At 42.5% G+C, this 61,984-nt stretch overlaps 1 protein-coding gene across 1 annotated transcript; it reads right to left on the bottom strand.

The window, feature by feature from the left end:
- Window positions 1–1,244: 1,244 nt before the first annotated feature.
- APCDD1 (APC down-regulated 1) lies at window positions 1,245–30,125 on the bottom strand. The gene is made up of 5 exons (XM_027452059.3): window positions 29,843–30,125; window positions 21,076–21,259; window positions 19,215–19,746; window positions 7,455–7,776; window positions 1,245–5,214 (listed from the first exon to the last, which is right to left on the bottom strand). The coding sequence occupies exons 1-5, from the start codon at window positions 29,889–29,891 to the stop codon at window positions 4,763–4,765; spliced, it is 1,539 nt and encodes a 512-aa protein (XP_027307860.1). The 5' UTR covers window positions 29,892–30,125; the 3' UTR covers window positions 1,245–4,762.
- Window positions 30,126–61,984: the final 31,859 nt, after the last annotated feature.

The following is a 61,984-nucleotide window of genomic DNA, read 5'->3' as shown; positions in this document are numbered from 1 at the left end:
AAAATTAAACAATAAAATTCAGAGTTAGTGGTGCTGGTTTTTATTACCTAGCCTTCCTTTTTGTGTCAGGAGGGGTAAATTATGCCACGTGGAATATACTTATGCCTGAATTCATCCATGCCCACAGCTTTGTGTGGAAAGGGTGGCCACTTCTTTCAGACTGTGGCTACTGCATTTGGAGCGCCTTGTAATTTAGGGCATGCTTCCTGAAAATCAAGCTCATCTTGCAGAGATCTGCTGTCACGTTTCCAAAAATCCTGAGTCACTTCTGAAAACTCAGAAATCGATCTAATGCAAAGCTTTTGAAGCTGGTGGTGGAAGTCTCATTGACTTCATTTCGCCTCTTCTCTTTGTGCGAGCGAGGGAGTAATGAAACTGCACAGCATTGAAGAAAGATGCTTTTGTTACCCTGTGGCTTGCTTTGCATTCTCAGTTCATTTTGGGTTTCTGTAAGAAAAGCGTCCTTTCTACTCCCTGCTCCTTCCCCCAGGCTGTACCCTTAGAGCAAGTGAGATGCAATAGCAGAATAGCAATGCCGTTTCATCTGATTGCAGTTCATTTATGAAAAAATATTTTCTTTCTGTGGAAACCACACCCTTTGTACTGACACGCAGCTGCTCCGACCGTGCTAACCTTGCAAGCCAACCCCAGCATTGCTTGTGGTGTGCTTCCAGCCTGCATTGCGGCTCGTTTTCTTCAGGGAACCTAAAGATGTGCTGCGAAGCCCAAATCACCCCTGCTGCATTCAGCAGAGCTTTGTCTAGCGTTGTGTTCCCAAGTAAATGATATTTTCTTACAGGTGGTAAGAAATGAACTTTTCTGTGAACAAGTCACTCAACAGGGATTTTGGTTATCACTTCGAGACGTGCATCACTCTATACAGGTGGTGAGTCAACAGGAAACTAATGTGTAGGGTGCAAAGAAATTTTTTCTTTTTCTTTTTAGTTATTTTTTTTATTTCAATCAATAGTTCAACAAGTGCTTAAACTTCCCCGGCAGTTTAATCTGGAACATCTAGTTGAGAAGAAAAATATCTTCAATAGCTTTACAAAAATAAAGAGATTTTCTTTTCTTTCTTTTTAAAACCTGCACTTTAAGCAAGCACACTCCAACTCAAGCAAGACAGACACTGCATCTTAAAACATGGACCTCTGGTCTTACAAATGACATTCTACCCCAAGGCAGCAGGCACAGTACGTAAACGGTATAGAAACAGAGCAGGAACAACTGTTACAGCTTTCTGATTCTTTTTTTTTTTTTTTTTTTTTTTTTTTTATAATCTTTTTTGACAGCATGTATTAAAAAGCAAAGTTGCCCAAGAGATTCTTCAGATTACCATTTCTTCTGGCAGGTGGCTCCTCCACCAGAATATTACAGGGGTGACAAGTGGAAACCTTTCACCTCTTCTGGCAACCCTGGCAGTTACTGAAGATGCCCAAATTAATTGTTTCCCTCATTAATGCTTCTGAGCTTCGGTATGGGACAAACAGCTCAGCTTGTAGGTCTTCCACTGCTAAGCCACGTGCGGCTCAGCTCCTTTAGCAGTCAGGGCTGCCAGCACATGAGGTCAGGCAGGAGAAACAAAATGAATGGAGTATATTGTCACAGATGTGTGTGGGGCCGTGCAACAGTAAATTTAGCGCCTGATGAGATGAGGAGATCAAGGGAGCCCAGCTCCTAGTCCTGGGCCTGTAACGTAGGAGAACCCTTGCAGGGCACGTGGGTTGACAAATAACACACACACTCTGAAGGCTGACTTATCTGTGTCCAACTTGGCTTCTGTTGGCTAATAGGAAAATAAAGGAAAAATATGTAGGCACAAGGAGGGAAGCTGGTGCTGCAGCGTGTGCTAAAAACCCAGATCATAAAATCATAAAATTATGTTTCAAGTCAACAATACAAATAAACCAGAAGAACCATAATATACCAGAACCAAAATAAACCAGAAGCAGATTTTTTTTTTTTTTTTTTTGGGGGGGGGGGTAATGCATCACAAAGGTCTCTTTCTAGCATTTCCTTGATAACCATCTCTGGGTGATAGGGGGAAAAAAAGGCACTTCTCATTTGGTTTGTACGTTGTGTCACGTTTGCGTTTAGTGTAGCCCTATGTCTTGGCAAAGCTAGGTTGGTGCAAGTCTGTGATTCACAATAAGGATTTAACTGGAGGTTTAGGTTTGGATGTGCTTTTTAGAGGTAAGAACTGGACAGGTCTTTCTCTTGAAACTGTTGTAATACTTCTGACGTTAAAGCAGTTTATGGAGGAGCCACAACACAGTCATAAATTGCGGCTCCTTGCCCTGGTGAATGTGGAGCATCGTGCTGCGGAGTGGCTCTTGCTGTTGGGTTCAATCCTGCGTATCAAGGATGGGCAGATTTCAGCTGGGACTCATGTTTGTGTGGGCCTTGCGTAGGGAGGGGTGTGAGGGTCTAACAGCTCCCAGCCATCTGTATTTTTCCGGAGATGAGATCGCCTAATGTGGTGAAAGAAGCTTGTTTTCTGTGGTGTAAGGGACATCACACCATACACATCCTTATAAATAGAAACTAACACGAGCTCACTCATGCACCTATGTCTTAAACAGAAGTTGGGGACTAAGCTACTATTTGAAGGAACTTGTCTGAAATCCTGTAATATCTCAACAACTCATTTGGAAACATGCTGGTGTACATTTGCTGAATAGAAAACTTGAGGTCTAGCTGGAGAAAACCAAACTCCTATCTGGTTTTGAGGTTCTCTTTCAGAGACTTCACATCCCTTTCTGGACCTTCTGGTTAAAGCTGTGCTCCTGATGCCTCTATGCTAACGACCATCCAGAACTTTTCAAGGTTTGATGGTGTGGAGCAGTAAACTATTAAGAAATGCTGAGCAGAGCAGCTGCTGTTCTCAGGGCTCGGTTTATCACGGTGAGCTGGCTTTCAGCTCCTCCCAGCGAGCTGAAGGAGGATCTGGTACCAGGTGAATGGCTGAGTGCTTTCTCTGTTGGCTACTGAGTCACCCTGAGCTCTGTTCCTGCCTCTTGAGCTATTTATGGGTTTTCTGTGACATTTCATGTCTGGGGAAAAATGTGAAAGGTGTGATGTGGTAATGAGAGCCTGTGGTTGTTTCTTCTCCATCTTCCTCTGGCTGTCTCAAAAACAGGTGAACTGATTTCTTTATCACTCAGGGAATTCACGTCAAAGGCTGAAACCAGCTTGGAGCAAGCTGTCAAGAAGGCACAAACGTTGAGGAGGTAGGGAGCCTGAGTACAGCCATTTGCTACTTGGATGGCTTTTTCCTGCTTGCTTTGCTAGGAAGGTCCACGCTATCGCTGTTATTTCAAAGCATTCTTTTGCTGTAGCACACGGTATGGATGCTCACCTGTGCTGATGAAACACAGTGACCTTACTCCTTGTGTTGCTCTCACAGGTTCCCCACGTGAGCCAGAGCACGTGTGTATATCAGTAAAGGCCTCAAGGCTGAGCTGCGCCCTCAGCTTCCTCCCCAATAGAACTGGGGATCATGGTTCATCCGTGAGCTGTACCTCCTTGCTGGCCTTAAATATCTCCCCCACCCTCTCTGCTTCCATCCATGTCAGTGTGTGTACACAATAAGGTATTTGCCAGAGGGAGAAAATCCGAAGGTTTCCAGAGCAGGTGTTGTTGAGGGAAGCTCTCTGAGGGCTCTGCCTCTCCCACTTTCCCAGCAGTGTCTCCCCATACCAGTGTGGGTGCAAGCTCAGTGAAACCACGCTGTGCGTTGGGATCCTCCAGCAAGGAGAAAAGGGAGGAGGCGGCAGTGTTACAACATCCAAGCTACAACTACTGCACGTGGAGTACACGAGGCCTCATGAACACGGGAACAGAACAAGTCATTTCAGGCTTCCATCAGCAACTCACCTGGGCTTTGTGTATCTGACAGAAATAAAAATGCTTTTTCTGTCTGGCTTTAGGGGGCTGTGATTGTAACTATTTACTTGATTCAGAGGGAGGTCCTGAAGCAATTACATAGCTAACGAAATCAATGAGAAAATGTTAAGCCACTGGTTATTTTTACAACTTAATAGTTGTAAAAGGAAGTTGTAAAATACTTGTAAAAAAAAAAATAGTTGTAAAAGGAATTACAACTTAGTAGTTGTAAAAATAGTTTAAATTATTTGGAATATTTTTTTTTTACTTGAAGATATCAACCATTTACCACTGCCTCAATGGAGGGCTGTTGATTTGCTGTTTCTGTTGAGCTGTGAGATAAGGGCTAGATAAATCCTTGTAGGTTTTCTTCTTATATACATATCTACACCCGAGTCCTGAAGTCAGAGGGGGAAGCCACTGTCACAGTATTAACACTACACCGAGTTGTTCCCCAGACTTAAATTCTGATGAGAAACTGAGCGTTGGGCTGAGAAAGTACCACAATGGTAAAACGGCAGAGACAACTGAAGCAGGATTGTAATGTTCACCCCAGCAGTTTAAAAAAAAATAATAATAAAAAGGAGACCCTATCCCTCCCCCCCCAGAAGTCTGCAGTCCTAAAGTGCAATTACTTTTGTGCAGTCATGTCAGGCCAGGGATCAGACTGGATGAAGTTCAAAGCACAAGAAACATCAAATGAGTGCTGTTTGTGATTCGAGGAGGGGGGGAAATAAGGAAAAGAACAACAGTTCTCAGGCATTCAAGTGCATCAAGAAAATAAACGTCCCTTTCTTTCTGAAGAAAAACAACCCTCAGTCTTGTGGAATCCTGGCTTTGTAGTCATGAAAAATAGTTCTTTTTTTTTTTTTCACTTCTAGCTGAGAATGTCCCAATATGTCACAGTACAAATAAACAACACCAAAGCAAGAGCTGGGGCGCTGGGATGTTTTGCCAGTGCCCTGCTGCTATACAGACGTATTTTATTTTCCTCTGGTGACTCCTCAGATCTGGGCACGGACGAAGCGCACTGAATTAAAGGCATCTGGTAGGACGTGGCTCTCTTTTCTGGTCGGTCGGGGCTGGACCCGTCGCTGGGCCTCTGGCCGTTGTAGAGCAAGTACCTGCCCCTGGCGTCCTGTTCCATCTTGAAGATTTCGTACTCGGTGTGCGGCAGGCGGATGCCGAGCGCGATGCAGCCGTTGGTGTGGGTGACGTCTTGCTGGACCCCGACTTGCCAGGAGCCCTGTGCCCCGCACTCGTTCCCGTTGAAGACATTGAGCAGAGAGGCTGTGGATACGTCCATGGGCGTCACCTTCATGTGGTTTACTGTGAACGAGGAAGAGAGGGGGTATTAGCAGAGGGGCAAAGGCAACGTGCTGCTTGGGGTGTACCCAAGAAATCATCACTGAAATAGGGGTTCACCCTTCGATCTGCCCATACGGGGCAGCACCATGTCCTTTGCAGGCAGGACCATAGCATTTGATGAAAAATGCACAGTAAAATCAGTGAGGGAAGAAAACTGGAAAATGCTTTTGAAACTCTTTTACTTCTGTATGTTATCTCTGCTGCTAGCAATGTCACAAAGGTTCAAGTGAGGCATGTTGCCAAATGGGTTTAGCGGCTATGGGGACAAGGTTATTTTAAATATGTCTCTTGTGTAGGTGCTGGTGCTTCCTGAATTTGCTTAAGGATGTCTTTTAATCTAACCAATGGGAATTACAGCAGCTCTGAATCACTTTGTTCTTTCTTAAATCATTTTTTTTATACTGTAGGTGTGGCCAGGAAATCTATTTGCATCATTTTACACTTTTGATATAACTGCTTTGTGTACTGAACACACACACACACACATGTTCAGTTGAAGAAAACCTGATGGCCGCATATCTCAGTCAGAGATTGAGCAGAACTTTACATAAATTCCAGGCAATCCTTTCCAGATAAAGCCTGGTTGAGATACATAAAAGAGGAAACAATAAAACTCTGCTCATATTTTATTAACATCCATATTTATCCATAAGTAGGGCTATTTAGAACCTATTTTTATCATTTTAAAACGTATGCTGCCTCGTAAAGCTAGTGAAATAATAATTTCCAATTGTAAAATTTGTAAAATACTACAATCTTTATATATTGCCTGTAGTATTTTGTATGAAGTATTTCTGAACTAGAGAGACTTCTTGTTATCTAAACAGTGACTGCAGCTTGCAGTATCAAACACAAAAAATGTTGCAGCTTCTTCACTTCAAAGTTACCTCTATACCTTTCGTAGGTATGCTACCTTTCATAGGGGTTTAGAGCATGTAGAGTTTTATTTTTCAGATGAGTTTAAAAAGTTGAGAAAAGCCAAATTGAAAGAGCCTGTGGAAGCTGAATAGAGATTGTTCTCGGTGCGCTTTTGGTACTGTATATCAAGAAAAGGGTTTCAGAATAGATTGGTGCTGACCAAAACACAAGTAAATTACAAACCCTCATGCCTCCCAACACACCAAACTCACAAATTCTTGTACAGGATGTTAATAATGTATGTGTCTTTTTACACTTAGATTTTTATACTTCATACTCAAATTTTTATTCTGAAGTTTTACAAGCAGATATTTGACTCAAAGGCTCAACAGTGACCTTTCTCTGTGAGGTAAATTGGCATGTTATCAAACAGAAATTCAAGCAAAAATTGGATTTTATCCTAGGAGCTAAGCTGGAACATGCTGCATACAGCTAGAAAGAACAAGAGCTCTGACAGGCAGGGATATCTCCTGCCTCCTAAGAAAATCCTAGATTAGTAAAACATTTCTCATAGTTAGATATTTTCCTAAATTGGAGACGTACAAGAAGCTATATGCTTTTCATATATGATCTGAAATTAGGAGGGTAAGAGCCCACAGTACGCTCGGGGTTTCCACAGGCTCCGCTGGGGCTGGCGCCGTGGAGGGACGTCGTGTTTTGGAGATGTTTGTTTGTGCAAGTGGTTAAAACCACTGAGCTCTTTCTAAGCAGGCTGCTGTGGGGCTGTTTGTATGAAAAGGCTTTTCAGCCACGGGGACCTGGGTAGCGTCACCACTGAGCACTGCTTCCTGGAGTACTCGAGGGGGCTGTTAGATACATCCAGTATTCACTGCGGTGGGATTAATCAGAGCTGTCTTCAGGGACATCACTACTTGCTCTAGGCCCCCTTGGAAGCTGATGAAAAGACACATGCTACTGTATCCGTCTTTGCCAAAAAATGATTTATACCACTTATGACCTGAAATGCCTTCTGAAGTCACTTTTTTTTTTTTTTTCCCTCTATGCCGGAGGAGCCTTAGGATATGGATCTAATCTTGGGCACTTTGCTTAGATGTTTGACGTCTGGCCACTAGGCTCCAAGACTTAGCGATGCGAAGACTTATTTTCTTGTGTTGTACTGAAGATCTCTCTATTTTGCCTCAAATGAGCATTGCTTCAGTGGTGTAAAACATCATGCATTGCCTGGGCAATCACAGAAGGCCTAAAACTGTCCAAGAAAGGAGTAAATCCTGCAAATGACAAAATGAACTCATTAGCAATCAAACCACCTTGAGCAACCCTACCTTTGAACACAAACTCCGTTCCGCCCATCACTTTGGATGAGTGCACTCCTCGGCTGTAGCGTCCCTTGGCATAGATGGTGAAGGTGGGGTGTTTGCAGATAGGGTCGGAGTAGTGGTAGTAGTGGCCTTCCCAGGTGTTGTTGTTGTCGTGGAAGATGAAGTGCCGTGTGAGGAAGAGCACCTCCGGCCGCACCTCGCAGCGCTGGCTCACCCACTCGCCGTGCAGCCCGATGGTCAGGTCCGCCTTGGGGGGCAGGATGGGAGGGTGGTGCTCGTCTGAGCGGTAGATGATCCTGCACGCGATGCATGTGCGGTCGTGGTTCTGCAAGGAGGCAAAGAGAAACCCTCGTTTCTTTGGGCAGTGGCCTGGGAGAACAGCAACCTGCTATTTTACACCTTTTCAGCTTTCCTGAGCCTTAACACAAGATCGTGAAGCGTACCCTTTGTGTATCTAGAGGAGTCTTAACTGTAGCCTCTGCCGATTTTCTTCTCTGCGTCAGGCACACAGCTCTGCTGACAGCACCATGGATATGGGGATGTAAGTGAGCTTGCACAGAGCCCGAGGTGCTCCAGGCAGCAGACGTGGCCTACTGTCATTGAACACGATGAAAGCTTTATGGCTCTTTCCACCAGGAATGAGGTCTGTGGTGTCGGTCAGGCCCGATGAAGGCCCACAGCAGAACCACTTTGTTGAGCACCAAACCTCTGGGATCCACATGGCCCAGCTTCCAGCCACATCACTGAGGGGTGAGGCCATTTTGTGATGCATGGATGGGGCTCTCAGAGGTGCTGCCCACCATGTGCTAATCACTTCTGCAGGAGGCAAAGACGCCATAGCCAGCCTTTGCCATCATCTGTTGAGGACACCTGATCCCTCCTGGAGACAAGGGGATGAACAGGGTGGGTTCCTTGTGTCACCTACTTTGTTCAAGCTGTGAGGAGTTTCAGAGTGCACTGAGCTAAGAGCTGAAACTCCCACACAGCCACTGGGGAGAGGGATTTATACAACATGAACGCTTTTCCTTCATGCCCCTTTCCAGTCCTCTTCTCTGTGATGTCTCTGAGCTCATCCCATTACATAAATTCTCAAATTCATCACTAATATTTTAAAGCCCACATGCGCCACTACAGAGTCAGCATTTCTCTATTTGCTATCTTCAGCTCAGGGCGCTCTTTAGGAAGCACATTTACACATTCTCCATCTGTGCCCTCAGCCTGTCTGCTATTACAACCATAGGTAGCTTCCGAGAACCAACACACACCTCAGGCAATGCATCCCTTTTACACATATTGAATAGGGTTTATATTTCCCTCCCCTCCAGATCACATTGACATCAAAAGTCAGTGAAACCAATGAGTCTGCTGCCAGCTTCACCAGGCTGTAGAGTAATGGTCTGTCTGCAAAATATCTATAAATGATATAGCCCAGGTTGACCTGAACCAGTGTTGGCCAACAGAGCTGCTCAGAGGAGGAGGTGAGACTTGCTGACCTCCAGAGGGGCTTTCCACCCAAAACCAAATGGTCTTCTGGGGACCGTGTGTCAGCACGCTACAGAAGATGTCATTCTTTCCCATTGCGGAGCTTGTTAACTAATTTTAAAATTCATTTTCCAGCATCTGCAAGTAAGTACAAGGGCCATTGGTATGTTAATGAAAATACAAAGTATTTTTAATTGAGTAAATAAACTGAGGCTGGTGAAGTTAGCAGATTTGTGCCGTTGTAACTAACAGCAGAGACTGGTGCAAAATATGTAGTTCCCCTGAACACCGAAAGCACAGATAACGCACAAGGACTGTAAAAATGGGGTGTTTTCTGAGACCGCAAGTTTCAGTTTGGACTTTCTTATGGTCAAGAGAGAAGTCAAGATCCGGCCTGTCTTTCTATTTTGCTACAAGCTTCTTGTGTGACCTTCCCATGGACTTAATCTCAGTTCACAGAAACAGACAATTACAGCTTTTCTGTTTGACGCAGAACTGGTAGGAGGTTAAATAAAGACTGTGAGCTGTCGGAAAGCAGACAGAAATGTAAGGGGCCTGTATATGATAGATTGATATATAAATATATTTGCACGTAGCTCTATTCATTGAGCAAACTTTCATGCACAATCTGACATTCCTCTTGTCTACAATAAATGCTCATCATCTGCAAGCTTGTTTGGGACTAATGAAGGGGGTATGTTGAACCTCTAGTTCTCTTTAGAGGATATCAGTCTTTTTCTTTGGAAAGGGTTTGGTTTCACATAACCACAAAATCTGCTGTTGTCCTTGCATGGACGCCTTCAGTTAACCAGGCCAGGTGTCCATGAAATAAATACCTGTTTCTCCAGTATTGCTGTCCTGCCATGGGGCAGACAAGTGTTACGGCTGCCTAACACCTGGATGAAGTGGCTGTGGTGAATGGGCACTTGCTGCAATAAAAAGGGAGTAGGACAGGGAGAAGCTGGGGAAGTGATGAGGGAAGCAGGAGTATCCCTTTCAAAGCAGTGAGATACCGAAGTGGCTCAGGGATTTCATAAGGCCATACCCTGAATTGCTTCTCTGAGATTAGCACTTGAATCTAAGCCTACACTTTTCACTCTGATATTATCTTTCACAGAGTTATGAACTCTTTAGTGGAAGAATATGCCACATGTAAAACCCTTCAGTACAATTTTTGTTCAAGTAATGTACACGAGAAAGATCTAGTTTTATTGTGAGTCAATTGAACTTAATTATGGAGTAATTCATGTTTAACAACTGAATGTATTTTTCACTGTTGCTTTTTCAGGTCAGCTGCTTTTGGTTCTTAATTGCACTGGCTAAGGCCTTGCAAATCACTCCCTTTCCATTTGTCTTAGGAAAGATTATTTTCTAAAAACAGACATTCAAAGAAAATACAGAACAGAGGCAGAGGACATTTGAATCCAAACACAATTAAATACTCTCTAATAAAAAGCTAATTTGGGTAGGACATAAACTAAAAAGCCATAAAATGATCAGCGGACAGGATGCACATCTGTTTCATGTTTCAAATATTTTAGGTGTACAGTGCAGTCTTTTTAATACGGGGGTCTTGTGGAAAGGAACAGCCCCAGGGATGGCCACTGCTCGGTGTCTGCAAGATCCCTTCCCATGGAGATGAGGGGAAGGGAGCCTTGTTGCAGCTCTGCAATGCTGAATCCGTGCTGGCCCAGCTCCTCACCCTCCTGGGTGCTTCTCTGAAGCCAACTTGTGAATTAATCCATGAGGCCACAAGGGTTGAAATAAGCCTGAATCTCTGGCTGGAAACAGTTCTTGTATACTTGGGGAGAAAATAGTTTGTGATCTGAAAATTTCCATGAACTTTTTTCCTTATCCCTCCCTCCTGCTGCCTCAGCTGAAGTGGTAACAGGGCCAGACTGCTCTGGAAGCCAAGCAGAGAGGTTTCTAATAAAAAAGCAAACAAGGATGAGGTTCCTTGATCTTCTTCCCAATTGCTGTGGATAGTCGGAAACACAAATCGTCTCAGCACATTTTATTTTTGTGCTTAAGTTCTATTGGATTCTGTGGCTGCCTAGAGCTAATTCTCCTCTAATCAATTCATAGTGTTTGTTATGGCCCAGGACAAAAAATGTATCGCGCAACTGGGATGTTCTCTCAGCAATGGTAAAATGGGCTTTGAATAACACGTAGAAAGATCTTTTTGGAAGGTATTCTAGTTTTCTTTGAACAACTTTGTATTTTGATGCCGTTGTTGCCCAAGAAACCTATGGGCCAAACCCTTTCCAAAACGTATAGGAAATCTACCCTTTCCTTATGGTTAAAGCAGAAGCTGAAATCATTGCTTAATATCAAAGAGAGGATCTGCAGGATGTACTGCAAGTTGTATTTAGGGACAAAACAAACAAGCACAAGTAGTAAAGAGGAGGTTAAAAATACAGATACTTTGAAAATGCTGCGCAAAAATATTTTCTCTATCCATTTTTATATGCTGAAAATGTGTCTGTATCTCAATTAAAAAAGATAAACGGTATTTGTCTGAAGCAGAGCCAGCTGATCAGCTTTTCCCAAGTTTTCCCCTGTAGAAGACTATTTCTGATATTTTGCTATCATTGAATCGTTAAGGTTGGAAAAGACCACCAAGATCATCTGGTCCAACCATCCCCCTACCACCAATGCCACCCACTAAACCATGTCCCCAAGCACCACGTCCAATCTTTCCTTAAACACCCCCAGGGATGGTGACTACTTAAGAGTCTGAGAGATGCCATGCATTCTTAGCAGAAAAGCATTTTAGGGGCCTTCTTGGGAGTTTTCTCAGCAGCAGTTTGTTTCACATCTGCAAGGTCTTGAAACCGACATGAAATTACACATTATTTTCCCAAAGTAATTTGGGAAATCATCTCACCTTCTCTTTTTATCTGGAGCTGCTGCACATCCTTCCTATCCCATAAGCTGGTTAGGAAATTCAAGCATCAGCTCTGACTCAGAAACACAGTAAAGTGCATGCTCTTTGCAGTCAGCTCTGCTGCCTTTGGACTCCCTCCTCGCTCTCGTCTTTCCTCCCAGTAATGCCAGTATCAAACGAAAACCCAACCCTTAAACTCCTGGCAGAGCAGTTGCTTCTTTCTGTAATCTCTCTCTTGAGGCTCAGGCCTTTCAACTTTCAGTTTTTATTCAAACTCAGATATTCCATGTGGCTACTCTAAATACACCCATCCCTCCCTTTCCCAATACCATTGCCAGCTGGGTCTGTTCCCTCCTCCTGGGCTGCTGTTACCACTGCTCAGTTACAATACCCAGTGAAGTCACATATTTCACATTTTTGTAGCAATATCTTGCCTTATCAAGTCATGTACTGACATTAAAATATTTCTACAACATTCTTCTGCTGCTACGTCTGTTTTACCTGCGCCTCTGCAGGCGTAACATGGAAAGCCTGTTTGGAAGAGCCAGGTTCTCAGCTGGTATAAACCCACCTTTGGCTAGCATTGATTTACATTGGTTGCATGGCAAGAAGTGGGTATTGTTCATGGCTGGAAGAGGAGAACAGGTTGCATCTATACTGTATTGTGCGTGGCAAGGGCTAGCAGAAGACCTGCCACCAGGGGAAGATGCTCCTAAGCAACATGAAGCAGCCCAGGCTCTGGTTATTCCCAAGTTTGTCTTGCTCTTGTGTTGGGGACTCCCCTTTTAGGGCAGATTCTGACCAAGACAGAAAGCATTGAGGAAGAGGAGAAAGAAAAGACATGCTTAGCAGTGACCTCCCACCCCCACCCCCCACCCCCACCCAAATGCTGTGTATCATGGGCTGGGCTAGATAGGCCCAGGACAAGGCCTGCATGGTCAGGGTGCCTTCAGCCTCACCGCCCAAGAAGCCAGGTGCCAGGTTTTGGTATCAATAACTGCATGCTCCCAGGACAAGTACAAAGGCAAACCTCTGGAGAACATCAGCTGGGAGAAGGTGTCAGCTCAAGGAAATGCATCCAAGTAAACAGAAAATGTTAGATGCTTTGCCTCACGCTGCCAAGGACCGAGTCCACCCAAAGAACACTTTTATGAATTGCTCAGGGTAGTATCAAGCTCCACTCTTCCACTGCTCCAGATAACTGCAGACCAAGACAACACTTTAACAAACGGCTACAATCTCCCTCTACCACAAAAGTGATAATTTGCAGGCTTTCCATGACCTCATATGAAGCTAAGTTGGCTAACATGCATTAGGCTGGCTCTGGGGAGTTGAAAAGCATGGTTGACAGAGTTGTAATTCAGCCTGCCAAAGGGAATGAAGAATAACAAAGATTTAGAACTTTAATTAAAAAATCTTGAAGCAAATGAAATGCTGGGGAGAGCGGTAACTCCTTTGCAGGGTTGTCAGTTTGGGATTTCTTTTGGTGGAGAACAGAGGAGCTGCACGCAGTAAGGAGGGTGGAGGTACGTTCAGATTTATCTACAAATATGTACCATATATTTTAAGATATTGAGGAATGGTTTTTATTAACTACTCCCAGGAAGAGAAAGATAGCGAAGGAATCTGAAAGCACTACCATTACACAACTGTCTGATCCATCACGTCGATTCCATTGCACAACCCTGCATAAAACTGAAATAAACACGACTGAAATGAAATACAAGAGTCTTCTGCTTGTTCCCTTATCATATAAAGTCCTTTAGCCTGCACCAAAGATGGGAACATAGATAAATAATGGCCTTTTTCTCAGATGAATTTACTTGCACGTCCTCTATCCAACTAAAATGATACTACATTTATAGTGACATGAATATTTTGGTAAGTAAAAAAAAAAAACACTGGAAAATATGAAGCAACGGTTTGATGGTCCATCTTCAGGAGCAGAATATTAAAAAATTAAGCTGCCTTATGTGTCTATCATGCCTTTAAAAAGCAACCTATGTAAGCCTACTTATACTCCTACTATGCTACTGCATAGCAATATTGACAATGAGTCCTCCATTCCCGCTTACAAAAGATGAAGTAATTGTGGTTAGATGCCAACAAGAAGGAAGGTGTCAGTAGTTTAGATATATTTGCTGCATTGATCTGAAGACCCTTCTTTTATTTTGCTAAACTAAATAGTTAACTCTGATCTGGGGTACTGTATTTGTGTTGGAGCAGACTTTTACTGTAATTGCAGAAGAAATGGTGATCAGTGAAGATGAATATGGTTTTAAAACCAACACAGCTTTTAAAGATTTGGCTAGGAGCTGTTTGCTTCTCTTATCTTTGAAGTGCATCATACACATTGTTGTTGTTCATAAACCTGGAATTAACCTGTTTGAACAATCTTGTCAATGTTCTTTCTTTGCTGCCCTCATAATTTCCCTAATCAAGAGTCTTTTGCCAGTAATAATGAACAAAAGAAACCCTTCATGTGTTGGCTTAATCTGGAAGTCTAGTAGCACTGCTCTGGCAAACAGAGGAGTTTTGTCCTCCAAAATTATGCTTTTTGATTGAGATAATATTTTGCGTATTTCTCTGAGGCACTTCACATGTTTAAGATCTATTTATTAACTTCTGCTTGCATTTCCTTGTGAGCACCTCCAGTACTCAGTATTTCCCCTACAGATGAAGTAACTGAGTTTCAAAGAGATGAACACCCACATTTTCAAAAGCTTAGAAAACCTTGTGCACTTTGTTCTTTTACCTCCTAGCTAAACCAAAACCCAAGCACCAGCCTCCATAAGTGGAATCAGCTCCAGCTGCAAACACCGAGTGGTGCTGAAAGTCAGCTTCCAACGGTGAATAAACTTGTCGGAGAGGATTGACAATTTGGGATTGCTTTTCCGTGGGAAAATTTTAATGAAAATGTGTGGCCAGCAAACGTTTGAACATGGCAAAGACAAAAGGAAAGTTATTCTAGCATGTTTTAGGATTCTTGTGATGTTCCAGACCACTCCAGCCTTATTCCTAATAAAAGATCTAACTTGAATGACCTGTCATCACAGCTGTGGACTGATCTTTCCTGTTACTCAGTCAGATGATAAAATAGCACAAGGAGTTCTTTGTTTACAAAATGGTATTTCTGAGGCAATTAGATGTGAAACCAGTGTCCTAGTATTGCTGTTGTAAACATTTCCTGTGTTTTTAGACATAGCAGATGTCTCGGAAAACATCTTCTGTCCTTATGCACAGCGAACGAATACTGCATTCAAGCCTTCCTTCATGCTGCAAGTTCCCCTATAGATTTGCAAATCAGGTGTGATTTTATGACTGGTCAGCCAGGCTCCTTGGTATTGTCCTAATCAGTATTTTTTGTACAATACAGATGATGCCGTCCAAGCAATTCCACCATCCTGCCCTTTCCATCAGCATGCTCTTTCCCGCTGGGTAAAGAAGGTGAACATGCACTAGCTTGAATCCCTTTCTAAACTCTCTACATCAAGACACATCAAAGACACATTCAACCCACATCATCAGCAAGTCCTAATTCATACCTTGAGCAAAGCTAGAGGACTGCTAAGATAAATCTATACAGTGACCTATTAAACAGCTGCACTTAAGAACTTCCATGTATTTTACAAGAGGAATTTGTTTAAGGTATGCTCTTATCTACGAACATTTGTAAAGCTTTAAGAGATGACATATTAGATATTTTTAAAAGCTCCCTGGTTTTATATGAACACTTGAGATATGGTAATCTGTGAAATTATTCAGATTTGTAGCTCGGTATAAAGCTGTCTGGTTTTTGGACAGCCCTTTTGATTTACCATCCTGTGGTGAAATCACTGCAGGAGTTTGGAGAAGGTCCAATTCTATTTGTTTAAAGTCCTGATCATGTGGCTTTGGCATTCCTAGCATATCCAGCAATCATTTGCTTTTAATTACCATTCATTTCAACCACATAAGTAATGAACGTGGCTACCACATCCAACTTACAGGCTGTGTAAACTCTTGAGCTGGGTGGAACTTTCTTCTATATACAGGCTTAACTATAAATTTAACTCAAAATCTGAATCCTCTTAACTTATTTTAGGCAGGCCTTTATAAGTATAAAATAAAAATAAATAAAAAGGAAATGAAAAAAGCCTTAAATGAAAGATTCCACACAATACACCTGATTCACTTCAGAAGCAATTTCCTGGCCTCCCCAACCTCTTGGTATGACTGTAGAAACCTTAAAAAAACAAGTTGATTTAACGTTTCTATTTATTCATGGTGTCCAATTTCCAGAGGAGTCTGTGACTTGTAGTTTTAAACTCAATTTAGCATTTAAACTCATTTTCAGCTGGGTCCCAGTGGAGCAACAATTAGAGAAGGAAAGGAGTTCAAAGAAGAAGGGTTATAACCTTTCAGTGGTATGTTTGCCTGAGCTTGAAAAAAATGCATCTCTGTTACTATTCTTCCTCCATTCAGCAAACACCAAGTCAAACAGCCAGGTTGAGAACCTGTTAGCAGACAGAACTTCATGGCTAAGAACAAATCAAAACCCACAAAGTCTTTCAAGGGAGCTAACACTAAGGTTCATTTTTCAGGGGTACTATTAATTGTGCCATGCTGAAAACCTCTATCAGCAAGCCCAGCTTCTCTCAAGATAAAATAAATCTCACATCAAATCTGAACAAGATAAATCCACCAAAAATACGAAGAGAACCTAGGCTGCCACACACTTAAAATTTGAGTTCTACCTTCCCATCTTCTGCAGTTGAGGGCTCCAGCTGAGAATGGTGTCCCTGTAAACCAGACACTGTATGTACACATGCATACATTGTAGGAGCCAAAAAGGCTGTGCAGGCAAACATTTGAGGAGAAACAGAGGTAAAGTAACTTGCCAGAACTCGTAACTGGACAAAATGGGTGTCGAGCACTGGTCTGAAAGTTACGACCTGGCAGCTCCATTTGTGAGGCTACAGGGGTTTCATCACGGAGAGCTGGAATTTGTCTGTATTTTGGTGTACTCAGAGTTAACTTGTGCTTTCTATAGTAACAGCACTTTCTGTAGCCAATAGTACTCGTGTGAATGGCATTCCAGTGACAGAAATTCAGCCTCGAGATTCAGCCTCTGCCAAGATCTGGCTACCAAAAGTATTATTTGGAAGCACTGTACTTCATGAATACCAATGAATAACTTATTGGCTTGTCTGCCTTCCTACTCCTCCAGTTCTTGTAAACATACAGTATGAGATCCACATTGTAGATTTTCACTCATTTCAGAGCATGCATAGCTCAGGACAGGACCTGCCCACCATGCCACGTGGGACTGTGGGCTAAATGCATACAGAGTGGCTCAGACAGGCGCCCTCCATGGTGCCACAGCTGGGTGATACATCAGAATACAAGCTACATCATATTATGCCTAAGATAATGGGTTTTGTAATTGTAAGCAAGAGTTTCACTGCTCTCAGATAATTGTAAGTTTTGTTTTTTGTTTTTTAACCTGGCTTGAGAAAGAAACCTCTTTATGCAAGATTTAATCCTTTTAATTTGAGCATTACATTTCAGAGGCATTATATTTTAGAGGCAAAAAAGTGATGCTATAGTAGTACAAGAGACAGGCAGGAAAATTGTGACTAGTGTGTCCTAAAATTACATCGGACTTGGGCAAAAGTCTTATTTTCATAAAGCTGGTCAACAGCACACCTGATCATTCTGACTGTAATGAAATTACTACCAGGTGGAAATGCATTTGGCATTAAATACATCAGGCATTTACTATGTCATCTATCAGCTCATAATAAGATAACTAGACTTGACCAAATAGACCTGAAAATATAATCAGCTGGGATGGATTAAATCAGTAGTTTTGTCTCTGTACATGTGGTCTCTGTATGGGTGGTCAGAAAAAGATCTCCCATATTTGCTGAACTAATATAACATATTAGTTCACACAGCTGGTGTCAGATGATTTGACCCTACAGATTTCTTTCAAGGAAGAGATTTAGGAAAGAACCTTCACTCCCAAATGAGCAAAGAGGAAGTAGATGCACTTGTTTGAATTAATTAAATAAAATTTAAACTGCCAAATCCAACATTTTTGATGAGGAATATGCTGTGGTTCATCTACTGCTGCTGAAACCCTCCATTTTGGGAAGATGTATGTTCATAAAGAAGAAGCACACTTGTCCCTTGAAAAGAGCATAAGAATAACGGAAATGACAGCAGCGTTTGTATAGAGGCATAGATATGCAGATATCCATAGATATGCATAGATATGCACACTGCAGATTACAATTATCACCAGACCAGGATATTAAAACGTTTCAAGTAAAGTCCTGAACTACTGAAGTTCAGAGGAGGAAGACACAACACAGGGCAGACAGAGCAGTTTTGAATGAAAGGGAAAGCCAAGGTTTTCTCATCTAAACTTCACTTCCCCTGTTATGCTTCCTGCTACTGCTGATAAGCTGTAGCTGATGTTTGAATCAGTTGCAGTGAGATGATAAAACATTGTGATAACCCATTAGCTGGAAGTGATCCTGCAGCAGTACCTAGCTGGAACATACTGATAGCAACTGCAGCCTGCAATGTGGTTCCAATTGCTGCATTCCTTTGAAACATCACCTGTAAAGATGTACAGACAGACCTCCTGCTATTGGCCATCAATGTCTACTCTTCCTGCTTGATTTTTATTTAACTTACTATGGGTTGATCAGTTCTCAGTGAAGCTAAGGCACTCTGAGGCCCCTTTGAAAACTGAACTATCAATGAAATTAGAGACCCATTCAAAATGCACCTGTTTTTCATTTCATTAACATGTGTGCGTGCTTCTGGATTCATGACCTGCAAAATCTGTCAGTTTTTTTTTCCCTTCACGCTGTCCCTTTCATGTCTCTACCTTCCAATTTCCTCTTTTTCTCTCCAGGTTATGGATCACCTAACTTCCAGATATTGATACAATTTGACTTCCTCTCTCCCTGACGCTCCTGCAACTAAACAAGCATCCACTGATGCCTCTTTCTCTTGCCTTTTTTCAGTGCTGTATCAAACTTTCTTTCTTCTCTGCTGCTAGCCCACAACAATAGTCCCAGCCAACAACTCTCACCTCTGCATACATGTCTTTGATTCCTTCTCCAGACTCAGAGTGGCCTTTGTTGAACTTAGCTCATCAGACTACTTTTCACACATTTGATGCAGTCTCATGAAGCACAGAAGAGTTTCTATTCACATGATATATGTTCTGTGATCTTTTTATAATTGACTACATCACCTGTAAGGCCACCATCCATCTCTTGTTTTAGAACCACATCTGCATTTTAGATTACACTAGTACGCTGATTCAGAAGAGCTGAATAATGCAGGCTTTGTCACTGGTATCTTAAAAAGATGGCATTTATACACACACGTACCTTGGCATTTTGAAGAGGAGGTTGGTAACTAGAGGGTCGGTAGTACCTCCTCTGGGTAGCATCGGTATGAATGTCTCCGAGAAATAGCTCCTCCACAAGGTGATCTAAGTTGTGATGCAGATATTGCTTCTCCACACGGATCAGCTGGAGTTCATGCATGGCAAAATTCAGAGCTTTGGTGCATTCACAACCGTTCTCTTCTCTCAGCAAATCATAGCTCACATCCTGCTCCCAGGGACTATCTTCTGGTATAAATCCAGGACACGTGTGGTTCACCAACTCACTTAATTTTTTGGCTATTGCTTCATTGTGGCATATGATCTGTATGTTGCGTAGCTGATAGTCAGCCTCAGTACCCCCCCGGATGATCCAGGATGCTTGGCGAAGTCGAATTTTGCCACGTATAACTAACGTGTAGATAGGGTTTGTGCAGCGATTGCCACCATAATAGAACTGATAGGCTTTAAATGTGTTATTGTGGTAGAATCTGTATGATCTTGTGATGAACTCGGGGCCTGCTCTAACTTCGCAGCTGTGGGAAGATAGAGAGTGATGGAAAGAAAACTTTAACAAGGCTGCACATCATGTACACTTCACGTAACAAGAGTGAGCAACACTGCATGGGTCTACAGAGATATCTGGGTGCTCATGTAACTCTGGCATGAATGGGAGGGAAATCGGAACCAGGTATATACACCTGCCAATTTGCCAACCATTCCCTCTACTATTATGCTATTATCAATATACTTCTTCATGGAGATTGTATCTACCTAAGGGCTCTGTAGGTTTAAATACTTTGAGTCATATTTTGCTTTACTTTTTTTGCCTAAGTACTGCCGCGTGACTCAATTCTCTGAAAAAAGTAGCAGCATATTAAACATCTATTCTTCTCTTGCATGGTAGATTTAGCAAAAGGGCTGATAACATCAGAAACCAAAATGCCAAATATCCACAGAACAGTGCAAAGAACAGGTTTCTACAGCTGCTGTACAGGCTTCTCAGTGGTGCACCGCCAGCTCTGGTCTGCAAAGGACCTGCAGGATCTTGTCCTCAGCTTTTGCACTCAAAGTTTCAACTGGGGTGGCAGTTAATGCAAAACTTCTACTTGGCTTCAATATGGACCATGTAGTATTGAGGTTGCTTAATGGAGTGTTTTTACTTTATTTTTTTCCTGAAGGTGTAAATAGAAGCTAAATTCCACTTCCTCTAGAAAATCCTTTTATACCTTCAGACTTGTCCCCCTTCTTTGTCATCCAAACTGTTTAACATAAATACACTTCTTCCTGTTAAAAATCCCCAGACTTTCCTACTATAAGTCACTTCAAATAAGTGGGTGAATATTGCCTGCTGAGACATGGAAAGAAAAATAGCGCTCTGAATTAAAAGTCATTATGTATAGAGAAGAACAGAAGTGGTGAAATACAGTTTCTTAATTTCTTTGCTAATAAAACTTGTGCTAGACAAATGCTCTGAAAACAAGGATCTATTTGATGGATCTAATGCATGTAGTCAAAGATAGTATAATGCTATGTTTGAATAAGTATCCATTTTGGCAACTCAACGGTCTCTTTCTTATTTGAAAAGAGATTTAAAGATACTTCACAGCATGCTGTTTAAAATCCAGACCACAAATTGATTCATCAAGACAGCTTTATAGCATGCTATTCCTATGTACATAACGCAGCTCCTTCTCCTTTTATGCATAAACATATATAAAGCATCTGGAATTTGGAGCATCACCATATTAAAGGAAGTATTTCCCCTGCTGGTTGAAGTGGGAATATTCATACTTCCTCTCTGCTTCAACCCCCTTTTCTCTTCCACGTACATCACTCAAGAATCTTGTTTGATCTTTCCTTACCCAGTGGATACCCAATGTCCCTCAATATTGGGAGGCATTTGTACGGTGATCCGGGCTCCATTGTGCAGGTGTTTCAGCATGTGGTGACACTGTGACTCCTTGAAAGCCCTCCATGCACTCTTCTCCAAGGACCGAGGGTGGGACCTGCTGTCCGGATGAAGAAGAGCAGAACCTTCTCCCAGCCCTGCAATAGAAAAATAAAAATCATCAAGAGACCCTGGTGAGATCTCTTCCAACATCATAAAGGAGGTTGTGAACATCTTGCATTGAAAGACACTTCTTCACACCGTTATGTGCCTAGGAAAGCACTGTTTACATTCCTTGTCTCATCTGGAAAATAAATAAATATGGAACACTCTTCCTTCATATCAGTCCATGAAAAATCAACTAAGTAGTCTAGCTTTATGAAACATACTGGAGAAAAGGGCTTGAGCCAAAGTATTGCATTTCTAGACACAGAGATGTGACCGAACCTGACTTTTACAGACACCTCTTTAGCCTCTGGTCAGGACAATCAAAAACCTGGGCCCTGTAGCTTTCAGAAGGTCGCAGCCAGATCCGGACGTCAACTTTGCGGTTTCAGCCCACCTCTAATTTGAATGCTTCTATAATAAACTTGCAAATAAAGACTGCTCTTTAAAGCCAAGGGAAAACAGATACTAAAAGCAAAGCCTCTGCACACAGGAAGCCTCTGTGATGACTGAGGTGGTCAATTAAAGGCAGATCCTGCTATTTTTATTTGAAAAGGGAAAAGGAATTTCAAAAGCTAATTTTATCTCCAGCACACAGTAATTTTGGTTTCTAGTAATGTATACATACAAAACCCACCAACGATCTTTCTACACAATATTAATTGGACAAAATGAATATGTAGCTTCAGAAGGAATGTGCCTTTACTCTTTTAGGCATCGAGTGCTCTTAGATATGTTGGAAAACACGGATCAAAAGAAAAACACACATCTAGAGGTTAAGAGGTGAAAAACATGAACCTTACATAACAGGCTGGAAAACGTATTACTTTGCCAAAAGGAATTTAAGAACCGCTGGGCTAGAAAAAGAGTATGGGGTGGACTGGAGGGGCTGGTTGTGTGCCCTGGAAACCCGGTTTTTCATTTTGGGAGAGGGAAAACTTGGTAACACATGCTCCCAGGGACAGGGGCTAGGATCTAGCAGGAAAATCAGCATTATTCATTTTTAGATAGACACCATTTCAAACCTTTGCCATTTCCTACTGCTAAAAGAAAACTGCGTCAATGACTCATTATGTTCAGTAGGTCCTACATCTGCTGGAAGAAACTTGGCTTAATACCTGGGAAAATGCCATTGCCAAAAATATACATACATGTCAACTGTTTTCAAAGAGCAATTCCTAAGCTAAACAAAGGCAAGAAGTTATCCAGTAGATAAAGAATGACCAGAAACAATACTATAAATACGTGAATGTAAATGGTACTCATCACTGAATGATCTCAAGGTTTAACGAGAGAAATGAGTATAGCCTCACAAAATCTACTAGAAAAACTGGTAGCTTTGTTGCAGGTTACAAACAGTTCTTCCATCCAAATGAGAATTTATGGCCTTACTTTCTAAAGGGTAATAAACATGAGAGATGCTTTGATATTTGAGCATGCCGTCGGAGATGCCCTTAAAGGAGCCTGACTTTCAGAGGGTCAATACCTCTCCCTAGCTGAAAGTCAGTCTTCTCAGGTGTTTCTGCATTGCTGACCAGTCTCACTTAGGTGAGCACTGAACAACCGTCGTTCTGCAGCCAGAAACAGCAGTGCCATTTCAGAGGTGGTATGGCCACGCCAGGGCGATGCTCTGCTGGAGCTAATGATCATTTGAGAGGCAGGATTTGCTAGACCGGTTCGGTCCTTCATGCACATCGCCTCCTGGCCTTAAGCCAGCATCTCTGCACAGCTCTCTGCTGTGCCTGGTCCGCAGCCCAGCTCACCTGGAACAGTGCTCGGCTCCCTCAAAAGCTCGGGCTTATCGGGTTTATCTGAAACCTCGTGGCTATGGGGTTGATGTCACAGGCCCTTACGCTGCCAGAAGAGCAAGTTCAGCCAGGTCCGTGTGAACTTACGAGTAGACTTATTTTTTGTTGTTATGAATCACAGCTAGTGACAGAGACCTGCCCTTCCAATACCCTTCTCCATCTCTACATCTCCACACACTCAAAAAGCCCACGTTACTTCAGCACGTCACTCTGAAATGAAGTGGAAGCTCCTCTTCATGGGTGCTGAGCCTCTTTTGGGTCAGCAGGGACGCTTCCTGCAAGGTACCCGCTCGATGCTGGAGCCATCAGTACTAACTTTTTCAACAGAAACACAGCTGTCAGGATGTCTCCTGCAAAGAAATAATCTCACCCTGAAAAAACCTTTGAAGATTTACATTTCAGACTTGATTTGTTAAGCACTTGAAATCTGCCATCAAGAGGAGGTTTTGAAATGGTTCAAGTAACTATTTCCAAGGCATATTTGTTATGCAATTTGCTTTTGGGCAGTCGTTTTTCCTAATTCATGTCATATGACTCATGAATACAGATGCACTCGAAAATGAACGATTTATCCTTTTTAACATAATTGAACATTTAATTTCTCCAAGCAAAAATCCTTTTATAGGAGGATACCATCTTTTATGTGTGCATATCAAAGGAGAAAATGCAGTAACTATGTTATACATTGCCAATTATTCCCTGGAGGAAATAATGAAAAGAAGGGGTTTTTGAAAAGGAGACAAACTTTATGTGACATTATACAGCATCTTTTTGATATTGCTTAAAAGCCAGTTGGGTCCCAACTCTCCCTGGATGTACAAGTGGATGTAGTTCTGTCTTGCAACTTGCAAGCAACAAACTGTACCCAGCAGATGGAAGGAAGATTTGCATCATCAGCCACCGAGATTTGTACCTGAAGAGAGAGTATTTGCACAGGACTCCATCCGTCAAACTGTGACAAATGAGGACAGGAACAAATTTAGGTGATCAAGACAGGCACAAGGACACAAGGAACACTGCAGAGACTGAGGAAGAGATGTAGAAGATGCGTGCTAGGCAGCATCACATAGATTGGACATGACTATCAGGACGGGAATTATGGTGTATGATTAAAAGGCAGTGGTGGGACCCTTACCTTGCTCACTACACTTCGCAATGTTTGTATTGCAAGAGCAAGGAAATACTTAATTTAGCACAGTCTCCACCCTCACTGAATAATCATTTCAACATTTTTGTATGTACCTACATATGCCTGCATACATGGCTGTCATACAGAAGTGCCATAACTTCCCTTGAATCACCTGAAGATCCCCTGAAAAGACTGGTGATGTGCTTCCTACATGGGGCATTAAGCTGAACACCATCTCCCTGTGCTTTTCCACAGAGCAGGTAATCTGAAGCAGCACGGTGTCCCCTGCCCCCCTTTGGCTGTGCACAGCGAAGTGTTCTGCAAAACCAGGCTCTCAGGGGGCTGATGGCACTCATTTTAAAAGGTCCATTTGGCGATGTTAAGTGGGATGCTGCTGGAAGGCTCAAGGTTAAAACGTGCTTTCACAGAACTGGCAAAAGAATTTCATGGCTCTTAAAAGCCCACATCGGAGCCTAGACACAGTTGCAACATACTTGGAGCCACTGCTTTCATTCAAAGGGATCCAGCTCTGCTATTCTCTACTGCACAGACAGATGGTAGGCACCAGCACCTCCAGGACAAGCCATGTATTTCAGACTCAAGGTCTGACTTACTTTATTTATCTATTTTTTGTGTTTGCGATATGAAGGAATCTTGCACGTTTGATAAAAAAAAAATATCCATCATGTTATCATTCAAAAGCTTGACAACCTTCAAACAAAAAACATTCTTTGCATAAGGCTAATAGCAGTACTTCTGTGAAGCCTCTGGTTAACACCAACTTAACTACACTATGACCATAGGCCATAAGATTTTATCTCCCTCCCCATGATGGCTGTTTAGTCAAAGGAGCGAGCCCAAAAGGAAAAGGAAAATTCCAGAACTTGTTGAAAATACCAGCCAGAAAAACAAAACGAAGAAAAACAAACACATTTTTGATGCATCGATATCTGTCTTCATTTCATAATCAAGCCCAAGTAGTGTAGATCACCATACAGCTTTAGCATCAAAGTTTTCATGGAAGACAGCACAGGAGGTGCTACAGCTCCATATTCTAGCTGGGAATCCCCTTCCAGGGCCTCACAAATCACACGTTAGAGGGCAGACCCAACATCCATCTGAATGGGAGAGCAGAGCTGTGCTCAGCTGCCAGGCCAGTAAGGCACAGCTGGCAGCACGCACTGTACCAGGTGCTGATAAGGAAGAGGGTTCAGGCTCCGGGGTTCACCCATAAACCTCTATCTGATGTGGGAACAACCACTCTAGATAAAAATAATTGCAAGGGAAGATAGGTTACTTTCAAGTTCTTCAAAGATTTCTGCACATAGCTGCGAGTGAAATATGAATCTTAAAAGGGCAATCTGCTGGCAGCCCGTTACCCAAATGTGTTTCAAAAGTAGCTCTGTAAGAGCTCCCCGCCAACATTTCTGAAAATAAACTGTGAGCTGCTACACTAAATGGCTCGGTTTTCTGAAAAATAGTATGCAAATAACAAACAATTGCAGCACAGATAACGATAAGTACTGTTGTGCTCGAACACAAATTCTCATCTTTTAATTCATACCTAAACACCCCTGCCAGATTCTCTTCTCAGCTATTCCTGGTTGCAAAAGTATAACTCGAATAATCTTCAATGTTAAACTGGTTAGATTTAATCAGTTTAATTAACAAACACCTCTACCAGAATCTAAACCGTGGCTTCAAATGTGGTCAAATGTAGAGCTGCAAAATGCAGGCTCAAAGCTCCTAGGCTTTTGGCAGGTTCACCCTTGGCTGAACAGGAGAATAAAAGTTACCAGAAAGTAGGACTCAAAACTGGATTAAGCTTGGGATTGCTTAATAGGAACCGCTCTTTCTTCCATTTACAGCAACGTAGATCCAGAAGAATACCATTTTGTTATAAACTAAAACAATCTCGAGTGGCAGTCCAAGTTCGCAATACGTGATGGCTTCACCTCCGACGGAGACATCTGAACATTCGCGCCGCGTTTCTGCAGCAAGCCCTGCTCAAGTTCGAACTTGCTCGAAACTTAAAAAACTTTACCACAGACAAAGAATAATTGGCCGGCTTAGGTTTATAGCTCTCCTTATCTGGGCAGTTGCCCTGCACAATTAAATAAATACACATTTGGATTACGCTCTTTCTTGATGTGGGAGCGTGCTAGATAACGCCCATGACAGGCCTTCAGCTGCAGTGCAAACTTGTGTAATTGCAGGGGAGAATACAATGTCCCGTTACCAAGCCGCTGTCTGTGTTTACCAGTGTTTTCCCTGCGCTCGAAACTTCAAACACTCCTCGCAGGATCGGGACCTAAATTAGCTACCACGAACAAAGGGGCCGGGAAAGGAAACCTGAATTTCATAGTCGTAAAAGCAGACGGGACAATGATTTCCTTTTGCAGGTATCTGCTGCTGTTCTTGTGCGTGCAGAGTTTTCGGGCATGGCTTCAAAAGAGACTTGTAGCCTCACGGAGGGAAGTAAGCATCGCACAGTGTGGAAGATCCCAAAGACAGATAAAGTATCTTTAGATGGGAGAGCAAAAAGGAAACTCCTCCAAGGCTGGCTGGCCCAGGCTTAGACCCTCCATCATCTTACAGCCCTGTCCTTGCTCCATGGCCCTGTTTGGGAGAGACCAGAGGACCAAGTGCCAAGCAATTGCAGAGCTGAGAAACTCTGCTAGGTTTAGGTTTGGCCATTATCTCGGATCACTGCTTCCTTCTGCAGCCACCAAGGGTTAAAGCCCACCTCCACGCGGGGCCGCGGGAGCGCGGCGGGTGCAGCTCTGGGCCGTAAGTGCAATTCAATATCGACAGTAGTTTGGTCTTGCCCCCTTTGAAGCCGACATCTGGTCTCCATCACAGACATCTGCAGCGCTCTGCCGCGCGGGCTGCACACCCCGGCTCCATCCTCCGTACAAAGCGCGGGTGTTTGTTCAGGTGGGACTCCCTTCAATGCCGATGGGACTTTTGTCCGAGTACAGACAGCGCTAAACAAGCTTATTATGGGCAATCCCACCCTCCACCAGCCCTACCTAAAGCACTGCATAGATTATAAGACACTACTGTTGCTTCGAAGAGCTGAGCCTATTTGCCTTCAGCGTGCTGTATGCGACTCTGGGGCTCCACCACCTACCAGCCTGGATCCTCCAGACACGCTACAGAATGCCAAAATCACCCCTTCTGCTCACGACCACCACTCCGTACCACTGTAAGCCCACAGCCAAGCCACGGAGATGGGTGAAATTGAATTTACAGTGATGAAACTGTGAATAAAACTCCGCCTGTTTTCCAGCTCTCCCTGCTAACTCTAGAAGGCTTACTGCAAGCGGCGTGTCTTTCCCTTTTTTCCTCTTTGTTGTCTTCCAGATTCCCATCTGAAGTATGTTACTGAGGGAACGGATCTTGTACGCCTTTAGCATGGGGCGCAGTTCTTGTCCATTTTACAGATGTGGGTATTTACATCCTTATATATTTACTTATTGTTTTCCTGAACGGGTTCTGAAATTAAGCACTTTGCAACTAATTTAAGCAATATTGCCAGAGAACTTTTAGAAGCATAAACAGTTTTGCTCTGAAACGCCCAGCAGTCCTGTCTTCATCATCTTTATTAGGACTATTTCCATGACGTTATCAACAAATTGTTTTAGTTAGGGTTTCTAATTCAGTGGTAATATAATCAGAAATACACTAAAGTTTCTTCTTAGCATTTGTATTTGTAAAGTTTACATTTACAAAAGAAATTAGCCAAATTTGTTTTGAACCCACTTGGAGGTGGCTCTTATTAATCAGGTTTTTTGGAGCTGAACGATCTTAGCATCTGACATCTGAAACTTCTGTGGCTTTTTGTCTAAGCAAAGAAAACAGTGATAATGGACAACTTCCAGCTGCAAACCTCTTTTGACATTGTACAGGTTTTATTTTGACTAAGGAATACAAGTTTTTCCAAACTGTAATTCAGCAACGTTAAATTAGGCAATTCTTAACATAATGAAGGCATAAGCTTTAGTCTTACTGGACATTTTAACTTGCATTATAAAGCTTTAAACCCTAAATACACACACACCCTCTCACTCACTTTTAACCCTTAATTTGCTGTGTACAATAGAAGAGTTTAAGACAACATCACGTGATGTGAAGAGGCTTAGCACTACGATCCCCTGGGATTGCTGGTTATTCTTATGTATTACCAGTTCGGGCTAGCCGCTGTCTGAAGGATGCTCCTGTTGACTCTGTGGCACACAGAGAAAAGCTCTAGACCAAGTTAAAGCTAACAGGGTAAACACATATTGACTGGCAGCACTTCAAATGCATAATGTGAGTTTTCGAGCTTTTAAGAGGGCAGCAGTTTCCCCATGCTGGAAGCTCAGATCCAGGCTGTGCACTGCCACATTACTGAGGTGTGTATGTTTACACACCGAGCTGCTTCGTTCTACAAGAATGTAGGTATACGTTATTAGGTGAAATATAACTGCAGATGGAAAAAACGGACAATTTTCCTACTTCATCCTCTTTTGGCAGCTGCTGTTTTGATCTGATCATCGGCCCTGATTTGTTTCCCGCTCCAGCCAGGGTTCAGCACTGCTCTGTAATTCCAAGCAGATGAGCCAGGGAGTCCAACCCTGTAATTACACCTCCTCTCCTTACCCTCTAACTTCAAACCTCCCATTTCCACTTTTACGTCTCAGTTCACAGAGTTTTAAGGAACACCTTTGGTGTCCCAGCAGGTCTGGCTTAACTAAACACGTTTATGCACTCTCTGGATTTCATAGCTGAGCTGTGGGAAGGGTATAAAACCCCCTCCTGGGGAACGAGGTCTCTTGCTCTTTGTCTCTCAAAACAAAATACACAATCAGAAGTCCATGCTCTTTATTATTTATTGAATACCATCTGTGTGCTTAGCACTTGTACAAACACTGAGAGAGACAATCCCTGCTCCACAAAATCAATCCCAGGAATAGCTTTGAAACCCCTACCCCCCCTCACAGACCTCACATTGAATCCATGTAGGTTGCTTGCATCGTAACAGCTAAATTCCTCTTTTTACGAGTAAGCTCGGGGTCCTACGAAATTTAGCAGAAGGCGGCTGGATGCTGCAAAGCACTCCTGAATTAGGAACATGCTTCAAAACGATGCTGTAGCTGAGTAGCTTGAGTCACTCTTTGACAACAAGATCTCTACCCGGACTTTTCAAATCTGGCTGCCAAATGTTGGACATACCTCAGCAGCTAATTAAACAGTTGCAGCTAATTGAAGTTGCTCTTGAAGAACGCCGGGATTCTGGGCAAATGCGTTGTCACCTAAAGTTGTCTTGGGATGAACGTACGAGCTGAACGCAGCACAGTCAAGTCCCATATGCCAAGGGCTAACATTTTGCCTACTGTGCAGCTTCAGAGAAATTTCATCCCGGGGGGAAGCTGAGAGAGTTTCAGAGCAGGACTGCCCGCAGAGACACCCGGGCTCTCTTCCACTCGGGCACGACCCTAGGTAGTGCCAAAACTGCTGCAGCCCGCGGCGCCCCGGCGATGCCCCGCAGCATCCCCGCGGGAGATGCCCGGCAGCAGCCCCGTCCCGCAGCTTTCCGCCGGCTCCCACCCGCACCACACCGACGCCTTTCCCCGAGGGGGATGCCCCGCACTCACCGTGCAGCAGCAGGGCTGGGAGCAGGCACCGCATGAGCCTGCCGTACATCTCCGCTCCGCTCCGGGACCCGCGGCTCAGCACCGCGGCGGGCAGCCCATGGCCGGCGCTAGGGGGCAGGCGGCCGGCGGGACCCTCTCCTCGGGGCTGCCGCCCCCCGCTGCCCGCTGCTCGGGGGCTCCCGCTCCGCTCCGAGCCGCTCCGCTCCGCTCCGCTCCGAGCCGCCCGCAAGTCTCCGCGGAGCGCGGCGGCGGCCCCGCTTCATATTTCCCCTTCCAGCGGGAGGAGGAGGAGGAGGAGGAGGAGGAGGAGGGGGCGGGAGGTGGGGACAGCGCGGCCAGGGAGGGCTGCAGGGGGCGGCCCCGCTCCGCCCGGCACCCCCCGGAGGGGTCCTCCCGTTGAGGGAGGGGGAGGACTGACACCACCCCCCCAGTCCTAAAAACCCCAAATCCTCCGCCGGGAGGGTGCGTGGGTCGGTGCCGGGGGTGCCAAGGTGCCCCCGCGGAGGCTGTGGGCAGGTACGGCACCCCCAGTGCCCCTTGCTGGTGGGCACCCCCGCCGTGAGGGTGCACCTTCGTGTGGCTGCATGGCTCCGTGTTAAAAGCCAAGGGTGGGCGCCTAGGTTGCCTTCTTTGATGCTGCGCTCCTCTGCACGCCTTTCCCCCCCGTCTGTTGTTGATTAGTTTTGATTTTTAGGCTGAGCTTAGGCCCTGGTCGTGCAAGTGCTCAGTGCGTGTGCTTAGGGTTGTACACGCGAATGACTCATGGGACTGGGTTTGAGCACGGGGCTTTCTTTTATAACGTCCTCTGCTCAGGGACGTCAAGCTTGCTGGCTTTTCTTTGGACTTGTGGGCTCAGCCGTAGGGTCCCATGGCAAAGACTGTGTAACAAATTGGAGAAAATCAACAGATCGGACTTTTGAACTCAGTTTAAGCTAAAGTGTTTACACACTGCATGCTTACAAAGAAATACAAACAATAATGGCTCCTTCCAACTCCCTTGAGAAATAAGAATAAATTTAATCTTCCTCATTTGTATAGGGAGGAAACAGAAACAAGTAAGTGGTGAGTCAGAATTCGAGCTCCGGTGCTTTGGATTCTCAGGGTTAAACTTTTTCCTTCAAAGAAGTGTTTTTCAGGACAGAAAGAATGGTTTCCAGAGCACTTGGTGGCGGTCTCTACAAACCAGTAGTGTTTGGATATCCTCTCAGTGACCTGGAGACAGATGCACAAAGAGCTACTTCCTTCAAGAAGCAGGTGCACATGAACAGGAACAACTAACATGGGGTACGGCCATAAAAATGCCCTTACCCAATCTTATTTGCTCAGCTTCAACGCTTTTGTCTAGCTGCCACAGAGATGTTTGTCAGCTGTGCGTGTGGAGGGAGGTGAATCAAAGGGTTATAGTAAACGGGGTTACTTCAGGCTGGCAGACAGTCTCTAGTGGGGTTCCACAGGGCTCCATTTTAGTTCTCTTCAATGTTTTCATAAATGACTTCACTGTAGGACTTCAAGGTATACTGAGTAAGTTTGCAGATGATATTAAATGGGGAGGAGCTGTTGACTCACTCAGGGGCAGAGAGACCTTGCAGAGAGATCTTGACAAATTAGAGGCTGGGCAATCACCAACAATATGAAGTTCAACAAGAGCAAGTGCTGGATTCTGCACCTGGGATGGGGCAACCCTGGAAAGATGTACAAAATGGGGGATGAGGGGCTGGAGAGCAGCCCCATAGAAAGGGATCTGGGGGTTCTGGTTGACAGCAAGCTGAACATGAGCCAGCAGTGTGCCCTGGCAGCCAGGAGGGCTGACCATGTCCTAGGGTGCATCAGGCACAGCATTGCTAGCCGGTCAAGGGAAGGGACTGTCCTGCTCTGCACTGTGCTGGTGCAGCCTCACCTTGAGTGCTGTGTGCAGTTTTGGGTGACACAATGTCAGAAGGACATAAAACAACTACAGAGTGTCCAAAAGAGGGCTATAAAGATGGTGCAGGGTCTGGAGAGGAAGATGTATGAGGAGCAGCTGAGGTCCCTTGGTTTGCTCAGCCCCGAGCAGAGCAGGCTGAGGGGAGGCCTCATGGCGGCCTGCAGCTCCCTCACGAGGGGAGCGGAGGGGCAGGCGCTGAGCTCTGCTCTCTGGGGACAGCGACAGGACCCGAGGGGACAGCATGGAGCTGGGACAGGGGAGGGTCAGGCTGGGGGTTAGGGAAAAGGTCTGCACCCAGAGGGTGGTCAGGCACTGAGACAGGCTCCCCAGGGACATGGTACAGCACTGAGCTTGCTGGAGTTCAAGAAGCATTTGGACAAGGTGCTCAGATGTGGTCTGATTTTTGGGTGGTCCTTTGTGGAGCCAGGAGCTGGACTCGATGATCCTTGTGGGTTCCTTCCAACTCAGGATATTCTGCGATTCAATGATTCAATGCTGTATACCCAGAAAAGCTGTCTGGGAAGACTTGTGTACTCCACTTGGCTGTTTTTAGGAGAGGATCAAGATTAATCTAGGGCAAAAATCTTAATTTCACCACCTGTAACAATCTGACAGGGCATTTTTATGGCCGTACCCCATGTTAGTTGTTCCTGTTCATGTGCACCTGCTTCTTGAAGGAAGTAGCTCTTTGTGCATCTGTCTCCAGGTCACTGAGAGGATATCCAAACACTACTGGTTTGTAGAGACCGCCACCAAGTGCTCTGGAAACCATTCTTTCTGTCCTGAAAAACACTTCTTTGAAGGAAAAAGTTTAACCCTGAGAATCCAAAGCACCGGAGCTCGAATTCTGACTCACCACTTACTTGTTTCTGTTTCCTCCCTATACAAATGAGGAAGATTAAATTTATTCTTATTTCTCAAGGGAGTTGGAAGGAGCCATTATTGTTTGTATTTCTTTGTAAGCATGCAGTGTGTAAACACTTTAGCTTAAACTGAGTTCAAAAGTCCGATCTGTTGATTTTTCTCCAATTTGAGCTGGGACAGGGGAGGGTCAGGCTGGGGGTTAGGGAAAAGGTCTGCACCCAGAGGGTGGTCAGGCACTGAGACAGGCTCCCCAGGGACATGGTACAGCACTGAGCTTGCTGGAGTTCAAGAAGCATTTGGACAAGGTGCTCAGATGTGGTCTGATTTTTGGGTGGTCCTTTGTGGAGCCAGGAGCTGGACTCGATGATCCTTGTGGGTTCCTTCCAACTCAGGATATTCTGCGATTCAATGATTCAATGCTGTATACCCAGAAAAGCTGTCTGGGAAGACTTGTGTACTCCACTTGGCTGTTTTTAGGAGAGGATCAAGATTAATCTAGGGCAAAAATCTTAATTTCACCACCTGTAACAATCTGACAGTAGCAAAGACACTCAAGTAGGTTTTCTTTACCTACAGGCTCTGTAAGGGGAAATAGGCCAAATGAGCAAGGAAATAAACAACCTTCACTTATATACAGTACGGACATCAGAGTTTATGAGTCTTGGGGACCCCTGACCTACTTCAGGTACATTGCCTCCCCTAAGAGATACAAGGATGTGTGAAAAACAAAGCAAGTGAGAAAGTGAGCTGCCCTGAGCAGCACACTGCTGCGAGGGGGTCCTGCCTGGTGGGACGCAGCCAGCTGGAAGAGTCTCTCTTGTTTGGCCAGAGTACAGACACGGTGTGTAGGAAGGCTCTGTTAATGTAAGCCACCCATTACTACTGGTTAGTGAGTGTGTGTCCCTTCAGAGCCTGGTAGATACTCCTGTTGTTGCCCCCTCCACGTGTCCAACCTACAACCTCTCCTGAGGAAGCAGCGAGTCAGAAGGGGATAACAGAAATGCAGACCCAGGGTGTAAGGGGTCACTGGGAACACTAATGAAAGACTAGCAGTTTTGATGTGTAATTGTATGGAAGTAGCAACATCCCAAGGGAGAATTTTTTTTTTTTCTTTGCTGTAGACACCATCTATTCTGCCATCTTTGAATCAAACAACAACATTATCTGCAAAAGGATGAGACTGGGAACTGTCTGCAAAAAGTCAGTTATCCCAAAAGTGCACAGCTCGTCCCCTGGGAAGTGAGCCCCACATCAGCAGCATCGCTAACAGCTTTTCATAAGCAGAAAGGGGAATGACTTTATTGCTTCACCGGCCAACTTTGTAAATTAGGCTCCGCTTGTGATTTACTATCAGCGCAGCTTCAGATGTGGTAATGAAATAAAATGAAATCAATACCCAGCGGACCCAGACACGGTAGAACTTTCCAAAAACAACAGAGACTATACTTTGTCTTTTACTCGCCTTTTTTATTTCGCATTATTTTAAGGACGTGGGATTTTTCAGACTGATGCACGATATTTTTTTGAAAATATGCCCAGTTTCGTCCTACTTGTTTCATTACTGTGCCCCTGTTCTGAATTTACTGTTGCTGTAACGGGAAGCGGTGACAAATAACAGCTCTCCGCACTTTGATCTAAGCAGCATGTCACATCCACGCCCATTAAAAATTATATTAACCAATCCAACCATGACTTTCTGAACTTGGGCTCCTGGGGCAGGGTATGTGCTTAATGTCGATATAAAGTAAAATCATTTACAAAGGCATTTCGTCCATGTTTTCAAAAATATCATGGAGGGGGGGGAAAGTGTTTTAAAAAGGAAGTCAGCAGAATTTTGCATGGAAAGTAGCCGCTCTGAAAAACAACCTAATGGGAAATGTACTTTGTGGCTGGGCCCCTCTGCAAAAGTATTAAAATAGGAAGAAAACTAACTTGTTGGGCTTGTTGCGTGACACTTCAAAGACCTAGGCGTATCAGCACGGCACTCGTCTAGCTAGGGTGCGGGCTTGCTGGCTGGCAGCCAATGCCAGTCTTGTGGTGAAAGACATTTAAAACAGAGACACGATGGGAAAGAACGGAGGCCGCGAGCATATGGGGCACTTTATGCTGTGGAGAAGAATGGGATGGGGTAGTTCCTTTCCCCTCAGTAATGCTTTGGCAGTGCCACAACTGTGATTTGCTAATGGCTAAATTGTGTTTTTTTAAAAACCAGTATGTTCTTTTGAATAAGGCAAAGGAGTAGGATGTAAAGAATTATTGGAAAGGAGTGGAGTGACTAATTCACGAGGAATCAAAAGTCTGTCAGATTTCTATTTGTGAATTGTCCGTGTCAAATTCGTCAAGAATTAAGTGAAGATTTGAAGAGTGGTTTTGCTACATGCCCAGCTGAAGTTAGAACCCACGAGACCAGCTTAGAGCCTGTTTGATGCACAGAAATACGCATTGTATGACTTCTTGCCTGGGGTTTGGCCATTTGAGGGAGAAGTTAAATTGTTTTACAGTGTAAAACAAATGTCAATCAATTTGTTTCTCCATTTACACTGGTCTGAAAAATCTATAGTTTGGGGGGTATTTCAGCTTCTCAATTCCTGCCTCTGTCATTTTTATATTGTTAGAATAAGAGCTGTAACCAGACTTTTTAAAATTATTATTAGTATTATTTTCTCATTCTTTGTTTACAGAAGGAATTGACAGAGACTTTGGCAGTATTTGCAAGATGTTTGGCTCACAGAGTTGTGCAGAGTGTTTCATCTTCCCCCAACGGAGGCTTCGTCTTCGGTGTAGCCACTGAGGACAGTGGAATTTTCACGGTTATTTTAAGGGATGCTGAGTCTGGTTTAGTTGCTTAAACCTGTACCTGTGGTGATGCTCACCTGCAAAGCGTGGTTCTGAGAGTGAGACTGGTCTGTGAGGTGGTGCAGGTTGCCTCTGAGGTCTGTCCTCTGTTGTTCTTCTCTGTTTAGGCAGGCAACTGCTCTAAGAAGTGTATTTTGGAAATGCTTTTATTTTAGTCTTGTAAGACACAATGCACACACTGAAGGCTGAAGGTCTGCTACCTAGGAGCAGGCATGGAAAATATAGACCAAACAGTGAAAAAAAAGGTCTTTTCAAGATAGGCAAGCTTTTTTACTCTCTCTCCTCTCTCTTTTTTTTTTTTTCAGATACATGCAGAGACATGCACACGTGCATATGCACACCACACAGAGCCCATCTGCTACAAGAGGCTTGCTTGAGAGATCACTGTTTGCACAAAAATGTGGTTATCTGAGGCATTTTTTTCAGTTTTCCTAGAGTAGTCTGAGAAGTAGTTGGGAACAAGGGTATAAAAGAACAGGAAGAGCAGACCCTGCAGAGCTCAGGCAATCCCAGACAAAAGAATCAAAGAAAGAAGCAAAGCACCCGAGCAAAGCGAACAGCTTTCCATAAAACATGCTCTTCTCTTCACATCTTCACTTGTTTCTGGCATTTGAAACGTGCTTGTGATTGGATTGCTCAGAGCCAAAGCGCAAGTTCTCCGTTTAGAATTACTTCACTACGAGCACGGGCAATTTTGCGGGGCTCTTCCTGCAACCAGAGCTTTGGGGCCAGCTCCAGCTCCCAGTGAACCCAGTAGGGGTCTTTCCATTGACTGTAATGAGAGCTGGATCAGGCCCTAGAGGAGGCTGCTGGAAGTGCCAGCTGGAACGGCTAATGCTTGTGTGCTGGCGGTGTTAATCTGGAAGCAAGAAAAAGGGGGAGCGAAGATATTTCTTAATCCTGTGTACACGCTAGCAGCCATCCTCACCCTTCCCAGTACCGCTGATTTCATTCAGTTGTGGCATTCAAATGCCATGAAAACCAGCTTGGTAAAAATGCCTTCATACACATTGTTTATGTGCTCCATTGTTTTCACAGCGGCTTTCTGATGTTGTTTCTTAAAGGGAAAAAAAAAAAAAAGCAACAGTCAGACCAACCCATTGAAAATTTGTTACAGTCTGGGCAAAAATGCTCTCCATATATCTTCTTGCTCTGCAGAGTTGTGCAATTGATTGGAGCAGTGACTGTTTCCATTTCTGAAGACAAAAGAAGGCTTCTGGAAAAATTTAAACACAAGTAGAGTGTTGTTCAACACTGCTTATATTTTCTCAGAGTAAAATTAGACTTTGATTTTGATTAATTTCTTAGAGAAAATGGAAGTTCTGGCAATTTTTTATAAACTACTCAAAGAAGCAGATATTATTCTCAAACTGAAAAATGGATTAATGCGGCCTGCCAAGCTTACATGAGACTCTCAAATAACAAGTAGCTCCTATAAAGCACCTGGGAGTTACTTTCTTAGTTTATATTCTTCCTGTAGTCCCTTTGGGACCATTGATTCTTTGGGTTAATTGAAGATCCTTTGGGAAATGTGATTTTTGTCCCTTGCAGAGCACCGCCCGTGGCCATCCTTCCACTTGACAAACCACAGCAGAGAAAATGCAAATGGGAGAGGGAAGGAGTGAGAACCCGAACCTGCTCCAAGCAGCCCCATTACAGAGGGAGCCATTCTTCAGAGAGGAGAAGGCTGTTAGCAGCTGGGCACTAAGGTTTATCCCAGGAGGAGAAGGAAGGTGGGAAACTCTGTCTTTGCTTCCCTGTTGCATGCTCTCCTCCGTGGCGGTGCTGGCTCCATGTGAGTACCATCAGATGGCTGGTTCATCATGCTCTTTCCCACCACAGCTGCTTCTCCTTGTCCCATGGGCCCTGAGTGTTGCCTTGAGGGAGCAAGTGGGAAATTTGCTTTCACAGTTCCATTCAGTGTTGGTGTTTAGTGATAAGTATATTGTAACGTGTTTTAGACACACAAACAGCCAAAGATGAGTCTCAAGTATGACACTGTTTCACACAGCCACTGGGTTTTTCTTGTGGCCCTTTGACCAGGAGGCATTCAGTCTTATTCTCACGCTGAGGCTATTTATTTCTCAGTGTGGTATTACTGCAGCCAGTTTCAAGCTTGATTTTGCATCATGGGTATCACATTCTGCTGCTATCTCAAAGATGTGCAGGTGTTTTTTCTTTACTCATTACAAAGCTGAGTTTTGTTCAGGTTTTAGGTGGAATTTTATCCTTAGGATCCTGGCTCTGAAAACTGTTTGTATGTTGAAGCACAAGTGCACTTTGAAAATGCTTCCCCCAAGGTGGGGCTAAGCAGCATCTTGCAGCAAGGGAATACCACCTCAATGCACTGTCAGACTGTGACTTGATCAAGGTGTCGTCGTGGCCACCGAGGGCTCAGTTGGCTCTGAAAAAAACAACACAGAAGCAAGTTTTCCCAAGTCATTTGAAAATAAGGAGGAGGAAAAAAAAAGTAAGCAACTAGAAGTCTTGGGGAGTTACAATTTCTAGCCTAGGTGGCTGGCATGCCAGGGGCAAGCCTCTGCCCTGGCTGGTTGTGCAACGCTCTTGCAAGCTGTTTGGTTTCCCAGGGCCTCCGTTTCCCCAGCCATGGAAAAAGTGTACAAGTCTGAGGATAACTTCGTAGACTGAAAGCAATGCATATACAGTATGAAGTATTACTTTGAGTGGGAGTTCACGCACAGATAAAAAGGCATTAATATGGCTTTCAGTGAGGTGTATACATTTTCTCAGGGTATTCCCAATCAACTGCAGTAAGTTTTGAATTCCTTCTATCATTTCCATCTACTTACGCATGTAAAAGCTATGTTATATACATACTTGCATGGGTGGCATATGAATATATTTAATACTTACATATGTCTAAAATGTCTATTTTATATATATATATATAAAGTCTTTGAAACATCTGGATAGTGCATTATCCAAGTGCATGCTCTTCAAGTCCGTAAGCAGCCAGCCAGCTTGCTGACTGCCTGAATTAAATGGCAGTCTCCTTTCACAAGCCTGTCTGCAGCTGCAAGGTGTTCTCTGGGCTACTTAAGAGCTGCCAGATTTTGCAGGAAAACTGCTTATCTGCCGAGAAAATATTACCAGCAGCTTCTTGGAGAGCAGTCAGATAAATTACAGTTGTAGGTAATAAAAACAGAAGAGAAGAAGGAAAAGAGAGACACTGACTGATGTCTCTGGCTGATTTCTTTGCTCTTCCGTTTCTGTACTTGGTACCAGAAGTGGGAGTATAAGAGCCGATGACAACAGCTGGGGTGGTGTAAAACATTTGTCTGTTTTCTGGGGCTGAAGCTATTTAGGCTCCAAAAAATAGCTAGTGAGTAACCCTCTGGAGTAACAGAGAGCTGCTGTGCCCACTTTTTCTATATTATAGACAACTGTGCAGAAGAGCTGCACGGTCTCTGTGCCTGGAGGATGCCTTCTACCTCTGTTCCTGCCCTTTTTTTGGTCTGGACAATGTTGCATTTAGCTTGCATTAAAAAGCACATAGAGTTACTTTCTGTTCCTGCCATGGAAGGAATTAATCACAGTGCAGAAGGGATAAAGGACTTGGCATCCTAGAGAAGGATGGGAGTGTGGGGATCCTCGTGGCAGCCTGCGCCCTGAGTCATCAGCATGGAAAGCTGGTGCATCACCCCGTACCCCCCACAGGCAAGAAACAGGCTGTGCTCTGGCTGGCTCTCCCTACCCAACCATGCCACCTGTGTCCTGGCATGTGGAGGATGCATCCCCTGGGGGCTCCAGCAGCATCTTCTCCAGCCCTCCTCCCAGCCCCATCCCCCTTGCACTTGCCTCCCAGCATCAAGGAACACGCAGCTGTGGGGGATTATAGAAAATACCTGGCAAAACAGGCATATTCACACCTCTGTTGCCTTGTGCAATAAGGGGCCGTGCAATGCGTGCGATGCTCAAGGAGGAAAACAGAGCAAAGATGTGGCCCACAGACAAGGTGAGGAATGCTGACCCCCGCACTGTTCTTCCTCTGTCAAACACACGCATGCAAATAAACACCCCCTGCACAGGCGACCTGGGGAACTGTTTTTCCCATGGGAATAATCACAGATCCTCCAATTGTAACTGCACTTGTGTGCGGCTCACTCCTGGCTCACTCCAGCGATCTTAAAGCTATCGAGTTACTAAAAATATCCCCTTCAGCCTGCTCTTTAATTACTGAACTGTTCCCCATCATGTTAGAGAAAGAAGAAGTACATTTGGTAGTAATTTTACTAAGTGAAGAAGTCTACACACAAAGCTCTCTGCTCCTAATGCAAATGTCGTAAACTCGGTGAGATATTTTCAAAGGAGTGTTTCGTGTAGATTGTCTCCATTACGAATCCAGGATCAGGCAGCTTTTTCGCTTTTGCTTTTACTCTTCCAGAGCTGGAGGAAGCTAATGGGATCAAGGTGTTGGCCATATCAATGTCTCTGCATTGATATGTGGGTGGGTAGCAGAATTTTCTTCTGAGCCTCAGTTGTTTGAGATGGGGGCAAACTGGCTGCAATGAAGGGAGCTGTTTGGCAGGAAGAGGAGTGGGTGAAATTCATGCAAATTCCATAATTTCTTGGGTAAAACTAAGGTCTATGTGCCAGATATGCCCCGTGGATTTTCATTTTCCCTTGGGGAGCACAGAGAGACCCAAGTAGTGGATAGGCACTAACTTCTCACTCCCAGAGTGCAAAACAAGAGTGCCTCTTTGGAGCTATTGTGTATTTGTATTTTTATCCCCGTATATTACGAATATAGTCTGTAGCATGTCTACTAAATCTTCTGAGGGTGCAACCACAACAGGATCCACCAGCCACAGTAGCCTAGGAGCTAACACCTCCAAGAAGTAGAAGGAAGAGAAGTGGGGGTGGCTGGGTGTAAAGGGCCCTCTGCAACATGCTCTGCCGCTCACTGTCTCTCTCTTCTCTTCAACATCAAGATTGGGAAATCAAACACCATGATTTGAAGTGAAGTGCAATTTGATTGTTCATATGCATTCACGGTCAACCATTACCAAACTGTTATTACTCATCTCATTCCTGCCTGACATGAGTCTGTAGCTACTTACGAGATCCCCAGATTTTCTTCTGCTTGCTTCTACTTGATTTTGGGCACCTTGACAGTACAAAAGTTTGCTCTGAGGAGCTATATATTCCTTATTCACTAGTGAAATGTCCTAGGTGCAATCACCGGGAATGCTTTATGGCATGATAGGCAGGATAACTTGTATCCCAAGAACAAAGCTGCACAGATGTCTTTCAATTAAGGACAGCAATTAGCCTGCTTTTTACCAACCCTGATGATCACAATGAAAATATTTATCGCTTTATTTGCTCATTTGATTTCCAAGCACACCAAGTCCATAGTTCCAGGTTTTGTCCAGGTTTATAGTTCTGTAGCTTCCTGTTGTAGTCAGTGGGAGTTTCACCTTTGGTTTCAACAGAAATGGGATAGGTTGTAGGGCTAGTTACAAGTCCTTTATAGTTCTGTTTGAAAGCAAGTGCAAACAACTGAAAGAAATGTCTTAATAAAGATAATTTGCATGTTGAAACTTACATTGCGTAAATGTGCCATTAATATCATTAATATCTTCCTGGAGATAAGATGCAACAAACTTCTTTGAAGACGAATTGCTCAACTCACCCCTGGCGTAGCTTCAGTGGAATCTCACCCACTTCTGACAGTGATTTATTTTGTCTGGAGCACTTTCCTCTGGGAGTCCAAGATGTCTATCTTTCCAAATCAATACAATCTAACATCAGAGAACTCAAGAAGCAGGACTCTCAAGTTCCAGTACTAGCTCAGCCATAAACTAGCATTATGCTGGTTATCTCATTTAATTTCTGTGGGCCTTGGCTTAAGGCATGCTTAAATTTCTTGCAAAACTTTTCAGAATCTCACTTTGAAAGGTGTGCTCATGAAAAATGTATACTACCACAAATTAAATGCTTCTAAAATAATTTGCAAGTAAAGCAGGAGATTTATTCCCACTAAAAGGAAAGTAAAGGAGGAGATGTTCCCTGAGGCTGTTGCAGAAATTTTTCATCATGCCTACTATGATGGAATAGCAAAGAAATATTCTTGGGGGTTTTGTTTGCAACAGAAAGGAGTCCTTCTCCTCAGCTTTCTCTCTTGTTGCACTGGTGTTTGCATATTCAAAAGAGTGGTCACTTCAACTATAGAAGTGGCAGTGGTTCAAGCTTAAGCATGAGTTGTGGTGGGCTGCATTTAAAATGGGTCACATTTGACACAGAATGAAAAATGTCTGTTAAAAGAAAAGATATGAACATTTTAATCCTTTATGTTAAGTAAACAGCTGGGGTTCTCTAACCCACTTTTATACCATCTTGATGTTGGGTAAGAGCTGTTTTGGGTCAGAACTGGCTTTACGTGTTCATTTTCAAAGGCCTAAGATTTAATGTATGCTTTGCGTCTTGTCTTCAAGAAGGTTTGAATAATATTAGTGGGGATGGAGGCACGTTTCCACAGTCTAACTTCCAGGGCAATTTGCCACTATTACAACAATGAAAAAAGGTGCGCTTTTTTTTTTTTTTTTTTTTTTTTTTTTTTTTTTTTTCAGTCAAATGACAAAAACTACATTTTAAAACACACAGACTTTAGGAGTGTATGGAGCCCTCCTTCTGGTCCTCTGCTTTCATACCTCCAGTCTTTTGTCGTACCTCACCATTAGGTTTTAGGAGCTCGGGGTCCTTCTTCTCTCATGAAGAGAAGGGCTGTGACCGTGGCACAGAGGAGCCCCTGCTCTGGCCTGACCCTTGAATCACAGAAGCTTTTGATTAACAGCCCCGTCACTCGCTGCTGAAGTCAAAGAAACCACGATTCAGCTAAACAGTCTCAGACACTTGGGCAGAGCAGAGACAATTCAAAACACTCATAGGCAAACTCCATTTTATTATAATGATATAGGGAAGTAACACCCTCGGAGATATGGTGACAGTTAACACTTAGAGAGATGTGCTAACAAGGAAAGTTTTATAAGCTTTTTACAAAGAAATATTTATCTGCTGATGAAGGACACTTGGTAAACAGTTGCAGCTGAAGAAACTCTAAATAGAGTGGGGTGCAGTTTATCATAACAACTATATTATGTTCTTCTGTTACTATTTCTCTCCTGCATATGAATGCTAGTGTAAAAATGCTTAAATTGTCTTAAGTATGTGTCTGTTCATATATGTGTTTGTATATATAATATACATACACGTACACACACACACACACACATATATATATACCAAATCCTTTTATGTCTAAACTGTAGATTGTGTCACAAGATTAAGCATCATGGTTTTGTAAAACTAAAATAAACCAGCTGTTTGGAAAGGTCCTGGCATTGTAAGGAACTTTTGCAGCCTGTGTCTGCATTCAGTGAACATTAGCCCACATAAGTTTTTATAATTATTTCAACTCAAGTAATCTCATCACATACATTGAGAAACTGAAGCTGAAAGATGTGTTGTACTTAAGCAAATGCTTCTCTTGAATTGCAGTTGTTAAGCTCACATAGTGTTCTCTGTGGTAATTTTTTTTTTCCCCTACTAGGTTGTGATTTTTTGAGCTATCTTAGCTAGGTCTCTATGTTTCTGTGAAAGGCAAGAGAAAAGGTTTGCCTTACCTACCAGAAAATGCCTTTCTATGAACTTAGTGAAGAGGCCTTGGACTAAAGCAAGGAATCAGGGAATCAGAAAAAAAAACAACAAAACACAAACCACTTTTATTACTTACATGGAAAAAGATGACTCCATCCAAGGCATCCAAAAGTAGTGGACATTTTAAAAATAATCAAAACAACTTCTCCCAGGTCTTAGAAATACATGTAGGTCTTGGTACCCTCTGAGATGCACAGCACTATTTGGTCTACAAGACATCACTGCTTCTTGGACAGAACCAACTTTGTTTATTTAAGTTTCTCATTGACTGGAAGGTATATTTACCCATCTGTGGCAATCACTCGATGATCTACCAGGGCAAACCACTGTCATTGCCGTGCTTTCATGGTGCTGTTGATAAGGACTGGCTGCCCGATGTACAGACGAAGCAGTGCAGTGCATGGAGGTCTGTCTCTCCTCTGGGAATCAGATCATTTTATGCTACACCGTAATTTTTCAGTGCTTCCTTCCCCTTAGGTAAGGTAGCTCAGATTTGAAAGCTTGTTCTGAGAGTGGGACAAGGACAGAGAAAGCTGTTGTCTTTTCATCAACATGCCAAAAACTGCCCTAGAGCAATGAAATGTGATGTTGCTTGGAAGAGAACTGCAAACTGTCTCAATCAGGCTGAAGGAGTCTTGAAGCTATTTCCACTTCATGCAGGTCATTTTGCATGCCACGTTCTGCTCCCTACCCTTGGGCCCTGCAGAGATTATAAGCTCTGAGCAGCTCCGAGCTCTTCATGAAGCTTTTAGGAGTAAGGCTGTTCAGTCTGGTACACATAGTGCTGGGTGCAATGCCAGTGGACCAGGTCCAGTACCTTCTAGATGTGTGGATATGGAAAAAACAAAAATAAATATTTTTAGAAGAGCAAAGACCTAAATGTATAGAGTATTTGCTTACACGTGCAGATGGGGACCCTTTAACATCATTACACATCCAAGTAATTGCACTAGACTTCCAACTCCTGCTCTCTTATCCATACACTCATGTCTCTTCAACCACGCAGACTAAACAATCAAAGTACAGAATCACTGCTTTTCAATTTTAGTCCCCCTTTTTTCCCATATGCTTTGTGTTTTGGTTAGGCAACTGGCTAAGACCTTAGAGACTACTTATTAGTATCCATGTGGATGTAATTTAACTGTCTTTTTTTTTTTTTTTTTTCCCAGTCATGCTTTTATTTGAAAATTTTAAAGATAGTGGTACAATGCTGAAAAGAAACAAAAAGATTTAACACGTGATTTCTTTCGGAAAAGACACACTGTTCTATGAAATGGTGGACCACTGTGAAAAATAAATAAGGCTATTAGAGAATAAGAATGAGAAAGGAGAACCAATAAATAATAACAAGTATCAGTGTCCAGCAGTACTAATGCACTGGCTAGATTCCACATACAAAATTTAGGCGCCGTTCTTCCACGTGCTTACATGTATTTTCTGGAATAATCTCCTACATATAGGAAGCCATGCATACCCGTGTCTGGGGGACGTGGCTCTGTGTGAACAGCCCTGGTGTGTGGAATGAACTTATGCATCCGTTTCACTGTTGCAGCTGTAGGAAAGTGTCACCAATGCATTGTATTAAATCAAATTAGATCAAAACTTTCCTGTAACAACCAAAGATAAGGCACACCGTGCGTTTTCACACATGTACCCTCTATGTCAGGCAGCTAAATTCAGTTTTGACTGAGTTTTATTTCCTTTCTCCATTAAGCGTATTGCATCCAAGCAGTGTAATATACACACCTTGTATGTTGAATGAAGTAAGACCTCAGACCCACATATTTTATTTCTGACGAAACCTCATCTCTTCTATTTGTAAACATTGCTATTTCCTTTCTGGATGCTTGTAACATTATGCATAATTTCATCAGATTATAGCATAACCATTCCTGACATACAGCATGCTAGCACATCTAGCACATGCAGACAAAGCTTTTACAGATGCCAGCATTAACTGTGCTCTCATGGAAGAATGGATTTGCTTTTACTCACTGCCTTTTTTGCCTAGAGTCAGGCTGGCAAGCGATGTGAAGGTGGGAAGTCCCTCTGACCTGCAGACCTGTTTCCCAAAAAACTGCTGATCCCCTGTGCATGGCTGGTGGCACCCCCAGGACCAGGACCAAGCTGACAGGAGCCAGAAAGCCCAGCTCAGCCTTCCCGGAAAAAGGGTCTGTGACTTAACCAACAGTCTCTGAAAGAACTGGGCTCGACTTTCTACTTTCAGATACTTGTTCCCATCTGGAAGAGCAACCACAGCTTCTGGCCAGCACAAACTGCTGCTTGATCACCTGGTGACCCAGAGCAGGGAACTCATTTGCCCGAAAAACAACTGCTGTGCCTAAACCAACACCAAGATTAAGGAATTCCTTACAAGAGTAAGGAATGCTCGGGGTGATGTGGGGCTCCATACGATCCTGCAGTGCTGGACCATGAGCAGGTCCCGGTGAAATGGGCATAGAGCCAGGGGAAAGGCTCTCATCTGAGTTTCTGCAGTAAGGTGCTGTGTGGTGGGTGAAGTGAGATAGATTTACATTCAGTCCGTTGCCTATTTAAGTGGAAAAAAAAACAAAAAACAAAAACACATTTGACCTCTCTGTTCTCTCATCAGTTTTGCTCTGTTGAGTTTATAGAAATACACAAATATTGTGCTTTTTTTCTTTTTTCTTTTTTTTTTTTTTTTCAAATGACATTTTTCTTTTCAGCACAAACTTAAAGATAACAGAGAGAGGATTGTGAGTTTTCTCCTGCTTTTAAAGTATCAAATGTCAAAGCTTTTAATAAACGCACAAAAAAATCAGTTGGGATTGTTCAAAACCCACAAACATCAAAACTCTATGTTTAAAAAATTCACATTTTTTGATAGAAGAAAACCTTTGTTAATTGAAAAAATGCCTACCATCCCACTGACTGAATTATACAATGGTTTGGTGACAGTTCCAGGAATGAAACCCAGAAAATTTAGTTCTTCATGTCAAGCAGGCCACATTACCCTGTTCATTTCCAAGCAGAGCCAATTCTTCATGAAAGATCTCTTACTAGCATGAAAGACCTATTTTGTGAGTATTTTGAAGATGAAAATTTAAAATTTGGGATGAATCCAGGATAATTATTATTTATAACTGACCCTTTTTAGACTGAATATTAATAAGTAAATATAAGGGTTTTTAGCTTGACCCTGTCAAAATTAAACAGCCAGGATTGTTGTTGGATGTTGCTGCATTAGTGTTTATGCTTTCAGTGTATATGAATAAATAAAAATACCAAAAAAAGGGGAATGTTTGCATGTAAGTAACCAAGACAAAATGTTCAAGGCAGAGGCCCTGAATTTGCAGTTACAGTCAGATGAGCTTAAAAATACTGTAGTTCATCTTGATAATCAAAAATATTTCCCAATTTCCTCCACAACCGCTGAAATTTTGTCTTCAGGAAGTCTTTTTTATTTTTTTTTTTATATTACTTTTATTTACCCTGGAGGACAAGATAATCCAATATAGATCTTGAATTAGTGTATGGGTATATATACAGGACATCAGTAGAATGGGATTATTATTATTATTATTATTATTATTATTATTATTATTATTATTTTAATTGACACATTTCTTTTTTGCTTCAGACTTATGGGTCTAATACAGCCCAACCTATCTTTTGGCCATTCTGCTCCAACATGTCTGATTAAGTGCCCAAAACATGGGGAATCAGGTATTCTATGGATTAGTTTATCCACTTTTTAAACACCTTCTGTACACTGCAGTGCAAACAGAAGAAACTGTTGTCATCATGCATGCTTCCATATGAGTGGAAGTCACCTTATTGGTGGTTGAAAGTGAAGATGAAGTTGAAAGATGATGGTTGGAAGTCAAAGATGAAGGACAGAAATGTTGGAAGAAAAGAGACTAAAGCAAGCTGCCATTGACAAAAGAAGAGGGTTTGCCAGTAACTTGAATATGAAGTGGTTGAGATATTAGCAAAAATCTGACAGTAAAAGTAGCTTTCAGCATTAAAGGTAGAAAATAGGAACACGAGAATAGCTGTGTTGGTCAGACAGGGCACCCACCTAGCCTAGGGTGCTGTCTCTAATGTTAGGGAGCTGTGGCTGCCTAGGCAAGAGTAGAACAAAGCTTATTGCTCAATGCATAGTACTTGCCTGGTGTGCTTTCCTGCCAGCCAGCAATTCAGGGCTTAAAAATCTCATGAGCTGAAAGTTGCATCTGTAAATTGCAGAAGTCTGTGGTGAATGTTTATTTTGTGAATGTATCCGGCTGCTTTCTGAAACTGCTGTTATCCACAACATCCCAAGGCAAAGTACTCCAGAGCTTAATAGCCTGCTGTGTGCAGAACCACTGCCTTTTCCTTGTTTTGAACCTGCCACCTTCTCATTTCACGTTATGCCCTTGGTTCCTGCCCTGGAAGGGACACTGTTCTCATTGTTCCCAACTTGTTCTTTCCGTGACACCTGTGATTTATGGACCTCTGTCATATCCCCACTCCGTCATTTCATTTCCAGCCTATTCTGTTTAGTGATTCCTAGTTGGGAAGCTGTCCCACACCTTTGATCATCCTTGTGACCTTTTCCTGAACCTTTCTCAGTTCAAATATATCCTTTCTGAGGTCAGAGAAACAGAACTGCACACAGTATTCAAGGTGCAGGCACATGAGAAGCACACGCAGTGGCATAATAGTAGCTAATTTGGGTCTTTTCTTAAAAGTTCCCACTGTTCAATTTTCCTTACTGACGGCTTCTTGATACCAAGCCTGTATTTAAGTTAAAATGTCTACTTTAGGCGTGTTACTCAAGAGGGGTAATCAGCCATAATTTCATATCCGTCTCTGTAAAACTAGACTAGATGAAGATGAACAGCAGTAAGACCAAAAAAGTTTGTTTTAACAATACAAGATAGCATGATTATTTTAAAATTCAGAATCAAAACAATTTTTTTTTTAGGGCAATTCACCCAAATTTTCCTTTTAAACTTTTATTTTAAAATATATATATATATTTTTAACATGTTCTTTATTTTTCTCTCATTTTTATAGGAATTCTTGTATTGTTTGAGAGACCATTTAGGAATATTCCAGGCATAAACCTTACGTTCAGACCTTGCAAAAAACTAGATCAGTGAAATAAAATGAATCTAGAAAACTATAATAGGTCTTTGCAGTGGAAAGTTGAGCTGGGGAAGCTTGCTGGAATTCTTTGAGTGTGTCAATAAAATGGTCAGAGGATGAAGAAAAATGTGTTGATAACATTTATTTAGACTTTGAAAGACCTTTGACAGCAACTGTTAAGAAATTAAGTAGTCACCAGTGACAAGTCAAAGAGTTGTTATTACAGAAAAACCAGGAAGGGATCAATTTCCATCAGTGATCAGTTTTCATTACTGCAAAAGGATAAGGGGAGGGTCTGACAAGTTTCTATATTAGGGACGATGTTTGATGTGTACAATAATAATTTGGAAATGATGGCGAGCCCACAGGCAGTAATTCAGCAGCAGATGTCTCCCGCATAATTTAGGTTAACCAAGGTGAAAGAAGTAGGTAGGAAGACAGAGATGGGGAGAAATTTGGTGAACACTAACAAACCAGACAAATGAATCACTCATAGCAAATAGAGTTTGGTTTTGCTAAATGCAGTTTATAAATGCAGTAATAGTTATCAAAACAATTGCTAAATGCAGTGCAAATTTACAAAAGTGTTCTGTACATGGCAGAAAGAGTTTTATGCTACTGGAAATCAAGAGAAAAAAAAAAAAAAGTAAAAACTCCTGCCAAGAGTACAGCTACGAGGCTGCTGGATGTAGCATATACACTAGGCAAAGTTCTACCCACACAAGAAACAAACTATTCAGGCAGTCAAATCATTCCTTTTTAATTTCAGAAGTCCCTGAACCACACAGGTTTAAAAGACAAAACATACATAAAGAAAATAATTTTGAAGATACTTCTTCCCTCTGCAAAATTATCATCTTGGTAACAGCCAGAAGAGTGTTGTGACTGGCCAAAACCCCAACTTTAACTAAATTAGGTTAATCGTCCTTCTAAGTGTTTGAAGATTATAAAGATAACTATCTTTTGATGTACTGATATTTCCAGTACGTTTGAGAATGTTCTTACATCACCAGCTTAGTTTACTTAAGACTCATGAAGTGGCTTTTATTTTGTGATTGACCAGTGTAGTAATATACCCCTGCTTCTTGCAGAATTAGGGGAGAAAGCACTTTTTTTTTTTTTTTTCTGCTTCAATATGCAACATTGTGTATTTCTACCTTCTACAAACATTTGAGCTAATAAAACCTGATATCATAAATAGACAGAAAAAGCAAGCATAAAAGAGCAAAAAACGTGGAATATTTGTTTAGAAAGTTGATTAAATATTTACAGACTTTTTTCCCCTCCTTTTTCACCCCCCAGCATTTACTCTGTTATGTAGGCACAGAGATAGCTTTACTTCTTTAAGTATATGATACTTTTCACCTGGAGAGCTCCAACCCCTTTTACAAACGAGCTGATATATAAACTTCAATTCAATATTACATTACTGTCATCTGAAGTCTGCTTGCCAGTGGTGTGAAAGAGACAGTGCACACCAATCCAAAGCAATCTTCCTCATTTTCGAGAGCATGTCAGCATTGTTTCAAGGGGACAGAATAAATGGTAGAGATGGAATTTGACCAGCACCCTTTAATCAACACTGTCATTGTAATGAAGAACACCCTGTGTATTTTTCTGACTCTGTAAGTAGCAAGGGGCAGCACTTCAACCAAACCCTCTGGTTGGCTCCGTGGGTCAGGGTGGGGATGGGAAGAAGGTGCAGAGGTTCTGCATTGCTCCAGTGTTTGTTAGAAGTCCTGCAGTAATGTGCAGCTCTTCCAGCTGTTTTTAAAGCAGGAGGAAGCATAAAAGGCTTCAGAGAGCAGTTGGTGTGCAACATGCATAGGGCAGTGAGTGACCTGCTGTCTGCCTCTCTTTTTTCTTTCCTTTTCTTTTTTGTTTTATTTTTTTTTTTCCAGGTAGATTTGCCACAGCTTGAATCAAATGGGTTCCATTTGTCAGTTTTCAGGGTTTATGCAGTATCTTGCCTTACATCTTGATTGACTTTTCACTCCGTGCTTTTTGCTCTGCAGCTGCTCACAATTCTTTACTGTAAGTTGTCACAGATGTAGACTTTGACTCACATGCTTGCAAAGTGAATCAGTGGCAACATCTGTTCCCCCAGAGGCATGGGTGCACCAGCCTCAAACCACCCACAGCGTCAGTGCCTATGGAAGCTGGTATTTCCTGGCCCGCGTTCCTGCAAGCATGTTTGTTAAGGGGGAGAAATCAATCCATGCTCCTATGCTTTTGTGCATAGGTGTGAAGATCTCCCCTGTACTCAGAGAGACAGCCTTGGAGAATGGGAGTCATGTGGCATTAAGACCAACATGCATCTGAATGTTCCAGTTTAATCCAAGGTTCCCTATATAATTACTGCAGTTAGAGATGCCATTTTGCATGTGGGGCAGATGTTCCAACATCCTGTAAAGAACTATTTTTTTTATTAAAGCAGAAACTACTTTGCATTTTCCCCTCTGTTGCTCTAGTAGACACACGTGTATCTGAAGCAGACCTGTCGGGATATTCCACACAGAACTGGAAGTGGATCCTTTTGGGGTTCTACTAATCCACAGCGGCATCTGCAGTCTGACAAATGAAACGTGGTGGGATTTGGGGCTGTTCGGAAGAGGAGGTACCATGGAAAGGGAACACATGCGTGAGGTTGATTATGTGTCAGTTTCAATACTAAATCACGACCAAAGTCTACAGTTCTTCTGTGATTAGCTGTATATTATCTTTTAAAGGGTTCTGAAAAAGAGCATGTGATTGAAAACTCTCCAACTTCAACGGTAAAATGGAGGGAAGCCAGAGATGAACAGCCAGAGAGTTAAGATCAGAGGAACTGATATATGAGGAAGGATTAAAAATGAAGGGAGGTTTACCAAGGTGGCTTGTTTCCCCTACCATCTACTAGTGACATAAGAACCATTGTGAATTGTGGGTGATGTGATGGCAAGGGAGTCATGACAAGGTGTGGTTTCACACCCTGTTTGTGGTTGCACTAAGTCCTGAGGCATCCTATATGGAGGTTCTGGTGGTCAGTGGAAAAGTCTCCTTGATTCTGAGGAATTGTGACCAGGGTACAAGATAGCTGAGGGCTTCTTGGACCATGTATATCTGGAGTGTTTAAACATCTTATTTCTATAGTTTTAGGACAGAGGTTCAGTTACAGAATCACTGGGTGGTTTAGGTTGAAAGGGACCTCTGGAGATCATCTATGAGGACTGTTATTTTCCAGGACAAAGTCAGGTGGAAATACCTTCATCTCTGATGTCAGCAAATACCGTATATGAACAAGCAGTCTGAGATATCTGTGGTTTTCTGGCTGCAGCTGTGCTTAGGGAATCACAAGGGAGATACCTCTTATCAGACCCTTAGGACACTGGTGTACAAACAAGAGGTTGTAGTACTTAAGAGATGGCCTGATGGGGACTTGATTGCTGGAGTAGAGCTTGCAATCAGAAGTGGGGTCATGAGCCTGGAAGTGCAATGGGAAGTGAGCTCATGAGTGGAAAAAAAATGAGAAACTGCCCTAAAAGATGTATTTAGTGCATGTTTGCCCTTGCCTCTTTTATATGCTCCTATTGCTGTGTCCTTAACACTTCCACAGAGGACTAAAAAAACCCTTCCTGATTCATGAGAGTATTCACTTGAATCCCATTTCATTTTGTACAGTTCAAAACACTTGCCAGCAGGTTAACAACAATATCCTTTGTCAATGTGAGGAAAAACCTGGGAACTTTGTGATCAAGGACTATTTCTCTTTTTCATGAAAGCAACAGGAAAGGGCTGAGCCACAGGGGAGATATTTAGAGTCAAAGAATAGAACTTGTCTCAGTAAAGCTATAATGCATACACACACGCACAAAACTGCATAGCTTAGAAATCCCAAAATCTATGAGAATGATCATTGCCCTTTGATTAACGTTGACTGTAATGCATAAGAAATGAGATTTAATAGCTATTTGTAATTATGAAAGACTATTTGTTTATATATGCCCTTCTCATGAATCCAAAAAGAGGCTAGTTTTTCTCAGTCTAAATATAGAGAAGGTCAAACTTCTCTCATTCTCATTTGAAACTGTGTTAATAGAGAAACTAACGCAGAACATGAAATGATGGTGAGATGTTTAATACTGAACCATTAGAAAGGGAGATGATTCATTGTTCTGTGCAAGCGATATAATAATTTTATGTGATGGCTAATCCTTTTACTGCACAATATTTATGGTCTTCTAGTTTATATTTGATTAGGAACATTTTCCTGAATGTGCAATAAGATCTTTATCTGTATATATTATTTATGTCCCCTTATAAGGAGGCCTTAGAGAGGGTTTCTGTTCCTTACAAGAGGCAAGAGAGATGCAGGATTTCCTTAGAACTGCATTTGATCTATAAACAAAGTTCCTCTCCATATCTTTGAAAGCTTAAATGCCACCTCTTAAGCAAGAAACAATAGAAGTATCTCAGAGTTTGCCAGTTTTGAATAATTATTTTAATTGAGAGCATTGGGTTGTGTTCCCATTCCTACACCAAAATGTCTTACAGGCACAAAGAAGAGGAATTATTTGTGGAATGCAGCATCAGCCAAGTCTCAACACACACGCTGGGAGGAATTGGCATAGGCTCACCTGGTTTTGTGTGTAGTGAGTGGAGTGTTGAAATATAGGAGTTTGGACTGTTTATTTATTTATTTATTTTAAAATTATTTTCATTAATATTAAAGAATAGCAGATCTAAATTACCAGTTGCTTGCTTGTTTTTCACGTTTTCAAGTCAGAGGAACTGTGGCTGTCAATAGGACTTACCTTCTTGCAGACAGCATCAGACAATCCCTTCCCTTCCCTTCCCTTCCCTTCCCTTCCCTTCCCTTCCCTTCCCTTCCCTTCCCTTCCCTTCCCTTCCCTTCCCTTCCCTTCCCTTCCCTTCCCTTCCCTTCCCTTCCCTTCCCTTCCCTTCCCTTCCCTTCCCTTCCCTTCCCTTCCCTTCCCTTCCCTTCCCTTCCCTTCCCTTCCCTTCCCTTCCCTTCCCTTCCCTTCCCTTCCCTTCCCTTCCCTTCCCTTCCCTTCCCTTCCCTTCCCTTCCCTTCCCTTCCCTTCCCTTCCCTTCCCTTCCCTTCCCTTCTTTTTCCCTTTTTCCCTTTTCGTGAAACTAAATCATACTGTCTTTTACTTATATTTGCTTTGCACACCTTCCCCTGTTGCAGTTGCTGAGCAAGTAAGACCTAGCAGTTGCAATTGATAAATGAATTATTAAGGCTATGCAAAGCACTGTTTTTTTTTTTTTTTTTTTTTTTTTTTTTCCCTCTCTTGACCAAGTTTTTTATTTTTTTTAAAAAAAAAAAAAGATTTTGGTTTGGATTAAAATGAATTTAGACTTTTTTCTATTTTTTTTTCTCCGCAAGGAAGAATGAAATCTCAGAAAATTATGTTATATGTTGAATGAAACATTCTGTTCAACCCAAAATGAAACATTTCATTTTCCAAGCATTTGCAAGAAAAGCAAAGGAAATGAAGGGATAGATTCACAAAACTGGAAAATGAAAAGGAGGAGTCAGACACTTTTATCCCATTGCCAGAGAAATCTTCTGTTTTGTCACTTTTCAACTTTGTATAAACATTTATTGGAACACAGACATGAGCCCAGAGGAGTGTTCCAACTTGCCTCCTTACCTATGCCTCCTCCTGAATCTCTTTCCCTTGAACATTTTAAAAACTGTTTAACAAAAATTTGACCAGAAGGCACCACCTTTACTCAAATTTGAATCACAGCTGTGGTAAAGATGCAGGAAGAGTTTACATGCTCCTCCTTTGCATGGCACAGCCTTTAACCACTTCTGACCTGCACAGTTTCTTTCTTTTTCTTTCTGAGAGTTTTGTACTTTCTATCAAGCTGCTGAGTCAAAAAGCAGTGAATTTAACTCCCACCACTGTAGTAAACAACTAAATTATCAAGCTTTAGTGGGGCCCTATCAGTCCCTTCTGTTTGAAGCTTTTTGGCCAAGGCCAATGGCATCATGGCTTGTATCAGTAATAGGGTAGCCAGCACGACCAGGGAGGTGATCATCCCCCTGTACTCTGCTCTGGTGAGGCTGCACCTCGAGTGCTGTGTTCAGTTTTGGGCCCCTCAGTACAAGAAGGACATTGAGGCCCTGGAGCATGTCCAGAGAAGGGCTATGAAGCTGGTGAAGGGCCTGGAGCACAAGTCCTGTGAGAAGCAGCTGAGGGAGCTGGGGTTGTTTAGTCTGGAGAAGAGGAGGCTCAGGGGAGACCTCATTGCTCTCTACAGCTACCTGAAATGAAGGTGTGGGGAGCTGGGGGTTGGCCTCTTCTCTCAGGTAGCTATTGATAGGACTGGAGGGAATGGACTCAAGTTGCACCAGGGATGGTTCAGTTTGGAAATGAGGAGACATTTCTCCTCAGAAAGAGCAGTCAGGCATTGGAAGAGGTTGCCCAGGGAGATGGTGGGTCACCGTCCCTGGGGGTGTTCAAGGAAAGGTCACGTCTATGATTCTATGATTCTCTTTCACTCTGCAAATCATTTTTTGATCCTGAGACAACTACAGCAAATTAATGTGACTCCCTACCCCAATGGGTAGGATGTGCAACTGAAAGGTGGAAAACCTGCAGTTTAGTAATTTCTTAAATTCTGTGATTATTAATGAAACTTGAACAGTTAACAGGGCAGACTGAAAAGGATTCCCTGTCCTGAATACAAAAAGTGTTGATATTGTGGGTAAACTTCTGGGAGGTGAGGGCTGTTGGTTACATATCCTCTAGCAAAGGAAGGAAAATGGTGTTTTCTCACATCCGCCTAAGATCTCCAAGTGCTATAATACCAGTTAAAAGAACACCACAACTAATGCTTTCCTGTGTCTAGCTTTTTAAACTTTTCCTCAAACCAAAATGATTTGGTGAGTTTGACCAGTCTGCCCTTTGCTACATGTATTACATGGCAGATATTCCACCAAGTAAAAAAGTCCATGTGTGAATTTACTGTGTGAGTCCAGAGTAAACAGCAATCTGAATGAAGCCTTTGAGATGAAATTAACCTTTTCTTTCAGAAAGCTCTAGAAATCAAGACCATGAAAGGCATTTCTCTCCACACAAGCAGAGCGTTAGCAGACTGCTCTATGGGCAGTGAAGGACTCTAAATTGTAGGTTTTATAGTATCCTGTAGGTGAAATTTTCTACTCTAAAGCCCTTGACTGAATAAGCTTTGCCGAAGTTGCTTTCAGCATTTGGGTGTCTACAGAGAGAATATTAAAGAAGGATATAAGGAAACAGCCACTTCAAATTACTCTAACAATGAGGAATTGCTGAGACAGACCTCATTTAGGACTGAACAAACTTACCAGAAGTGTACCTCTCTGTGACGGCATCTTCACTGTTACGGAAACTTCCCATGTTTTCCTGACACAGACAAGGAAAAAAACCTGAGATTGAGATGATTGCTCTGCATGAAAATAATTTACTCATATTTTGAACTGTGTAGACTTGCAGACTATTTTCAATTCAGTTTTAGAGTTCAGTCTTGGAAAGTACTCTCATTGAGTTTTTGTAGAAAATTGTACCCATACATTTTTCTATATACAGGCAGAGAACTTTTGTTGGCAACCTCAACTCATGCTCCGAAAGTCTAATGTAAGTCGAGCAAAGTGCACTAATAACAGTCATGTACTAACATTTATGCCCTGAGGGTGAAAAAAGGGAGGGAGAGAGAAATGAGATTTTGCGTTCCAATTTTTGGTTAGAAGAAAGAAGATGAAAAGTAATTTTGGAGAAGTGAAAAAGTTTCATTTTGTCTGTAATAATTCAGAAAACTTAGAAAAAAAATAAAAGGGAGAAGTTAGCCTTGTTTCCAGAGTTCCATGCATGATCTCCACTGAATTTCAGTTTAGTAGCTGAATTGAGGACATTGGAATAAACTACTGATACAATGTTGACCCTAAGTGATTTTTTTCCTGTTTTGCAAGACCTTAGTATTAAGGCTTTCTTGTGGCATTAAAACATGATATTCAGTATATTTTAGAATAGCAAAGAAGAAAATGACAGTCTCCACACTTTACCACTGTGGCTGAGTAAATAGATACACGTAATTTGCTTTATGATTGATATAACTGCATATGTTTACAAAATGTTAATATTCATGCTAAAAGCCACATACCCATATGTAATTATACTATAAAAACAAAAATAATTTAAGATTGATCAAAACCTTTTGTTTGACTCAAAGTCAAATATTTAGTTTCCTTTGTGGGATTTTTAATTCTTTTAAAAACTCTTTAAAGTAATTGGACAATTTTAAAGTTAAAAAAATAAATAAATAAATTTTGAGATGAGAAATGAAAAGAGCACTGAAAATATTAATTGAAACTTTGCCTTGTCCTTCATCTTTCAAAGATCTCACTGCCAAAACCATTAATTAAATGTAACCTATCCTTCCCCTGTCTGATGTAAAGTGTTTTCAGCAAATGAAATACTCACTGAGAATAACTAACCTAATCTACCCTGGAGTTCACCTTTTGCTGTACTTCTTTCTCTAGTTTACACAAATTGCCTTTGTTATTATTTGCATGCTTAAATAACTACCCTGATATTCACTTACACATTGAGCTGTGCACAGAAACGTACAAGAAGTACTCTTCAGAAGTTTAAACAGAAAAATCTAAGATAAAAACATACTATGACTGCTGCAGGATCTGAGCACCGGTCCTACTAAATTTCCAAAAGTGCAGTGAGCAATGTCAGTTTAAGCACTGATAGTGTCATGCTATCCTTGCTTTCAGTGACCTGCTTCCAATGGGTCTTTCTTTTCTGCTTCGTCAAGGACTACTGTGCTGGTTCTGCTGAACTTCAACTTCAGTTCTGCATGTTAGCAGAGGAAATAGGATTACTTTTTGCACATCTGTATATTTGTTTTGTTTTCTTCTGTCAAAACCCTTTCACCTGAGAAAGAAGGAGTTAATAAAAATAGGATTTTTGCTCTTGAAATGTCAACCACAGTTTCTCATCACCCCATGAAAAGCCCTCTTGTTTCCTTGCTCAGCTCCTCCTGAACTTCAAACAGTCCTATAATCCCTTTGACCTTAGAAGGTCAAAGATATATAAAAAGTATCATTGTTTGTGTAAAAGCACATTAATCATCCTTACCTAGCCCTTTACTCTCTTTTGAAGACCCTATGATATTTTAATTCAATAACTTTCTTCTAGCATTAACATGTATCATTTCAGCTCTTTTCTTAGGCTGGTAAAAGAGGAGAAATCCTCTCCATCTCGATTTTTTATGCTGACTCCCTGAGTACAGGCATGCAATTTATTTTCATGATTAATTTAATTAAATAATTTAAATAATTGATATTCACTCAAAATACACCTATGTATATGCAATTGTACTATAAATATAATTAAAATATTTAATGAATGGAGGTGTATTTTAAAGGATGCTGCTATCCTTTTCTATGAATTTGACAGGACTTGACAGTGCTGAGACTGAATCCTGCTATCATTTATGTCAATGTAAATACGGAGTTTAATTTAAGTCAGTGGAAAAAAACAACTCTTGCCCTTCACCTAAACACAGAATTCATCTCCCTTGAAGAACTGTATCCTGCAGCAGAGGGGGAAATAGATGAGACCAAATGAACTCGCTGCTAGAAGTGACAAATCACAGCCAAACTTAATTAACTGTGTGGAGCCTGTCAAAGGTCAGCACAAGATCACTGTAGGAAATACAAGTGCAAGACTGAAATAACCCTGGCAACGGGAAAGCAAGGGCAAAAAGAGAAATGGGCTTTTCAGTAGGCATGGCTTCATGCCAGAAAGCCATGCCAGCCCTTTGGTGTGGTTGGCATGCCTGCAAGGGAAGAGCTCCTGTCTCCTTAGATCTTGTCTGTGGCAAGAGATTAGATGTGTTTTGATGCCACTGGGCAGTAACTGTGCTTTTAATTGAGCATGTGCTCAGTGCACTGATGGATCAGGCCCCAAATTCAGTGCAGGCTGTGGAAAGTGCTGCACCAAGGCAGGCAGTGGAAACTGGGCAGGCTCTCAAGCTGCTGAGAGACTGACTCATGCTTTCTCAGCTATCCACACCTGATGCATTTGTAGGATTTTTTTTTTTTCTTTTTCAAGTGAAAGATCTGTGCACTGGTGCTATTATTTTACATTTTACATTTTATTTTATTTTATTTTATTTTATTTTATTTTATTTTATTTTATTTTATTTTATTTTATTTATATATTTTATTTTATTTTATTTTATTTTATTTTATTTTTACTTTCCAGTAGGATTCTGCATGATTGCCAGTGGATTGGCAGGATAGTTTTTAACTCTAATGTAATGAGCAATGTTGAAACCAGCAGGTTTTACTACATGTTTGATTGGAGGATGAGAGGCGGTGCACAGAAGCCTTTCTGAATGGTGTGCTTTGAGGGAAAACCACATAACAGCTTCAAAGTGCCAGAGCTGTAACAAAAATCGTGAGACATCTCTCAATTATTTTTCAGTGGTCTTGGCAATCTGGAGAGGTCCCAGTTGAGTGGAAGGTAGCACATATTGTTCCAGTTTGCAAGAAGGAAGAGCAAAAAAGAAGACCCTGTTAATTACAGGCCTGTCAGTCTCACTTCAGTGCCTCGTAAAATTATGGAGAAGATTATTTTGGGAGTTACTGAAGAACACCTGAAAGACAATGTGGTCATTGGTCACAGCCAACATGGGCTTATGAGGGGAAAGTCCTGTCTAACGAACTTAATTTCCTCTTATGACAAGGTCACCCACTTAGTTGAAAGAGAGAGGGCAGCTGATGTAATCTTTCTGGATTTCAGCAAAGCTTTCAATGCTGTTTCTCACAGTATCCTTCAGGACAGAATGTCCAGCATAAAGCTAAACATAAAGTGATGGGCAAACAACGGGCTGACAGGTCCAGCTTAGAGGGTTACAGTAAATGGGGTTACATCAGGCTGGCTTCCAGTCTCTAGTAGGGTTTCACAGGGCTCCATTTTAAGAACAGTTTTCTTCAATGTTTTCATAAATGACTTCAGTGTAGGACTTGAAGGTATACTAAGTAAGTTTGTGGGTGATATTAAATGGAAAGAAGCTGTTGACTCCCTCAAGAACACAGAGGCCTTGCAGAGAGATCTTGACAAAATAGAAACTGAAACTGGGCAATCACCAACATTATGAAGTTCAACAAGTGCAAGTGCTGGATTCTGGAAAGGGCCAACCATGTCCCAGGATGACATGGCACTTCTAGCGAGTCAAGGGAAAGGATTGTCCTGCTCTGCTCTGTGCTGGTGTGGTCTCACCTTGAGTGCTGTGTGGAGGTTTGGGCACCACAATGTCAAGACATAAAAGTGTTAGAGAGTGCCCAAAGGAGGGCTATAAAGATGGTGCAGGGTCTGGAGAGGAAGATGTATGAGGAGCAGCTGAGGTCCCTTGGTTTGCTCAGCCCCGAGCAGAGCAGGCTGAGGGGAGGCCTCATGGCGGCCTGCAGCTCCCTCACGAGGGGAGCGGAGGGGCAGGCACTGAGCTCTGCTCTCTGGGGACAGCGACAGGACCCGAGGGAATGGCATGGAGCTGGGACAGGGGAGGGTCAGGCTGGGGGTTAGGGAAAGGGTCTGCACCCAGAGGGTGGTCGGGCACTGGGACAGGCTCCCCAGGGCAGTGGTCAGGGCAATGAGCTTGGAGAGTTCAAGAAACGTTTGGACAACGCTCTCAGACATCGAGTCTGATTTTTGGGTAGCCCTGTGTGGAGCCAGGAATTGGACTCGATGATCCCTGAGGGTCCCTTCCAGCTCAGGATATTCTATTATTATATGAAAAATCCCAAGGTGATTAATTCTACCTTCTGTATTGAATTTATTTTTTCTGTTGTAAACTGTGTGGTAACAAAAGAATACAACTAGCAACACTGACAGCTTGAAACTAAATGGCTTGATACAGCTACAAGCAGGATGATATGGGAAAAGTAGGAAGGGGAGATGTGAAAACAGAAGGTTAAAATGGAAGAGAAAAAAAGAAGGTCCATGCCCTATTTCTTATTCATCAGTTGAAGAAGACAAGGAGAAACCTAGGTCTGAGAAGGCCTTTTTTTACCACACCATTTGTCCCATGATGGGCTCTGGCCATGCCTATAAGAGTTTTTGGTTCTAGTGGTTGCTGTGTTGTTATGCCAGGGAAGGTATACTGATGTGGTTAGACACCTCTACCTTTTTCTGTCCCCGCTTTTCTAGGATAGGAAACCAGCTCTGGGGCTTCACTGAAATTTGGGTACCCAACACAGCTGTTCTCAGCTTCCTTCAGCCTTGCTGGCATTATTCCAAGACCAGCATAAAGCTCTTGTGCATCTCTTTCAGTCTTGGGAAAGGATGACAAGGTGATCAGAGAAAGATCACAAAACAAACAAACCAACCAAAAAAAAAGTAAAAAAAAAAAAAGCAAACAAACAAACAAAAAAATTGGAAAATATCAATTTTTTAATGTGATCTGTCTCCACAAATGCTGAGGCAAAATGTTTCTTGCTTGTTGTTGTCTCCCACTGGCTATAGAAAAGCTGTTTCTGACAGTTATGTGATTCCTTGGTATTTTTATACATGTATTTCCTTTTTTCAGAGTTAGGCAGCTATGAAGTTCTCCTGCTTCTTAACATCATATCTATCTCAGGTAAAGGACTAACCATCAGCCCACTGCCCTGCACACACTTGTCTGATTCTGTCCTTTGACACCACTGCCTCTGCAGCTCTGAACTTTACTCATGAGCTTTTCTTAAGTCTTTTCTTCCTTGTAGTATAGGGTGACCTAGCCTCCTTCCTGAAATCTCTCTCTTTTCTCTTTTCCCAAAAACACAATTTAAAATTCTGTCTTCCCACCAAGGAAGAACATAAAGGACTCCTTCCCTGGGTTCTAGCAAAAGTGTACCACTGTGCTCCAGGGCTGTTTCTCCAGATATTTGTCTCTTCTTTTTTTAAATATCTTCAAGTATTTTTGTCCTGAAATATTTCTCTGCCTCCCAGGGAAGTTATCCATTTTAGTCTCCTAACTTCTGCTCCAAACAGGTCTTTTATCTACCCATAGTTATGCATTATTTTGGCCACTGAGCCAAATGACTGTGCAGAGGAGGCTCTTCCTAGTCCTTTTCTCATAGATGAGATCTCAAAATCACATATAGGCGGTGTGTATTTAGTGTTCTTGGTCAACAACTATTCCATTGTCCAAGCTCTGAGTGGCTTGGTGTCCCGAGCCCACATCTGAGCTGGCCCAGCCATTAAGGAACCCTACTTGGCTCAGACAGATGATATGGAGCATGAATCTCTCTAACTTACCTCCCAGAATTTGAGAGGTGGGTCAATAGTTCAAGCCTGAGTTGTGATCCCAGCCCAGCTTGGAAAACAATTGAAATCAAACCCTCCCTTACAGTGGAGAGGACAGAACACTCCTCCAGAGACTTGTTGAGAAAAATACGTAGCTGCCTGCAAGTTTATTGGAAAAAAAAAAATATTAACCTAGAAACTGTCAGACCAGGTGCTTTACCCAGTGTTATGGGTTTCAGGGTATTGGCAAGCTCTGAAGTTGTTAATGGACGTCCCAGGTTTCCTGCTGGGCCACCGAGAATAGGGGCATTTATATTTTAGCAAAGAACATTTCCAGATACACGTGTGAAGGGAAGAACTGGAATTGCAAAGGCTTGTGTGAAAGTTAAAGAATCTCTTGTTTATATCTTTGGG

This window comes from Anas platyrhynchos, chromosome 2, assembly GCF_047663525.1.
Source record: "Anas platyrhynchos isolate ZD024472 breed Pekin duck chromosome 2, IASCAAS_PekinDuck_T2T, whole genome shotgun sequence".
Classification (NCBI taxonomy): Eukaryota; Metazoa; Chordata; class Aves; order Anseriformes; family Anatidae; genus Anas; species Anas platyrhynchos.
The sequence above is the reverse complement of the archived record's forward strand: the minus strand, read 5'-3'. Positions and strand labels throughout refer to the sequence as shown.

Excerpts from the sequence above, each read along its gene's own strand:
- APCDD1 (XM_027452059.3), bottom strand. The coding sequence starts at position 29,891 with ATGTACGGCAGGCTCATGCGGTGCCTGCTCCCAGCCCTGCTGCTGCAC. Across the intron at positions 21,260-29,842 it reads CCCAGCCCTGCTGCTGCACG|GGCTGGGAGAAGGTTCTGCT; the intron begins GTGAGTGCGGGG and ends TTTCTATTGCAG. Across the intron at positions 7,777-19,214 it reads CTCCTCTTCAAAATGCCAAG|AACCACGACCGCACATGCAT; the intron begins GTACGTGTGTGT and ends GCCTCCTTGCAG.